The sequence below is a fragment of the Sipha flava genome, unplaced genomic scaffold, assembly GCF_003268045.1.
Source record: "Sipha flava isolate LNK unplaced genomic scaffold, YSA_version1 75_pilon_pilon, whole genome shotgun sequence".
Classification (NCBI taxonomy): domain Eukaryota; kingdom Metazoa; phylum Arthropoda; class Insecta; order Hemiptera; family Aphididae; genus Sipha; species Sipha flava.
In genome coordinates, this window is record NW_020273615.1 from 1487655 (window position 1) to 1556507 (window position 68853).

General features: G+C 28.0%; 4 protein-coding genes across 4 annotated transcripts; 1 reads left to right on the plus strand and 3 right to left on the minus strand.

Moving 5' to 3' along the window:
• Positions 1 to 28147: 28147 nt before the first annotated feature.
• On the minus strand, positions 28148 to 38952 carry LOC112692580 (ATP-dependent helicase brm). Its single transcript, XM_025567299.1, has 18 exons — positions 38701 to 38952; positions 38309 to 38569; positions 34315 to 34476; positions 32887 to 34214; positions 32664 to 32811; positions 32522 to 32597; positions 32202 to 32454; positions 32056 to 32137; positions 31805 to 31962; positions 31423 to 31600; positions 31104 to 31346; positions 30676 to 31031; positions 30283 to 30613; positions 29980 to 30210; positions 29713 to 29901; positions 29201 to 29650; positions 28933 to 29116; positions 28148 to 28710 (listed from the first exon to the last, which is right to left on the minus strand). The coding sequence occupies exons 2-18, from the start codon at positions 38555 to 38557 to the stop codon at positions 28550 to 28552; spliced, it is 4779 nt and encodes a 1592-aa protein (XP_025423084.1). The 5' UTR covers positions 38558 to 38569; positions 38701 to 38952; the 3' UTR covers positions 28148 to 28549.
• LOC112692581 (inositol monophosphatase 2-like) lies at positions 35630 to 37539 on the plus strand. Its single transcript, XM_025567300.1, has 6 exons — positions 35630 to 35819; positions 35880 to 36013; positions 36089 to 36339; positions 36867 to 36972; positions 37088 to 37239; positions 37307 to 37539. The coding sequence occupies exons 1-6, from the start codon at positions 35754 to 35756 to the stop codon at positions 37393 to 37395; spliced, it is 798 nt and encodes a 265-aa protein (XP_025423085.1). The 5' UTR covers positions 35630 to 35753; the 3' UTR covers positions 37396 to 37539.
• Positions 38953 to 45310: 6358 nt separating the features above from the next.
• Positions 45311 to 45835, minus strand: LOC112692621. Its single transcript, XM_025567348.1, has one exon. It carries the CDS (start codon positions 45833 to 45835, stop codon positions 45311 to 45313), a length of 525 nt encoding a protein of 174 aa, XP_025423133.1.
• Positions 45836 to 51487: 5652 nt separating this feature from the next.
• Positions 51488 to 60063, minus strand: LOC112692640. Its single transcript, XM_025567367.1, has 2 exons — positions 59820 to 60063; positions 51488 to 51866 (listed from the first exon to the last, which is right to left on the minus strand). The coding sequence occupies exons 1-2, from the start codon at positions 59832 to 59834 to the stop codon at positions 51537 to 51539; spliced, it is 345 nt and encodes a 114-aa protein (XP_025423152.1). The 5' UTR covers positions 59835 to 60063; the 3' UTR covers positions 51488 to 51536.
• Positions 60064 to 68853: the final 8790 nt, after the last annotated feature.

Consider the following 68853-nt stretch of genomic DNA (forward strand, 5'->3'; position numbering starts at 1 on the left):
AAAACGATTATAATATAAATTAAAAATAATTATACAATTCAACTTAATGTAGCAAATGATACAAAAACTGTCATAATATATTCCAAGTTGAATGATATGTCTAAAAAAGATACAATAGAAAATATAACTTATAGTGCTTGTAATACTACTTCAAACTAAACACAGACTACAAACATACTCAATACTCAAGAATATTTATACTTTCAAATTCAACTTTGGATTAATGTAAACACAAAAATAACAAACCTTTAAATGAATACATTACCCACCACAACACTTGTTAGTTGATAGTAAATGTTAAAACTATATTTAAAACTTGGTCATTTGTCATCATGGTCAATCTATGACTGAGGCACATTATAGATCAATAATAAACCGTCAAAATATTTGGATAAGATGTAACAATACATTTGTACATTTTGAACGGTGGCCTCATGGTACAAAAGATGTTTATGTAATAATAATGAAAAAAATAAAAATAAAAATAAAAAATAATTTGACCTTGTTAAAATAAATACATTTGATTTAGAGTAAATACTTTATTCTACAAAAAAAGAAAAAAAAATGTATTTATATTTATAAAAATTAATAATATACCAACAAAAACACTACGTCAACTCCGTGTAAAAAAAAGTAATGAAATTTAATCCTTCGTAGAGTGCACGAGGTAAACAATTAATCCATACATATTAATATACTTTATTAAATATAATAATTTATAAAAAAAACTAATGATATCCTAACAAAAACACTCCATCAATTACTCCGTGTAAAAAAACACTATATGATAAAAACTTAAAGATAAATGCTATAAAATGTGTGATATAAGGTGGAATCTAAGTAAATGTATAATGTATAAAATGTATATATATAAGTAATTATTCCAAATTTTATAGAAATTGGTTATTTATACTATTTATATATTATATGAATTATTTTAATTGAAAATAATCCAAATATATTTTACTTAAAACGGAGTTTTACTTAGTTCCAGTCTAAAAATGTATAGCCAAGTACTAAATGTTATGTAATAAATAATGCAAACACCATTAAAATAAATAAATTTATTTCCGGCCAAGTAAACTAAATTTGTATTAATTACTTATAAATACATTTTAAACATTAGACCATTTACTTAGATTCCACCTTATATCACACATTTTATAGCATTTATCTAAGTTTTTTTTACTTAGCGTTTTTTTACACGGCGTTGATGGAGTGTTTTCATTGGGATTATAGTAACTTAACGAAACAAAATACATCTACAGATGATTTTCGTTATTTTAATGACTCATAAATATTATCAGAGACGTATTTAGGAGAGGTAGGGGGAGCTTGGGCCCCGGGTGGTAAATTTTTAGGGGTGATAAATTTCGGAAAGCAATTTGATATAATATGTTACCTAGGTAATTTAGGTGATAAAAAAAAAGTAATGATACTAATAAAATTATTATTGTGGTTTTCATTTGGCATGAAACATGCATTGATAATACCAGGAGTAAGGACATAGAAAATTATATTGTAGTTTACTAGTTTGAGAATTGAGACACCAACATAGAATAGATGAAACCAGAATGTAAACTGAGAAGATATTACATGGGCTCTTATGACCAAAAATATTTCATAGATATATTAAAATGGTCGTACTAGTAATAATATAGTTCGTAAGCTTTATCGGTTTGTGTCATGGATATAATTACTATAATATTGATATCTATAACCGTAGTTTATGTACTCATTATCTATTATCTATTTTCGTAAATCACAAACATTATTATAGATATTGTGCCTCATAATATTATTATTCTTATGATGTTTTATGGAATTTTTTTTGTGTTAATTGAAATATTCTTATTTTATAACATTTTATACTTTAAGAGAGTTTTTTTTTAATATTGTCACTTTACTTATACATTGAGGTTTTTTTGTATAAATAATAATAAATATACCTACCATAGTTAGGTAATATGTGATTCAATAAATGTATTTTTTTATGTACATCTTTCAGATTATGAGTGTAGCAAATAATGCATTGGTTTCTCAAATACACATATTACTAAAAAAAAATTTAGGTTGGAAAAGAAGCGTTTTATTTTCTTACCTAGGACGCAAAATTCCTAAGTACGTCTCTGAATAAAATAAATAATAATGGTAATCAATTATTCTGGGCGTATAAATTCAAATAAAACATTTATGATCAATTTCCACATGAAAGTATTGCGAAAAATATTGTGTTCTGAAAATCATTAAATTATTTTAAAAATATTAATTTATGTAAATATTAATAATTGCAAGGTATCCAATAATGTCCATTTTTACGGTAAGTAACAATTTAATTTAACATAAAACATATTATCTTTTGCAGTATTTTATGTGCATAGTAATCGTTAAACAATATGAAACAAGTGCGTGCTTATATATTTTTTAGCTAATACCAAAAACAATAAACAACATGATACATTGTTAAGTGTATAATTTTTGCATAAATAACGTGTATTTTTTTGTAAAACCTGTAAATGATTTGAAATTAATCAGTAAATATGTATATTTAACTCTACCAAATAAATACCTCACGGTAATAGTACAGGGTTTGGCATTGAAACGGCCGATTTTCAAAGATAAATTTTCTCAGTAATAATTAAAATAGAATTCTCACTAAATATTATTAGTTGAAAGACTGCATGCCATTTAGTAAACATGGAACAATGGAGTGGTATTTAGTAATATTTAGAGACAGGGGCGGAGTGGGAAGATTATTCAGGCCGGGAAAATAAATTTCATCCAGGCCACACATAATTTTCATCTCTTGAATAGAAATTTTATTTCATTTATTTATGTATTGAATTTAGTGTGTTATAAATAATATATGAATGTGTATAAATAAGAAATATTAAAATATATCGCGTAGGTATTATGTATTTTATTGATAAAACTATTAATACAACCTTAAAACTAAGATCTAAAAAAGAAAATATATTAGCCTCAAATTGTTTTTGTATAATATTAAAATAATATTTTATGTTCTAATAAAATTAAGACATAAACTTACAAAGGTCAAACTAATATAACTTTAGATTAATACCTTTTTCTCGATGGCCATTAACATTAAAATTTCTAAGTGTGCTCATTGTACTTAGTCAGTTTTTATATATTTTAATATCAAAAATGATCTTTCATGCGCAACTTGTGCTACAGGTAATATATATATGAAATAAGAACTGGTATACCAGCGTGTAATTTGGATATGTGTTCGAAAATAAACTATATTTAATTAAGGTCTTGTAACAACAAAGAAGACAGTTTTGATAATTTGTGCATTATTTTATTATATATGAATTTAATCTTCATCATCTTCAGTATCTTCACCATCTTCATAATATTTCATATTATATTCGTTATTTACTGATTTTTTTTTAAAACTTTCCACGCGGTAGAAAAATGTAATAATTCTTCACATAAACTACTTTTAATTTCATCTATATAATTTCTCCTTCAATAAATGATTTAAGTTTCGAAGATAATGTAGATAAAGCATCATTCGGCATTCTATTTTTGAATGATTCAAAATTGTCAGGCGATAAAAGAGAAAGATCAAAGTACAATGTATTAATTTTTTAAAAATCTCGTTGTCATACTTTGTATAATAACATCAAATACTTTATTATGTACTTCAACTTCTATTTTTTTTTTGCAGCATTAATGATTGGTTCTTCTTCTTTTTCATAATCGCCCATCCTTTTTTTCTTTATTTTCAAACTAGTCTTGAATATTACACATTTCTAAGTCCTTCATTTTCACCGTCAGTATTTTCAGTCTGTAAATCAATTAGGCGTTTTGCTTTTTCTATAAACTTATCACTTGTAATTTTTGTATTTTCCATATCTCATTGGAGTTTCTTTATTTGTTCTAAAGTCACTTCGACCATTTGTTGACATTTTAATAAATTTAAGCCACATGTTTGTAAATATCTGGATAAAGGACCTATTATGGAAAGTAAACATATGTGCAATGAGAATATTTTCATACTTCAATAATGAAGATAATATACCATCAGTTTTAGATTTAATATATCAGGTTTAAAACTTTCATTATTGGATATTTTAGATAGAGCAATAATCAACTCGGTATACAAAACATCTTAAAATGTATCATAATTACAAAACATTCTTACAAAAATATGAATCCAATTTCATACATTTTTTTTCCACTCAATATTAAGAACTTTTTATTTTTTTCCCTATTTTTTCAGCGCCACCCTTTTTTATTATTATCATTAATTTCACAAAGAAATATGAAATTAATAAGATATTTAAAACAAGCCTTGTTAATACGTATGAAATATAAATATACAGGTACTCTATTAGTCAATCATACTGTATACTTAAACGATTTCTGTAACAATATTTTGGTAATCTTGTTTTAGTGCTGATATCAGGCGCGTAGCCCGTGTTACAGGTGTATTAAAATCCCCTCCACCATAGACGTGGTATACTTAATATGTTTTGTCAAGATAAAAATGCATCATAATCCGTGATTTACACTTATTTATTAAAATGAAATATATATCACGATAACAATAATGTAAAGCACTAAAGCCGGGACCCGGCATTAATTAGTAATTACTAGGTTTATAGACTTGTAGCTCTAAAAAGTACACAAATATACATGCAAATATGCTTCTAAAATCATTAAAATATAATATGCATTTATATGCATTGAAAAAAAAAAATTACCATATAGTACACAAAATAAAACGTGTCCATCGGATATAAATGTATCTTTAAACTCCGAAAAAAAACTTTGTAGTGGGCTACTCGTAGACTGTTGTACTTTCGGCATTACACAGTAATAAATTTTTTTTCACAAGCAGTGAAAGATCTTTTTCCTCTTTACGGCGCTTAAAAACATATTTTAGGAACACAACTGGTGAAAATCGGTTGAACGGCTTAGCATTTATGAATATTCATCGAGATTTAGTCGTAACCACCGACGAAATAATAGATACTCCAGCTATAAAAATTTTACGCATTAAGTTAATTTAATTAAAAATGTTTCTATTTTTTTTTTTGTATTTATTATAATAATATATATATGAAAAATTTAAATATACGTAAAGTAATCAATTTCATGTGTATAATTTTGTCAATTAATTTTGAATACCCCCCCTCCTTAGAAATTCTAGCTACGCCTAACATGGCGACTATAGTATAATTTATTAAAACGCCACACCACCAAAAAACACGGACAAAAACGTGTTAATGTGTTTAAATATTACGGCTTATTGAGTGGTTTTAGAGAAAAAAACTTCATTAATACGTCGTCTGCCCCAATAGTTATTTTTATATTTGATTGCTGTCTTATTATCTTACCCGATTCCCGGTACACCGATAAATCCCGATACTGTTTATGGTGATTATCACTTATCGACCATATATTCATGTGCACGTAAGAATTAGATATAAATATATAAAATAAATGATAGAAAATTCTTGTATTATCCATTATTTTTCTATCTTTTTACTCAATTTATACTCCAGACTAGCAGGCCATTTAGCTTCCAGGCCACCGGGATTTTTCCCGATGTCCCGGTGAGCCACTCCGCCCCTATTTAGAAAGAATTCTTAATTTAATTTCTACTGGGAAAATTTATCTTTGAAAATCGGCCGTTTCAGTGCCCCACCCTGTATCATTCATAATTTAATCCTGCAATATAAAATAAAACATAATATGTAATACTATTATATAATTTTTATATCATCGGTATTTTATAAATTATATTTTCAAATTTAAACTTGTGTAAGAAATTTTTGACATCCGAAGCTGTTATGTGTCTCCGAAACCGTCTCGAAGAAATCGGACCTACACGAATAAAACTTAGTCTTTAAACAGCTATAACAATTCTTAGATTTTGGATTAGGAATTATTTGAAAATAATCAAATTTTCAATAGAACATAAATATATTAGAGTTGTGAAGCATTGTTGACGTATAGATGTGTAACCAATAGGAAAACTAACCAAGATATTTAAAATTGTTTGCATGTATCATTTATATGCATTGTTTATTTAATAAAGCTTACTATAAAAAGGTAGGTTTCTTTTTTGATTTTTAATTTTTTTTTCTAATCAGCTATCATTATTTAAAGATTTTATGACATAAGATAATATTATATCGTAAGATTTATCATCAACACGGACCCTGTAGATTAATTCCGAAATAGAACTATAAATCAGTGCAATCATGTAGGTAAGAATATTATACTCGCAGGATCATGAAGGCAACATATTCCGTACGTAATATCCAATCATGTTAAGGAAGCGGTGAGCGGGATAAAATCTAGCGCAGTAAATCAACTGACTAAAATGTTACATCGCGCACACTAGTAGCGCTAAGGCGGGATATATATTGCAAAACTACGCAATTGAAAAAAGTACTTGTTGGCAAAATATGAGACGGCTATTATTAATTGTTTACAAAATAGAATTTATATTATACTTTACCTAATACTTTACCAGCACTAATATTGTGTAGGTGCAGATGCTACTAAAAGTAAACTTAAAGTGATGAACTTTATTTTAGAGCGATTAATCTAACCAGGCAGATTGGTTTGTTCGTATCGAAATATAACGATTAGACCGAACGGAATTCGTTAAGTGATTTTTAACAGCACGTATGACTTTTATTAAACGGTCTTGATTTAGAATCGTTTACTCTGCAATATAACAATAATAATATGGCTGTAATAATAAAACTATTTTTCATCCAATAACACGCAATATATTTACTAGAAGTAAACTAATCAATACAAACTAAACGCAGTTATTTAAATTTAATTTACTGTCAACTTAAGTTTTGAAATTAAACTCCTGAGGAAGTATGAAAAATAGGAATCACCCTTACAGCCATATATTACCATTCGAAAAATGTACAATCATTTTTTTCGGAACCCAAACCCGGATTAAGACATTTTGGGGTCGGGGAGCCAATAACTTAAACGAGACCCCTGAATGAAAATGAAAATTAAGTATTATTTACTTATTATAATAGATTTTTATATATAATTTTTAGGTATATCGCAATAAATATCGAATCACTTTATTTATGAATATCAAAGTTGAAAAAATACTTTTTTAAAAATGGATAAAACAAAATTAATATATAAACACTAAAAAATGTAATGTATGGAAGTTAATGTAGTAAGTTTATATTAACTGATGATGTCTTACATATTATGTAAGACATCATCAATAATAATTCTCAAAACGAATATATAATTTAAAAATATTAAGCTTAACATTTATTTTTATTTTTGACTTGAAAGAAATGAAATTGTTATTTTCGTAATATTATTGTAGGTATTCTTATATAATATGATTCAATTATTTCAATTATAGGTGATTTATTCTATGTTGTAATCTAAAATGAAAAAAGTAATTGCAAATTCTAAGGCCCTTAAATAAATTCCTGATATCGAGGCCCGGAGCTCATGGTCATCCCTGGACCCCCCTTAATCCGGGCTTATGTGTACCTATAACTCGAATACTTATATTTTATTATGTATTCAAAAACGTAGCTTAAACATTTTTCACAAAAGTATCGAAATCTGTAATTGAATACTTAAAAAAAAATGTAATGTACCCTTAGAGTATCTAAAACGAGTAAAAACCTGGTGTCTAACTTACTTTCATCTTAAATATACTTGCATTCGTAAGTTGTCTCATTATAGTTTATGATAATTATTTAAATAATAAATCAATATTTTACCGTGTAATTACGTATGCTGTAAATCAAAACAAGTTTAATTGAAGAGAATCTATAATATGCAAGTATACTATTATGCCCTTAAAATTTCATAAAAACCACGACATATCGAAAATTGATTGAAACGGAAATGTATGTAATATTATATAAATTATTTCGTTTATCTGAAACTGTATTTGATGCTCGAAATCGATTCCTAAATCGTATAAAAAATGCTATATTGTATAATGTTACATTACCATTGGGAACTTTTAACGTGGACTGTGGAATTGGTTTAATAATTCAAGGTGATTCAAGATGCCTGGCAATACGATTGATAATTGATGATTTTTTTATTACGTCGTTTCCATAAGTTATTTCGATCCGTATTCTAATAGTTAAAAAATATATATTAAATCAATGTTTGCCAAAATGACGCAATGAACAAATTATTTGAACTTTGAATTTCAGTACTAATTCCGTTTTAAATTTCATAGTTACGTATACTATGCATTTATATACATATATTATGTATTTATTCTCCCGGAGAACTTGGAACCCAAGAAACTTCGAACAGACTACCTATTCTGTGTAATAAAGTAACCGAAATTCCACTAATAGAAACACAGTTACATTATTAATGTTCAATCCATTTATATACAATACAATATTTGTAACACTACCTATATTATATGTCACCTACATTTTCTCTATATTAATTACGAGGTCTTGTCGAATTTCATTATCACCCTTAACGAGCAAAATGTAAAATAACACTTCTTGCAGTCTACTGTTTAATACGGTTATAACGGTACCTATATTATAATTTAATTAAACAGATTACGCTAGATTATTATATATTTTTGTTTAAGATCTGTGCGGCACAAATTTTAAATTCAAAGATGTGATTAAAAAAACTAAATTTATTTCAATTAAAATGTTCACTTACCGTCACCTAATCGTATTGTTGATTTTATTGTATACGGGCTATCATTATTTAAAAACTGACACCTGATCCTTATTTATTAGTTATTAGCGTTATACATTATAATTGGTTACTTAATTAATGAGGTAGACGTTTACATGTATATACGGTAACCTAATCTAGAAGGTATTTCGTATATTTGAATATTGTACATGGAACAGATACTTAAAATCATATATTGTAATGGACGAAGAATAACCAAAACCCGTACAATTTGAGCAGCAACGAATATGCACTAATTAGTAATTAGTAGCCGAAATTATGAAGCATTATGGATACGACGATAGTTTTATTTTGAAATTAGTTGGAAAAATATTACAAAGCATCGATTTTTCTTAAAATGTTAAATAATATTAATCCGGTTTAATTCGCAAGTTGTTCTGGGCTAAAATAATGTTCTCACCATTGTTTCGGCGATATTTTTTTCGTAGAATAATCAACGCGGCTTTCGAAAGAAATACCACTGAACGCGCAGCCGCATGTATTATACTCACGTTAAAAACGTCTCAAGGAATAAGTTTTAATAATTTTACCACGTAAGACTTAACTATAGTTGACTTAGCATTCGTAGTGACATTACATACGATGATTATACGTGATTTTCGAATTTTATTTTTTCCTTCGAGCCACTCTGTTAAAACTATATACGAGTAATCTTCTGGTTTTTCTTTCTAGTCACAAAAAATTATTCGTGAATTTCAATAGAAAACTATAATACGGTTTATTTAATAAACTTATTAGCAGTGATGGGAATTATTCACGTATTCGAATATTCGAATTCAGATAAGTCTAGTGTAAATAATTCGAATATTTGAATATTCGACCTTTCGAATATCAGTATTCGATGCTACAATACAATACGTAACGAAAATTATTCGTTTAAGTTTTCGCGCAACAGAAAACGTTTAATAATAATAGGTATTGTAGCATCGAATACTGATATTCGAATGTTCGAATATTCAATTATTCAAATGTTCGAATGTTCGAATAATTCGATTATTCGATTATACATTACATCTCTACTTATTAGTTCATTACTGGCGACGACGGCGAAATGAATACTTCATAATACAGTCGGAAAACACGTTTACATTATGTTACGCGTGTGATTAATCACAAGACGCTACACAGTTTCTACAATAATATGATAAATCAGTTTTACACGAACGCATCTATATCTAAATACGAACGTGTCTAAATCCGGAAAAACACCGAAAAGAATAGAGATATAAATATTATACTATCAGCGGCTGTCCACCACATATATTATATAGGTACACCTATTTCGTTCATGTAGCGCATTAGCCGGTGCAATTGTCTAACTACTCAGCGTGTCCGTAACCGCACCATTGGCGTAATTATAATGGGGGGGGGGGGTTATGATGGAGATAGATCTGATCGAAAATTGGATTCAAAAATTAAATACAGAATAACTATTATTGATGACCTTACGTTTATTATTTCATAACGGAACTTATAGATAGATTTTTTTATTAGATGATTTATCATAGAACAAGATCAATCAAATTAATCAACCGTATTAGCTGTTATTCAAAACAATAAAGCTTGACGCCAAGTCAGGGCCGTGTTAAAGGGGGGTTAAAGGGGGTAATTTCCCTCGAGCGCCGTAGTTTTTTAAAAATAAGGGGTGCTCTTATCTACCCTTAATATGCTACCTGTGCCCAGTGGTCCCGAAGAAAAAAATTTGCCCGGGGCCGCTAAAATGTTTGATATGACTCTGCGCCGAGGAAGTGATTAACGAAAATGACCGATGAGCGTATCGGCCAAAAGATTTAAAAAACAAGATCTTATTTTACGAATTGTAATTGTGTATAATAATAAATTACTGCATTAAAATATTGATGTGTTTTCAATTAATTGAAATTTGTTTCGAGTATGCAATAATTATTATATTATAATGTAATGCAAAATTTAATTCTATACAGTAATACGTATACAAATCAACATAGATTTATATAAAGGGTGCATATGAAAGGAAGCATATTTATATATTTATAACATGCACATTTGTTTATCCAACAAATGATCTGTCTTCTATACTATATGCCAGAACAAAATCATAAACATCCCACTGACACACATCCCACACACACGTCGTAGCAAAAATAATAAAATTATATATTAACTTTTATATTCGAATTTATAATTATGAGATGTGCGTCGTGTGCATAGCATAGCTCGTACCACCCAATAAAAGTTGAACAAATTTTGAGGGCAGAATATTTAATATGTAATTACTAGCTTATTTTTAGAATAGAATAAAATTGTTCGAGAAATGTGTGTAGCTTAACATAAACGACTAAAAGACTCGTTTTCAGTCACGTTGCGGAAAAATTAAAAAATTAAAAAAATATAAAAAATAACAAAAATATTTAAATATTTTCACAAATTCATCGGAAAACCCATACGTATTATTTTGCGTTCACCAAGAAATTATTGATTTTACCCCGCATTTCAAGAAAACCGCAATTTGTATCTTTCGTTTTCACATAGCTATAGTATAATACTGCAACCGCGACTAAAAATAACAATACAGAACAGTTAAAACTCACATTATTAAAATAGTACAATACAACATTACACTTGTAGTCCACAGACGCAATAATATGGTCGTACATCCGATTCACGTTCTTATTTGTCATCTCATGTGTTACATTGTAACAATGCAAATGTATAATACCGATTGTATTTATTTACATGATTTTAAACTACGCATTGCATTTCTCCACGTGTTTAGTGAACTCTTAAAATATTTCGATCACGATTTTCATAAACATTAAAGGTGTGTGTATTGTGTCAATGTCAATAAATTTAATGTACTTTTAATGAACTGCAATGCATGTTCATGTTCATCAGGTTTACTTTATGTAAATATTAGTGATGGAAATAATCGAATGGTTAGTAATCGAGGGAATCTCTTTAAAAATCACTCGAAATTAAAATAATTTATTCATTTGATAAAAATAATCAACTATTTTTACTAATCAAGGATACCTAATCGAAAGTAAAAGTAACCATTTTTATAAAAACCGTAAAGTGTTGAATTTTGTTTAAAATATTAGAAGTATTCTCACTTTTCGTCGATTGAATATGTTGGACCAGTATGATGTGTCACTGTTAGAATAGTAAACTTTCATAAAAAATTACAGTTTTTGATGTTGATTATCACAGATTGTATTGGTTACGAAAAAGTGTTGTAAAAAATATGCAGGCCAAAGTCAAATTGATTGTTGTAGTAAACAAATCAACCAAACGAAATTGGTTCATTATATTTTTGACAGTACCTACATACGCTAATACGTTATTTTATTAACATTTTTCCTTATTTAAGTCAGTGAAATATTTTTATATTTTCGATTTTTTATACGTTTAGACGTTCAGACAATATAGTGATTGATTACTATGTACAAACCTATGATGATCGGATTAAAAAAGGACGGACAAGCTTTGATGAAAAAAATATGATTGAGTTGTGTTACGGTCGTATACTAACAGTTTTATTGTTAATAGTTAAAAATAATGTATGATTTATTTAGTAATAATTTACCGTAATTTGAATACTTTAGCAATAATTAACTATAGTTAATATAAAGTAGAATTTTTAAGCTATAGTTAATTGTAGTTTGTATTATTTAGTAATAGTTTCATAATATAATTAAATATTATTATATGTGCAGAGTAGCGTCAGTTATTTTTCGAGCTTGCTATTTTATACTTAATGGTTCGTAAAATTGTCTTTTAGAAGAATTAAAACTAAGTATTTAAAAGAAAAACATTTTTTTTTTTTTCATTAACATTGCACTGAATTGAATAAATTAATCAACTACAAATAAACGATGATTAACATCAATGGTAAATATTAGCAGGACGAATTATTCACTGAACATTGATGCTCTTTGTACGTAAATTAGGACTTTATAGGGAGATAACAATAAAATAAAATGAACAACTTGTGTTGCCTCATGCTTGAAAATATTACACACTACTGTCTATAACGTAAAAATATTGTTAGTCAAAAGCTAAAGTGATTAGAAAACGTATACACATGGTTAGAATATCGATAAAAATAATTTTAAGGAAAACAGTTTACAGTTTAAATAAATGACCACGTATTCGATGTTGTCTACTGTTTTTTATTTTTGTTAGATTAAAATCGAAAAGGGATTGTAAAATTATTATTATTATTGCACGTTGTTATTGTCTTACTTAAAAATGAGTGATCGTGGACCTATAGTATGTGATCGGTAGTATGATAATTTCATCACGTACGTGACGTCAAAAAAAAATTAGATACAGCTAAAAATAATAAGTTAATTCCAAGTTGGCATTGAGTGCTGCGAAGATGGCAGTCTGTAAAAAATTAAAAAATTGGCGATGAAATCTTTAAAAATTATTCGGTCTAAATACAAAAATTTTTAAAATTTCTTAGTATACATCTAGAGTATTATTTAGAAGAATTGCAATTTCAAATGTAATCTTCATAAATGTCTACATTTTATACATTTTACTGTTTTTGGGATGTAGCGATCAGTGATTGCTTGAGTGATATTTAAATATTGTGTATGTATTTATATGTAAAAAATATATTATAAACGAGTTCTTACGAACTAATAAAAAGCCTAAAATAAAAGCCTTACAACTAGACGTACGTAAGCAATAACGTGTGGTAAACTTGCAAAAGTATAACATGAAAGACCGATAGTGAATTAAAACCACACGTTTGCCTATAATTCTTAAATATTTCCATATCTCTGTCTAAATTTTTCAAATCCCTCCACTACTTAAGTTTTTTATTTTTATTGTTGTCGATTTATTTGTATTTTAAATAGAAATTTGTGGTTTCAAAATAAAAATAAAATCATCGTACTCATCTATCATAACGTTTTAACATTTCGAGTAAATTAATCTATCCATCTTTGTTATTCCATGACTCGGGTGTCTAGTGACTGATTATAATTTATACTTTCATACGAGTGTATGCTACATGTCAGTCGTAATAGAGATCGAATCTGGATTATCGTTGAGAACATGGGGTCCCTGAAGAATTAATAGGATTTAAATCACTGTTGAAGACATAAACGTCACAAAAATAACAAATGTATAAAAAAAAACGTTACAAATAAATTCTCACGAACGTGACGAACGTGAACGATACATTAATAATTTCTGAACAATTATTTGAAGGATATCAAATGCAGGGATTTCCAACCTTCTTTATTTAACAGCGCACATGATAATTTTATAATTGTTCATGGCACACTAAAATAAATAATAATGAATATATATAATATATTGTTTTTATTAAATGATAAAAATTTAGTGTAATATTTTAGACTGGTGTTTTTTACGTAATTCCTCTATTCGAAGTGAAACAGTTGAAACAGCAATACACATAAATCAGTTTCAATTCGAGTGGCAGTATTGTGCAAAACAGTTCCCACTCGTTTATGGTTTCAAAAAGGAGGGAAAAAATCAAGTTTAATATTTTTTTCAAACGATTTTTACTACATTTTTTTATATTTTTTAGAACAGAAAATTCTTGTTTGCAAAGGCATAACATGGAAAATTGTAATAACAATAGTAACGCTTTCTAAGAAATAACCGGATATTCTGATGTTAAACTTAACCAAAAGGAATCTACGTTAATTTTTTGACTATTGTATAATATACGGGTTGTAGAACTGGAACACATATCAATGAACTCGTTCTTTTCGTTATTAGATTTATTTATAGATCATTTATTTATACCTATTTATATATTTATAGATTTATTTCATCTTACAAGATGAAATTCATTCGAATTGTCTGTGAAATTCAATGGCAGGACAACCCAATCTGCAGATGTTATCAACGATTCAAAATAGTGTTTAATTTTTTCTTCAGGTAACATAAGGTATTCAATTATAAGTTTTTGTAGTTCTTTAATATCGGATTTTCGCATCTTTTATTATGAAAATGTTAAAAAATTTGAAAAATCACCATAAACTGTTGAAGATTTCCAAAATACAATTTTATTTTTAAACTCTCTGATATCATTCATCTAAGAAATATTGTTTCCTGTAGTCCTTGCATTGACGCATTAAGATGATTTAGTTTTTTTTTAAATATATCAGCTGAGGCATGCTAAAGAATAACACCAACTTTCATCTCGAAAAAAATCTTTGAGTATCAGAAAATTATCTTGTTCAAAATATAATTCTAATTCTTCTTTCAATTCAATAATTCAATTAAATACTTAATCTCGTGAATCGTATATGATCTGAATCCATTTCATCACAAATAGTTTCAAAAATCTTTGTTTTCAATGGCCGAGATTTAATGTAATTCACAATTTTAATAACATAAATTAAAACTTTTAATATTTTTATTCATAATGCTATGTTAATTTATGCAAAAGTAACAAAACCTTTATACTTCCCAATCATATACGGAGCTCCATCTGTGCATACACCACGACAATAATTCCACAAAAATTCAGATTTTTCAAAAAAATATATACTACATCAAATATGTCCTTCCCAGTTAATTCTTTAATTCTTTGCAAAATATAAATTGCTCTACAATATTAGAATTATCAACAAATATTCCAAAACATAATAATTGAGCTTTAGAACTTCTGTGTGACTCTCGTCTATTAGCAATGAAAATAATTTTTGATTTTTAATTTTTTCTAAAACAATTTCATTAATATAATTAGCCATTTAATTTATTTTGAGGTTAATAGTATTGTTGGAAAGTGGTACTTTAAAAATAAAATCTTCAAATATTTACCGAACATTGTATCAACTTTAACTAAACAGGCAGATTCTGTTAATTTTTCACTAATAATGTGAGAGTCCATATTTTTAACAATCAGTTCTGCAACTTTAAATGATGTTCCAAGAGCTTTATCAGATATAGTTATCTTTTTTATCATACTAAATGCAGCTGCTTGATTTGAATTTAAAAGACGTACAAAATATAGAAGTGCTTTTAATGACTCGCCCGGATGTTTTGTTGTTAAATGTCTTCTCTGGGTACAATTGCTTCATTGCTCAACTTTTAACCACAAACAATATAACTTGTAAGTTTAATCTTTTAACACTTATTTAAGCTGATCGTTTAATACTAATTTCAATATTTAAATTGTTATCATTTGCACTAACATCACCGTCATGTTAACTTACGCTTTTATAAAAATCTATCCATTTTTAAATTTAAGGTACAATATTTCTTGATTGAAATACCTATACAGTATTATATGTAATAATTATATGCGCATGATTATTACTATACTGAGAAACAGCACCGGCTTTGTTTTTATATAGTCATTATAGTATGTGGTAAGAGTCAACGCAATTGTTTATTGTTTGTTTCCAATCAGCATAGGCGTAACTTGGAAATTTATTAGGGGGGGGGGCAAAAATATAATTACATGTCTAACGAAAAGAGTTCCGAGGTTAAACGCCGCTTTACTACTTACATATTATTATATAAAATTATTCATTTTCTTACATTATTTTAGGTAACCAATAATTTAAAATTAAGATTTAAAAAAAAAATTTTTAGTAATAACTATAACCAGCTGTTTTGTACTTATTTTAAAACAAGGTATGTTAAATATCAAAGGGGGGCACTGCCCTTCCTAATTTATTTTAGGATATTTATAATTTTTTTTTCGCCCCCCCCCCATTTTACGCCTATGCCAATCAGGTACTATCGGAAATATAATATTATAGTTGTTTTATCAAGACATTTCATCAATTTTTATTTTCAAGGGAATTTCGGAGTCAATTCTATCAATAATTATAATTTTGATTATTATATTAAGCACACATATTTAGGCAAAAATGATATGGCCCACCCGAATAATTTTGCGGCACAGCGGATGGGAATCTTTGGTCAAATGTTTAGCATGAACACTGCAATGCGGTGTGGTTGAAAAAAAATAAGTTTCTTATCGACACAGCTTTTTCGGTAATTAGATGAATTCTTAAAAAAATGAATTGAAACTTGTAACTGTATTTGTGACATTGAATGTACATGACATGGTGAAAGATGCTTTCACAGAAACCTTAAATATACGCTGCAACCTATTCAGCGTAATTTAATAAAATATTTGAGTTTGTTATTAAAACATTTGAGACTGTTTCACTATCCGAAAAAATATCTTGAAAAGTGTAAAAAAGGAAACCGTTAAGCCAATGAAATCGTTCTATTTTGCAGAGTAGTCTAAACATTTGATTCGAAGCAGGTTTTTGGACGATACAAAAAGGTGATGTGGATAACCAAGATGAGGGTTTTTGAATTTCAAACATATACGCAATGACCAATAATCGTTTTGAATGAAATTTGATTAATTTTAATATGAATAAAACAATATGTGGAAATATTGATAAAACAATTAATTTAATTAATTGTTAATCTAGTTAATCTAAATTTATTATCTTGACGCAGAGACTGGAATGTTTGGCATCTTAAACTTTGGTACTCACGTTGTTCACCAGAAGCCAATCGTTTTTTTCTGATCACAATGTTTGTTTCGGAATCACATTTATTACAATTTGGCGTTTCACTATCATTTGGAAGTAAATTGTGAAGTTGTAAAATATTTACAGTTGATTTTTCATCAACAATTATTTTATAAAATTCAGACTCACGCATTATAAACAAACTACGACCAACGAATAATTTGAAACTTACCTATTCAGCAATATTGCTAATGACTCGTAGTTTTATTGTAAATGTCATTAATCGTTATCGAAATACTGTCCCACTGTGGTATGCAAGGTTGTATTGGGGGGGGGGGGGGGAGGGGGGGGATGGGGGCCATCTCCACCCCCTGGATCGATCATATATGAGATAAACATTTCAAATTTTTTTAATGTGGATCATTTTATAACGATACTTAGTGTCCATACCAAGGAACCAAAACGTTTATAAACAGTCATAATTTATAAATATGCTTTCTGAAATTACGTTGGATATTGTCGGCGCGGAACCCGTATGGCCTGCCTCATTAAAAATAATTTCGGTGAACATTGGTGAAACATTAGTAGTAATACACTATACATAAGTTATAAATTAACAATAAATACATATTTTACGTGGTATGTACATTTTATTGTTGTTATACAACAAATATGATTGCTTTATTTATAAGTCATGAGTTATGAGAATTACAAAAAGAAAATATCGTTAAAGGCAGGGGTATATTTGTACGTAAACGCGAGTATACAGCGTATACACATTAGTAGATTTTCGATTTTTGGTAAAAAATGTAAAATGTAATGTAACCTAACCTAATGTAAAATATTATTTTACAGATATACGCTTCTAAAATAACTCGAAAACAAAAAAACTAATAATAATTTAATAGTTCATTGAAAAAAATTGTTATGAACCATAAAATTGAATGAAATATTTAGCTGTTGAATATTACAGTGTACAGCGTATTTAATGTATTTTGTTAACTGTAGTGAATAACATTGAATAAAATAATATGGAGTGTGAACATTCAGCCCATGGTTCTTAAATCTGCATCGTGCAATTTATAACGCGCTAAAAATGTATATCTTGTGATGTTATATTTTATAGTTTTAATAGAAGTTATAAACATTAGTTATAAAGGATTAATTAAATTTTTTCGAACGTAGTAAGAGAAAAAAAATTATCCAGTGAAGCAAGAAAATTTATTTTAAGATTAATAACCATATATTTTTAGTGCGTATACCCACAAATATATTTACCAATACATAGTTAATTAACGGTATATATGTATAATATTTAAAATATTTAATGTTATTAATGATATGTAATTGATTGCTAAATACTACATTTGAAAATGTTTTAATTTGTATAACGTTTAAACGCTTAGATTTAATAACGTTTAAATTATTTATAAACGCTCAATTGCTTATAGCGTTTAAATGTCCCATAACGGTAAACAATATATATTAATTTTGATTTAAGTCCTGGTCCATACTGAGTGAAAAATCAAATAAAACACAAGCGAAACTTTCAAAACACAAACCTGTGTTAAAAAAGAACTACACAAAAGTCCATTCTAAGTGGATCCTGCATTAGATTAAAAAAAAAAAAAAAAAACGACACAAATATTAAGGATTCGCCTGATTTAAACATAACCAAAAATTTTACTTGTAAATTTTGAGCCTGAATTAAAGAAAAATTTGAGTCGCCCCCTCCCCCCTAGAAGTAAGTCTAAATATGCCCCTGGCGGTATGTGATAATGTGCAAATAATAATAGTATAATACAATAATAGGTAATAAAAATTGTAGATCACCAGCTACACTTTGTATAATACGGTAGATCACCTGATACACGAATGCCCAAAATTTTACAAAGTAATAAATTAAATTCAAAATTTATATATTTTTAAGCTTTATACATGAAGTGTTTTTAAACTTAAGATAAAAAATAAGATGTTTTGAAATCCTTCATATTTTTAACATAACAATTCCAATTAAAACTTAGAATCTGAAGTTTTAAATCTTAAATTAAAAATGTTGCCTACCTACTTAAAGTTTATATAGTATTCACTTCATTAATGTTTACTAAATCAGTATTCGTCATGGAAACCAATCGACAAAGGAACAGTGTCTGGCATCAATATTATAGTAAGATGTATCTTTATTACCTCCCTTTTTTTCTTTTCTTTTTTTTTGTACATCCCAATAGTATAATACGCAGATCGAATTCCAAAGCACAGTTGAATAACACATTTTGAATAGTTGAAAAACTATATGGGTACTGCGCATATGAAATTCGATTTTTGAGCTGATGATATTTGTATTTGATTGTAAGCCTGTGTGGTTGCGCTTTTATCCTTCAGTTGTTTTATTATTCATGCGATAAAATAAGTTATAACCCTGAGCTATTTAACTCAGAACTAAACATTCAGGAGATTAGACTTTGCCAATTTTTTTTTTTTTATCGAGGTTTAAAAGTTTAAAATATTCATATGGAAAACCATTGTTTTCACGGATTACGATGATTAGATAGAAATAATTAATATACGTATATCTTTATTCCATAAAAATAAAATTCTTTGTTTCTTTAAAAACGGACTCGCTTTCAAAACCAGTATCGTACCGGCTTCTTCTTATTATTATTATTATTTATATTTGAAAATACATTATTAATGTATTAATAATAATGGGGTGATGAAAAATGTACAGTTGAGACAGAATTCAGAATCCTAGATAAGATTCAAATCACAGTACAAAATACAAGTTTTCCTCGCTTACAGCAAAATAAGATAAAAATAAAAATAAACTTGTAAATACATCAAACTTTCTACGAAACTCGTATTAAATTAAAAGTAAACAACAAAAAAATAAAAACTTAAATGCATATATATTTATTTATATATATATATATATACATAGGTATACATTTTTTTCGACTAGATCAAACCTCTATTCTTTGAAAACGTAAGAAAAATTCTCTTTTAGTAAAATAATAAAAAATAAAATCCACTTTGTGGTCTATTATATTGTACTATACGGTAACCTAATGCTTAACCAACAAGAAAGATTTGAACAAGAAGATAATATAAATAATAAAATACATTGCTTTCCCTGTTACAATTATTTCCGTAACAAAGATATAATAGGAGACATTTTTTTCCGCTTTCCACAGTTTAATAAAAGAAAATATTTAATTACGATTTTCATTGAATTCACATAATTACGAATACTTCCTTCGCTTGTCCCCCGATTTCGCCACTCCGATTGTATAATGTGTAACATAATACTCTATGCCCAAACAATGATCGTACGATGTAATCGTGTAAAACTTTTACATCTATCCAGTTCAGACGTAATTCTCATTGTATTCAATTAGTGTGCACTTGCATGAGTATATTTTTAATTTTTTTCTTCGTGCGCATTTATAAATTCGTAGAAATATTGAAATTCCAAGCGCGGCAAAAAGATAAAATCAATTCACGCACGTTGCGATCAAGGATACTACCTGAATGGAAAAAAATCGCCGAAATATCATACTCTCCGGATTGTCGAACGGTTTTCTACAAAAAGATATTGATCGGCTACCGCAACCTCACTTGTTATAAATCGATAGTACCGTTATGTAATAGGATACGAGGAAGGATCATCTATGATGGCCCTAAATATCGGCCCTACTACATAACAATTCAATACAATAACGCGGGTATAACGAGTGATAAATTAAATTTCGTACCATCCGATGTCGCATTCAAAACACGTATGGAAATCAAATTTATTTATCTTAATCCCCTCGAGACGAGCGTACGTCTATGACCTACCGATCCGCGTACACACGTACTGCTACTACGACTCTTGCCTACTCATCCTTGTAATGAGTCTTATGGTCGACGAGTCCGTGGGGGTGGATCGGGGGTCATAGAGCGGAATAATTTTTTTTTTTTGGTAAAACGCAACCATATGATCGTATACCGATGGTGGTTGTGACATCGATTCAACGTATTTATCCACGTAATTTTATCGACACGATAGTACACGGCTGCACCCCCGGATCGCGTGCGAAAAAAATAAAAATTTACGACAACCGACTTGCGTGCACGGTTCATCACCGTGCCGTTAGGTTCGGGTTGCGTGCGCGGTACGTCTTAACGAGTTGGTACTTTTATACTGCTGTCTCGAGAAAGGATGTCGTAAGTTTCCTTTATGCCGTTTTCGGAAAAATGTATTCTTAAGAGAATTAATTTTTAGAAGTTCTATTTTCATATGTATAATATTTTCAAAGTAGAATACATAATTTCTTATGGAAGTATACTCGATGAACGCAGTGGAACGATTTCAATTTCATTTTCAATTTTTAATTCGTGATGATTTTTTTATATTCACACTGAGTATATTGTTGATTATTTAAACTTGTTTACTTAACGAACACGTCGTAATTCTGGTTACGGATTTTTTACGTAACACACCAATACGTACTGAACATTAAGGGTTGAAGAAATAACACCGTATAGTATCAATACTAATTTTTAGTTATAATTTGTAAAGCAAGTTGAAAGTTATTACGATATCATTATCTTGAAATTAAAATTAATTATAAAATAATTTATTATAGTATTTTAAATTTAATACAACTACTCATTATACCTAAATTTTTAATCTACATATAAAAGTAATAATTCAAATCGAATTAGTTATTGATTACACATCGTTATATTTTCCCAATCTGCCTATTTAATAATCATTATAATGTAAATTTAATTAATTATTGATCAAATACCTTTATATTTTCCCAAAATTTGTTTCTATTATGTGGGAGAATTTAACTCAAATTCGAAAGATTATCTTCACTTTTTTCTTTTGGTATTCCACAATTTTCTTTGTATAAATATGGCTGAGTCATTTCTTAATTGTTCGCATACTTTTTTTGAACAAAATCCAATGTTTTGTATTTTACATCATTAAACTGACTTTTAGTAAACAACCCACATTTTTCAGATTCAACTTTTATTGATACAATGTCACTCAACAAAACTCCATTTGTGGACTTTAATAGTTTATGCTATACCTTATAATCTCACTATTGAAAAAAATCAGAATAACTCATTTTTTTTAAGTTAACATTTCCTTTAATGGCCTCTACTGCATTAGAAAAAACTTCGAAGTCGTAGGTTTTCTTTTGATGTTTCAAAAAGAATTCCACTGATGATAGAAATTATCGGCTGTCATAAGTGAGTATGCCCTGCTTCAAAATTATTTCTAGGGGGCATAAATATTATTTGAGTTGACTCTATCTATATACTAAATAGTATAATAAGCACCAATTCTAATTTTTACTGTTGCATTTATTCAGCCAAATTGTAAATTTTTGGGAATCATAATAGTACAAGAAAAACATATAAAATGTGTTACCCAAGTTTTCTTTTTTACGACCACTAATACCTTCACGCATGCAAATGAAAAAATATGTTTATTTTCTCCGACAGGTACAAAGCTTTCACTGTATGTAACTATTCTTTTATTAAATAATACTTTAAAAAACTTTTTAAATGTATCAATACGTGGTAACATAACTTTTTGTTCTTTTTCGAGTACTTTTAGTACAAAGCTCTTGAAATAGCAGCCTTTTTTATATACTCAGTAAGTTTGGCAAATTTTGCAATCATCAACTAAATTAGGTATATTTTGCGTATTTGCGTATTTTTGTTTTTGCATTTTTAAGCTTTCACATACCTCACACTTTTCATGAGTACTGTAACCGATACATTTTTTTTAGAAACTTGATTTCTATAATAATTATATGAAATCGTATACTGAGGTTCGGGATATTTTTCTAAAAAAAGAATGCATCAGTGTAACTGTAATATCACTCGGTAAATATCCAATGTTTGGAGCGTGTCGGATTAAATGACTTGATATGGTATTTTATTAAAAGTAAGTTACTTTTTAGTTGGTTTCTTACCACAAAAATCATCATGAGCCTCCAGGGCCGTCCCGAAGATAAAAATCAAGGGGGGGGGATGAATAATATGAAAAATGCCGACTACAATTTTTTTACTCAATGTATGTAGTATGATTAACTATGTATAGTTAATATGTAGTATAATGTTAATATTTATATGTAGTCGTATTTTTACTTTTTAACAAGTATATATATATGTTTGTGTCGTACGTTCTTAAAACTGACGATTTAATTATATGTATATAATAATATTTTATACTGTATAAAAAGTAGTTTTGTAAATTTTATTCGTGTATACACTGTATTACGAAGTATGTAATATTTGTTTTTCGTAAGTAAAATTAGGTCCTTCTACGCTATAATGAAACAAGTCCGACTTCCGACTGGTGTTTTCACTGGGGGGGAGCCACCCCCCCAAGACCCCCCTTTAGGACGGCACAGTGAGCCTCTACTTGACTGTTGGGATAGTTTAAATTTTTATTATACAAATGCGTTTTATATTTTTTTTATTTTAAATTATATATTTTTTTCATTGAAAAATCATTATTTTTAATTTGTAGTACAATAAATATTAAATCTATAAAAATGTATTATTTATTCATTAAATATTTAGTAGGTAAACTGATTAACCAGAGAAAAAAAATGAATATAGTTGCGTATTGTTACAGACCTCTATATGAAATCGTACAGGTCCGAAAAAATACAAGGGCGCGATTCGGATAGTACTTAAACACCGAACAATATTTTACGAGTCGATTGGTTTTTTTTTCTAATTCGCCGCATAGCGTTATCGTCGTGATTTCGGTTTCCAGTCGACCTCCTACATCATATCGGCACCGTCCAAGCATGTTTCTCCGCCGAATCGCTCAAGAGGTAATTTATTAGAGCTGAAAGTGGATTATAAATGTAACATTGTAATGAAAAAAAAAACCACTAATAAGATCATATAATATGTGTATTTAAGTTAATCCTCAGTGAAAACATTCACGTTTATTTCATCTTACGGAGTCTTACGTGGCTTAGAGATGTACTATAGAATTAAACCAGTGGCGTCATTTTGGGGATGGCAAACGCGCGCGAAAACGCTGAAAAATCTTTGGGGTCGAGAGCAAATCGTTTGCGGGCAATTAACTTCGGCCGCGGGGCGAACGAATCGCGCGCGCGTGTCCTGTTCGTGCGCCGTTGACGCGAAGTTCCGTGAGTACAAGTTGCCACTCGTATCCCCCCCTCCCCCATCGGTGAACATGCGACGACCAACAATGCGGACGAGAAATTCGTTCCGGACGCCGACGGAACAAATGAATAAACAATGTCGCGACCGTTTCGGGCCTGCGAAACGCAGACCGCAGACTCGTATCGTCCGTGTTCCGCGCCGGACGCTTTTGTTGTGGCGATCGTCGGAACACACGCGAACCTCGTCCGTTATCGGCTGCCTTGCTAACGTCCTCCGCTCTTGAACCGCGTTTCCGTACCGTTTTGAAAAAAAAAAAGCAAAAAAAAAGTTCCAACGACCCTGTGAAATTAAGCCAGTTACCTTATTTCCTCTTAGAACATCCTAGACTCCGAAAATACAAAAATTTGGGTCGTTTCCTCAAAATTGAATTTTATAATAGGCAATGAAGTTTGTAAACGAGTGTAATAACAAATCACGTTTTATTGAAAAAAAATCTCTATACATTTATGTACTAACAAATTAATCATTATTTTACTATATGAAACACACAACTTTCATATTAAAACAGTTGGGATCATTAATTTTCGTATAACTTTAATTTCAAATGTTGTTAATTTTCTTTTAATTATAAAACTGTGCAATTAATTTTTTTTTTTTTCTTGAGCTGAATAACAGTATCAATCTTCCGCTTGATTATGATCTTTAGAATCTTAAATTCATTAAAAAATAAAATATAACAGAGCAAAATTTACGATTATTAATAATCATTGTTATTGATTATTAAAATAACAATGGATTATCGTTTAAACTATTATTATTTTTTTTTTAGACTTGGTTGAACAATTAGTCTCAAAAATTATTAACTATGATACAAATAAACTAAATATAATATCTTTAACAATTAATTAAAATAAAATGTTTACAATTAAACTAAACGTTTAAAGGTAGAAGAGAGAAATGGTAAATAAAATTACTAGTGGTGATTGGGAAGAAAGAATGGATTTAAAGTTGAAGGGGATCTCGAGTTAAAGTTAAACAGTTTTAAAAAATTAATTTGCTTCATGGATTAGAATAAACAGTCAAAGAGAACATGAGGAACGAAAAAACTATCGTATGAGATTACAATTTAAACAATGGATTTCGTTTTCGAAAATGTGATGATGCAGTATGAACGGATATGGTCGTCGAATCGCCGAGGACCTCCGATACGGGTGGGCGTATGATTGAAAGCTACATAAACTATTGCCGCGTTGGGCCGAAGTCGTAGTGTACACGTGCGGGATAGGTTAGGTTAGGTCGTCTCCATAACGTACCTATGCACGTCAACCAGGGAAACGGGTCTTGCGACCGTGAGGCTGAAAAGTACTCAAGCCTGTAGGGAAGGCCTTAGCAAAAGGGGGTTGAGGTTCCTCCGTCCCGGACGCAATTCCTGGGAGAGCGCAAAAATCAAAAATTTGCAATTTAATTATTATCTATAAGTAAAAGCAATATGATGTATTTATGTAATTAATTAAATAACTAATAAATATTAATATGTTATACCTATGAACCTAATTATAACTATTATATATATTTATATTTTAATAATTTATTGATTTAAATAAAATTAAATTGCGCTTATATAATTATAAGGAAAAATCATTATAGGTATTACATCTATAAAAAATATTCAGTTTTTTTTATAAATTAAAATACTTAAGGACGCATTTTGAAGTTTCGTCCCGGGTGCAATATTTGGTTGCAATGGCTCTGCCTGTAGGTACGCAGCTGATAACAAGGGGAAGGATAATTGCATAGTATTTACATATGCACCTGGGCTCCTAGACAGTCATCCGACGTCCGATTGTAAGACTGTTTTACTTGATTGTTCTGCTATTTCAAGTTCTTGATGTACCTACATTTTAAGGTGTGCAAAACATAAAACTCGGTATTTTATGGGTAAATAACCGGAAAAGAAATAACTTCACTATTTTCAAATTAGGATCTTTATTTTGTTAACTAACCTTATGGCTTATGGACAAAAAAATGGTGGCATTGGAGTTTATTAATAACTTTTAACTATTAACCCCGCTATCACTTTTTACCTACAATCGGCGTATACTCAAGAATTTTTTTAGACTACATCACTGGGTGCGAAACTTATCCAGTAACGTCAAGCATAATTTGTATGACATATTACGTATGAGTCTTTTGGTAGGGCCTTAGAGTACACAAGTAAAATGTTATTAGTACAAAAATATATTAAGAAATACTAATTATTACAGAATATATGCGTACATAAAAATTAATAATTTCAATTTTATGTAAGTGCAGAGATTTTAATTGTTTTATTTTAAATGTTGTCAGGGGTGTATTTATGGGGGGAGCGAGGGGGTCCGGGCCCCTTCCGAAATGAAAAACAATATTTTTAAAGATTGTTATTTTTAACATGGATGCTTTTTGACATAATGCTGGGAGTTTCCGAAAATTTGTCGCGACACTGAGAATGTGGCTTATGCGATAATTTAAAATTCTATATTTATAAAATATGTGATGAATTTTGAGTGACTAATAAAAAATTTGTTTATTACAATGTAGTTTTTATACTTTTAAAAAATAATAAATCATTAAAAAAATTGAGTTTCTTATTTCTCTGATTGTGTAGACAATCAAGAAGTCTTATAGTGTTAAAGTAATTTTTTTCGTAATAGTGTGCTTCCTTCTTCCCTTCCACTTAAAAAGCAAATACATAACGGCCTCCTCCGAAATGAAAACCTATATACGCCACTGAATGTTGTTATTGTTGAAACAAAAATATATATTATTCAAAGTACCTACTTCATTATTGCAAAAAGGTATATTTTTTAATATGGCACGATAAATTAGTACCTATACTATAATTATTAACGACCATCATTAAAACATCATGTTTTTTAAGTAATAGCCACGTGGCTTTCCTTTTTTTTTCAGTTTAGCATTTAAAAAATCTTTTATTAATTGATTAGTTAAAAATACACCGTTTTCAAATCACATTGTCACTCTAATAACTCAATATTGAAGCGGTTTCATATCATGCACATTTTTAGAAAATTGAAATGTGGAGATTACAAATAGTGTACAGCTGTAAATAATTATCAAAATTACATCTTAACAGTCGGAACCCATCATAACTTTTCGATATTACATAACCAAATAAGTATCTGTAACTTACTATCTTTTACAAAAACAGTTCTCAAACTGTGCTCCACAAAATAAGTCAGAAGGCTCCATGGGCATATCTAAATTAATTAAATTTAAATATTATTATATTTCTCAGATATCGAGTAAAAACACTGGTATGATTACCTAAATTGCGCTATGATTTATATGTTTATATTAAATAATTTAATATTTTATTTAAATGATTAACTGAGACTTCAGATAACATTTTATATTATATTAATTATATATTTGATTGATATTTAAAAATCAATGCTAGAAAATAAATTGAGTTACAAATGAAATAAATTAAACATTAACTGTTAACTTTTATCCACATATATAAATTATAAATCAATGGTTATAAACATTTGATATATTATTTAGATAAATTTACCATTTAAAAGTAAATAATCTTAAAATATTATAGAATTCATTCTAAGAATAATTTAAAATTCTTCATTTTTAAAACTAAAATTAGCATTTTCCCATATTTTTTAAATGCTTAGATAAAATTAATAACATTTAAATAGCATATTGATTGTTGTATATAATAATGTCATAACTTTGAATTGTTTCTCATAGATACATACAAAAACCAAGCCAATATCAAATTTGTAAAAGAATTAATGCATATTATTATAATATATTAATCAAGAGACTTCATATCCAACTACAAATATCTACTACAAATAGAACACTAATGAAGTGTATTACAATATTTAATTAATTTTTGCTGTATTCAGATAGTACAATTTTGGGTTGACAAAAATGGAATCCAATACATGCAATATGTGCACACAACATTGAATCTCATTTCAATGAATAACATACTCACTGTATTGATAATATATACAAAAATTAATTTGTTCTCGACCCAATAAATTCACTTATACATAAATTAGTTAAATTTTAAACCACTCAAGAAATTAAACCTAATTTCTAAGATTTGAGGAAAACAAATATTCCTTAACTAAATTCTTAAATGTAAATAGCAATAATAAATGTCTAAATACTAAATTATATGTTTATAAATTAGAATCTTCATCATCTTCATCATCGCTTATATGTTTCTTTTTCTTTCGACGATTAGATGTTCTAACTTCAGAACCTTTACCGCGAGATTTCATTTTTAATTTTAATTTAACTGAAGAAGAAGTTGTATCAGCATCTGACACTTCATCTTCACCTAGAACATTTAGAAATAACTTTTATTGCTAGATTAATTAAGATTTCATATTATATTATATAATATAGGTTTTTTTAATTAAGTTTTTAACAATAAATAATTGAAAATGATTATTAAAAATAATTTCAAATAATTTCTTGATATTTATGATTAAAGATAAAATATAAATATTGTTTAAATTATTTTTAAGGACTTCAGAAAAAAAAAATTATTGATTTTTACTTTTGGTTCCTTCTTCAGGACCCGATTCTGGAATATCAGTTGTTTCTAATCGCTGACGAGAATTTGTAAAAACTGATTGTAAAACAATTGAGTCTTCATGAATAAGTGAAGCTTCTTCATTATATATTTGAGCATTTTTACACAATTGTACAAAATCTGCTTCAAGTTCATTTAAATCTGCATACTAAAAATAAAATATGAAATATTAAACTATATTATCATATTATAGATGGAAAAATTATTAATCAACTTTTTTAAATATGCATACCTTTCCATCGTCAATTTTAGTCATTAATTTTTTAATATCCATGGGTTTCTTAATTACTTCATAGTAGTCTGGTAATTTGTGTCTAGATGGTAATTTCATAAATGGTTCACTCAGTACTCTGGAATCAGCATCAGTATATTTGACAACAATGTTCATAATTGTTTTCATTTTCTTCCGAAGTTTTAGTTCTTCTGGTCCAATTGTTTTACGTCTCCTAATTATTGGTTCATCATCATCGTCATTTCGTTTGCCCCTCTTTTTACCACGATTCCCTTTTCGGTTTGATTTTACTTCTTCTTCCTCATCGTCTTCAAAGTCGTCAACATTTTCATCTATAGCTTTCAACCATTCTTTTTCAGTTAAACTATCAGTATAATCAACTTCTTTACGAGCACGAGAACCACGTCCCATTATCTCTTCAGAATCTTCTTCATATGTCCATCTTTCCACCTTTAAAATAATTTATATTTAATAATACCTATATAAGAATAACAATATCAATTAAATAATACCTCATCTTCATCCTTAACAAGCCATTCAGGTAATTCTGATATTTCAATCAATCTTGATTTTCGATTTGGACCAAATTTTGCATCTTCTCTCCTACGTTCAAGATCCATTTTTTGGAATGTTTCAAACTCCTCAACTGATCGTGCTATCATCTGGTTGACTACTTCATCATCAGGTACTTCATTTTCTTCCTAAATAAAAACAATTTGAAATTATACCATATTTTAGTTTTGATAAACAGTCAAAAAAGGAAGTTGCTAATTAATTACTTCATCATCTCCATCGTCTTGATGTAAAATAGATTGCAAAAACTGTTGACGTTCTGATCCAGTTGATTTTTGATCAAACATACCAGCCTGGATAACTTTTTCATCCATATTTAATTTATATCGTGCTGCAGCCAATATACGTTCTTCAACTGAATTAACTGTCATTAAACGTAGTACTCGTACTTCATTTTTTTGACCAATACGATGAGCACGATCTTGAGCTTGTAAATCCTATAAGAATTTCATACATGATAAATGTTATATAACTAAAAATTCAATTAATAAATTATATAATATAATTACTTGATGTGGATTCCAATCAGAATCAAATATAACAACAGTGTCAGCTGCTTGTAAATTTAAACCAAGACCTCCTGCTCTAGTACTTAACAAGAAAAGGAAATATTCACTTCCTTTACTGTTAAATTTCTTCAATAAATCACCACGATCTTCTGCTTTAGTAGTACCATCCAAACGTAAATAAGCAAAACCACGCCAACCCAAATAATCTTCCATAATAGTCATAAGTTGAGTCATTTGGCAAAATAATAATACTCTATGATTGGTAGCTTTCAGTTTTGGTAAAATTCGATCTAATAATTCAAACTTTCCCGAAACTCTGTATAAATCTGGTCTATAAATACATAAATAAATTTAAATAAATATTTTTTTTTAACTTAATACACTAAAAAATACCCTTGAACAACATTGCCAGCAGTTCCAATATGTTCACAATACTTTTCTTCAATACTTTGAAACATAAATGGATGATTGCACAATTTACGTAATTGAACAATTGTATTCATAAGAGCTTTAGCACCACCTTTGCCTTGTTTTCCTTTTTCTGCACCATCAGTAAGTAATACACCTTTACTTTGCATATGTTTATATAATACACGTTGCAAGCCAGACATATCACATTTAACAATGTATTCAACTTTATCGGGTAACTGAGACTCTACTTCTTTTTTCAAACGTCTTAACAAGAATGGACGTAGAACTTTATGAAGACGACGGATAATTAAAATGGTTTCTTCTTCGTTTAGTTCTACCTACACACAAACACATATTTAAAATAACAATATAAATGATTATTTACAAACAATTTAATTCATAATACATACTTTTTCTCCAGTAGTTGCAAATGGTGCATTGAACCATTGTTCAAATGTTGAACATGATTTAAATATTGAAGGCAGTAAAAAGTTTAGCAAGGCCCAAAGTTCAGGAAGCTTATTTTGTAATGGTGTACCAGTAAGTAATAATCTATGTGGTGCATTGTAATGTGTGTTCAAAACTTGTGTCAGTTTACAATGATGATTTTTCATACGATGACCTTCATCTATGATCATATACTTCCAATGGAGCTAAAATATATATGACTTACTTTAACTATCCATTAATTAAATTTGTTGACAAAATTATGAAATTAATATAGTTTACCTTAGCTAAAACCGCTTTATCTTTTATAACATACTCATAAGTGGTTAACAAAACATTAAATTTACTAGATCGCATTTGTGCCTGTAATGTTCGACGCATAATTGGAGAGCCTTTGTAGGCTACAACAAAAACTGAAGGAGACCATTTTTCAAATTCTAATACCCAATTTGACAATGTTCTAAAATAAAAATAAAAAAATAATAATGAATGACTTCAATGCAAATTATAAATAATAATGAAAACATTAATGAAGAGACTTAATGGTTCACTAAGCAAACTATTAAATTGTTTAGAAAATATTATATTGTACAAAGAGATTATTCAGATTTAAATATTAATATACAACATTTATACTATGTTTATAAGAATTTATAATACTTACGACAAAGGTACAATAATCAAAAAGGGTCCATTTACTTTCTTTTTTTCCATGAGGTATGTAATTAGACCAATTGTTTGAATAGTTTTTCCTAAACCCATTTCATCAGCAAGTATTCCATTCAAATTATTGTTAAACAATGACACTAACCATTCAAGACCCTTAAATTAATTTATATTAAATTATTAATATTTATTTTTTTAATTTAGACTATTGATTATATATAATCAATATCAAAACTAATATTAAATTACCTTTATTTGGTATTCTTTTAGATTACCATTAACTAAAATAGAAGCTTGTTCAGTAACACTTTCATGAATTGTATGAGCAATACTAAAAAAGGAATACATATGTTATTGTTATAATTCATAAACTTATTTCAATGCAACTCTCAAACCTATAATAAGTATGCTCTTCGGAAGCATTTTTGTATTCATCATCTTCCATTTTGGCCTTTTTAATCGGTTCTTTTTCATCAACTTCTTTTTCAATATTATTTTTTTTGAGTTTTTGGTTACTTCCTTCATCTTCTTCTTGTTCTTCATCATCTTCATCATCAGACTCCTCTAATACTTCCCAACCAGGATGAGCATCTAACCAACTGTTTAACTGTGATGCAAGTGGAGCGTCTTCTCCTTTTAACATTCTTCCTACAATACAATTTTATCTTTAAAAAAATATTTTACATATATAATATTCAAATAAATAGGTTTTAACCTGTAGAAGGTTCAATTATTGAAACATGCATATCTGATTGTTGTGAACTTTCATCAAGATCATCTGGACCATCTTTCTACATTTATAAAATAAATTATATAATTAAATAAAATTAAATTTTATGTACTAAATTAAAATCTACCTTCTTTTTTTTCTTTTGTTCTTCTTGTTGTTTACGTTTCTGTTCCAATTTATGTTCTTTAACCATCTCTGTAAGGTTACCAATATACTCATCAGTTTGTGAAAGCAAGAAAGCTAAACGTTTATCTTTCTTTTGATCGATCAATTTTCTATAAAAAGATAAAATAGAAAACTATGTTAACAATAACATAATATAATATAAGAAATAACAATAAAAATTTAACCTGTATCCTTCTTCATCTTCAGCCATTAATCTTCGCATACGCTCTTTCTCAATTCTTTCTTGTTCTTTCTTTTGTTCTCGTTCAGCATTGGCATGATAACTAAGCACAGCTTTATTGAGACGTCCAATCTTAGCAATATTATTTCTATGGTACTCTTTAAGATCTTTGCAATGTTGTAATACAGTGCTTAGGTATTCTTGATGTTTTTGACGTTTCTTCCTTTCAGCCTCTAATTTTTGTTGTTTCTCTAATTTTTCAGTTGCTCTAGCTTCCCTTAAACCTTGTCTTTTTGTTCGTTTATATGCCTTTACATTAACTGCTGTTTCTAAAGTAGTATCACGGCGAGTACAAGCTACTACTTCAGCTCTTAGCTGTCTTTGAAAATTTAATACTCTCAATGCTCTAAGTTCAATTTCTACTTTAATTCTTAAATCATCACTCATTGTAGTTGGCAAATTACTGAGTTGTTGTACACGATGAGCAATACGAGCAGCTAAACGATTTTCACGTTCTTGTAACATAATAAGAGGATCCAACCCTACTGGTTTTGGGCATGTAGTGGTTCTATTTTGTTTAACCGGGGGTGGTGGACCCTGGACTTGTTGCTGTTGTTGAGGTTGTTGTTGTTGTTGTTGTAAAGGTTGTTGAGGAGATGGTCCATTTGTTGTAGGCATATTTGACATATGAGGTGGTATACCTGTCATTTGTTGAGGACCACCCATCATAGGTTGAGGGACTCCTCCCATAGGTGGTTGGCCAACAGATTGAGGTGCACTTATTTGTGGTGGAGCTTGAGGCATTCCTGGTGTTGTAGGTGCCATACTAGAAGGCGGTTGAGGTCCATTTATAGATACAGGTGGAGACTGATTTGGTGGTTGACCTTGAGGATGCTGCACACTTGGAGGTTGGATCTGAGGCTGTGTAGTTGAACCCGGTTGGGGCATTCGAACAGAAGCTTGTGGAATAGGACCAGGAGGATTGGGTTGCCTGGGAACATTCTGCATTGGCATTGGAACTCTCATTGTACCTCCTGGTGGCATAGCCATACTATTATCTACAATTTCTCCAGGTTCAAGTTGACGATGGTGTGGTGATGGTACTGGTGGATAACCTTGAGGTGAAGATTTTCCTTGAACTGCCATAGCCAATTGTTGCGTTAAAGGTTGTTGTCGAGCCAATAATCTATAAGCCATTATTTGAACTCTAAGTTGTTGCATTTGAGCTGGGGTTAAATTATTTTGTGCTACTGGTCCATTTGGTCCATTAGGATTTGGAGAATTTTGCTGTGGTGAAGGTGGTTTATCCGGATGTTGAGAAGGATAATTGCCCTACACAAAAACAATAATTATAGAAATAAAATATCATAAAAAAGTAAAAATTAATAATTTATAATTATGTTTATATTAAATGTAATTATATATAACTTACTTGCATTGAAGAGGGTGGCCTTTGACTTGGATCCATATTACCTTGCCTGGCTCTTAGAGCTAATAACTGAGAATACCTAGGATCTTCTTGTAATCCTTTTTCTTCCATAGAATCTATTGCTCTTTGTAATGCATTTAAATTTTCTTGAGGCGGTCCACTTGTCTATAAAATATAAATTAGAATAAAAATATAACAATACATATTTAAAACAGTTTAAATATTAAAATTTTAATCTATAAAAAAATCAAGTTTTACATAAAATAATTTAACAGACTTTCAAGTAAATATTTTTATTGAAAACTAATTTAAATTAATTTTTAAATCAAGTAAAATAAATATCACCTGGGCGCTCAACAAGTTAATATATTTTTTGCATCAGATTTAAACTAGTTTATCTTTAAAAAAAAAAGATATAATTTTTCAGGTTAAGTCAAATTTTTAATCATTAATACAAACAATTTAAAAATTTAAAAATGTAAGATAAAAATTTTATTTTTATAATTTTATAATGTTAAGTCCCAAAAAATGTTACTCACAATTTTATTGTACTTATAAATATTAATATGAAAAGGTAAAATATGATTACAACATTGTAAATGATTGAACAATAATTATTCATGATAAATTAAATATTTTTATGCTTCAACATTTGGAAAGCAATACAAGATTGTTTTTATTATATACTTGCAATTAAGAACCTCAAATTTAAAACATATACAATGAACATATTTTTATATAATCAAGTAAACTAACATTATTAAGAATTATTTCTAAAATGTTAAGATGTAATGTAATAGAAATATTTTTTTCAAAATCAATGATACTTGTCTTGCTTTAATATTTTAGTATACTACTTAAATTTAGTACTTTGCTGACTTTTAAAATATGGATGTTTAACAATATGTTTCCTTTTGTAAAAATTTTAAATCTAAGTCATTAGAATGACAAAAGTTTTAAAATATATATATACATAAATATTCGTCATCAATATTTTAATAAAAATAAAATATGATGATTTATAGTTATCTATTTTTGTAATTGTTGATAATAAAAAAAAAAAATAAATAAAAAAAACCAATAACATTTTAAGTACATATTATAATGCAATTATTTATAAACTTAAAAAATATTTGATTGTATTATATAAACCAATTACTACATGTTTATTAAATTTACTTAAAAGATTATAATACACACTTATCTATAACACACAACACTGAACATTCTTCAGATTTAATTTCTTCTTTCTGGCCACACTATACAATTACTAGATATATGTTACATAATATATATAATTTATGTAATAAAGTTACCATTATTTTTTTCTTTTTTTTTTCCATACTTACATACATTTTTCTTCAGTGCGTATGATTAATTTGATTCATTAATTTAACATTCAATTAACATTAAAAATATATTTTTTAATACAATTTAAAACAATGGCTGATAATTCAAATCAAGAATATTTTAATAGTGCACTCAAAATAGTTTTGGCGGCAGGTGAAGTAAGTTGAGTAAAAATTATATTTATATAAACAATTATTTTATTTATAACAAATTTCAAGATTTTATTAAAAGGATTTACAAGCCCAAAAGAAATATCAACAAAAAAAAATCCTCAAGATTTTGTAACACAGTATGATAAACTTATTGAAAAAACAATAATCGACAACTTGCTAAAACTGTATCCAAATCATAAGTAACAAAAAATAAATAAATATTTAAATTGTTAATAAATGATTTTAAATACTTATATAAAAACTGATTTCAATAGGTTTATTGCAGAAGAAAGTGCTGCAAATAATGTATTGACCACCGAACCTACATGGATATTAGATCCGATTGATGGAACAACCAATTTTGTTCAAAGTTTTCCATTTTGTTGTATTTCATTAGCATTAGCAGTAGAAAATGATTTAAAGTTAGGAATAATCTATAATCCTATTTTGAATCAGTTATTTACAGCTCAAAAAGGTAAAGGTGCATACTTGAATAATGAAAAAATACAAGTGACAAATACTGAAGGTAATCAAATATTTTATAAAGTACCAACCTAATTTATTTAAATGTTAATATTAGATTAAAATAAAATGAACTAATTCAGAAATTTAATTAATTAATCACTATTGTATCTGAACTTAAAACAAGGATTAATATTAATATTTAAAATTCTATTCTAAGCATAAATTGGTTTACTAATGTAAAATTAATACTGTTTCCTACATATTAGTAAGAATTTTTAAATGTTACTTAAAATAGGTTATATATCAATATATAATAATATCAACATTACAATGTAATACAAATATTTCACAAAATAAATTCTATAAATATTTGTTGGAAACATATCAATATAAAATCAAAATCAAAGTTTGCTTTCTTTTTTGAAAATTATTATAAATTACAGTAATCATAACAACTTGCACTTGAAGTGAGAGATAAAATAAATATTTAAGTTACAAAAATAAATGTTATGGTGGCTTAAATTGAATACAATGAATAATGTAAAAGAATATTTAGGTTTTAAAATGATTTTAATTTTTGTTTTTTAGTTCTTCAAAATGCAATGTTTGGATATGATATAATATGTTTGAATAATGAAAAATTAATACAATACCATTACAAAAATCTTAATATTATAATTAAAAATTGTCGTGGGTAAGTAATAATAGTAATAAAAAACATTTATTAGTAGATTCCCAAAGATAAATTCATGATTTATTTTTTTCTTATATTACAATAAATTAACACTTAAATAAAATATATTTTATAGGATAAGATCTTTAGGATCAGCAGCATTAACTCTATGTTATTTAGCAATGGGAGCTATTGATCTATGTTATTTTACATATTTAAAATGCTGGGATGTTGCAGCTGGGATTCTTATTCTTCAAGAATCTGGAGGGATTGTACTTGATTCAAATGGTAAATTTTTTTTTTTTTTAATATTCTTGAAATTATGATATATTTTGTTACTAAAATTTGTTTATAGGAGGTGAATATAATAATATAATGAATGCAAGTATAGTTGCTGCAAGTACAAGAAAATTAATTGAAGAATACTTAAGTATTACAAAATGATACTTAATTTTAATCAGTAAATAAAATATGGGGTTTAACTTTAAAGTTTATGTAGATTTTCAGTTTATAAAATAATCAGATTAAATAGAAATCAATTTGAATTGTAATTACTAGATATTTGAAGATGGAATATTTAAATATATTTCTTAATATATAGATCTATCAGAAAAATAAAACTAATAAGTTTTTAAACATGTTTTTATAATTCTTTGTTATTGATAATAAAGATAAAAAGTAAGAGTATACGTTAATAAAATCAGAATATTCTATACATTTTTACATGGAAATAATTTGAATGAACTCTAATTGTATATCAATTTCTATAAGAAATGAACAAATAAATAAATAAAGTATTAATTGTAATTAAATACATTTCAAAAGTAAAATACAATATGTGAAACAAACTACCAAAACACATAAGTAGTAAAATCAACTGATTTATTAAAATAATTGATATACAGTTATACTAATTATTAATATTTGATTATAATAATGTACATTATTATTACATACTTCTTTAAAAACGAAAAATATTTTTCTTTAATCACTATCAAGAAATAGTATAGTACTATAAGAAATAATCTTAAATAGTACATTTACAAAATATTCGCATTTTTATATAATCATAAGTTATCTTAATTAAATGTTATTTTAGTGTCATTTTTTTTTTATATATATATTTTTTTAAAACACTGGATTATAAATTTGAAGAGAAAATCACTCGAATATTCTATATTAAGATTAAAATTGTTTTTACTTTGATTTTATAAATTGATCAGACCTTAGACACTTCCAAAAAATGTATATTATTAAACTAGATATCTAGTAGTTATATATAAACAAAATCCATAATTCTAATAAACCATATTAATTATAATTATGAATCGAAAACAAGTTAGAGATTGAAACTTACCGAAATGCCTGGAGGTGGAAAAGTTTGTGTACCCTGCTGCATGTTTGGAGATGCAGGCGGGACCGGTTGGCTTGGGGAATAATTTTGTGGCGGTAATGGCTGAGGAGCGGTTGTTGGTTGTTGCTGTTGTACTTGTGGTGATGGCTGCTGTTGTTGCTGCTGCTGCTGTTGTGGTTGCTGTTGAGTCGGAGGTGGTGGTTGGTGATTGGGCCCCGGAGGTCCCATTGAGTTTGGTGAGGGGCTGGCCATTTCCGAAAGCACCTGAAAATACCGAATACCATATTACGATCAAAGAAGAGGGCGACGCGATGCCTGCGCACGAAGTGTGCACACGTCAATAAGACGCAATACACACGGTACGAGACGGAATAATAGTACAATAATAACCATACCCGAAGCCTATATGGAATCGGACGGAGATGACGGCGTAAACTTTAAAAAGCCGACAAAATCAATACAACACGTAAAACTTATTAGAAGATAAAAAAAAAGTCAATCGCACGAAAATAATACACACAGTACCGCAAACGAGTCGAGTGACACGATAAACAAAACACAATTACAGTGCGTTCGCATGGATGCCGAAAAAATACTTTTATTATCGCCCGCATTGACTACACTGTCGCTGTAACTATCGATTAAATCATAATGATAATATTATTCTCTAATAGTGATGTTACGAGCGCTTCCCCGCAGTAAGGCATTTGGCTGGCTTATCATAAAAGAACGTTATCATAACTTCAAATTTTAAAATGTAAATGTAAATGTAAATGTAAAATGTAAAATGTAAAATGTAGGAGCTAGAAGATCTCTTTTGATTTAAAAGGTATATATTAATATACTATTAGGTATATTATAATGTATAGTTTTATAAATTCTTTACATTTGATGAATATAAATTATATTATGTCCTAATGTATATGGTAGGTAGGCAGGCACGTAGCCAAAGGAGGGCCAGGATGTGCTTGGCTCACCCTAATATGTGTCCGGCCTTAGGCCGGCCCACTTAAAGTATTGAGAGAGGCTCATTATTATTATATTGCTTTTAATTTTTACCAAATTTTTAATATTGCCTAAATATGACGCAAACATGGCGTTCCCAGACATTTTTCTAGGGGGAGCAAAATTAATTTAAAAAATAAATGAAAATTTTTTTATACATTTTATTTATAGTAAATTATTATATTTCGTCGTATATATGTCATTAGGACATTATAATTTATATTCATCAAATGTAAAGAATTTATAAAACTATGATAACGTTCTTTTATGATAAGCCAGCCAAATGCCTTACTGCGGGAAAGCGCTCGTGTGATGTTAAACAGTGAAAAATATTTATCAATATATTGCTACTGTGATAAAAAAAAATCACAGTGAAAATAACAGTGATGCAACTCTAACTGTTACTTTCTATTTTTCACGTACCTATGGCAAATCATATGTTTGCTTTACACTATCAGAATATCACAGTAATCCATAGAGTTAGAATACTACTCTATTTACTATTTAGTCGTAATATCAGATAATATTTACCTAGTGTAAATGTGACATAATATTCATCATTATGCATTACCTATGAATAATGACTAAAATAATAAATTAAGAAATATTATAATATCAATAAATATCTATCTAAAATCACAAATTTGTATGTTTTAATATGTGTAATTTTCATTAATGGTATTTTATCTAAAATATATTATCTATTAATAAAAATATTACATTATATTTTAATCCATGTTATAATTATTTAATAAAAGTAAACCATGCTCTATGTCAGTGTTTCCCAAAATGTTTCGACTCAAGGCGCCCTTTTTGATCCAAGGTTTTTTCAGGGCGCCTTTCTCTAAGTCATGGCATGACTAATCATGAGGAAAATGTTAGATATTGCGGCGCACACTTTGGGAACCTATGCTCTATGTAGTAAACCACTTTTATCTCCCACTATTTTTAGTATCTACAGTCTTAACATAAATTTATCTACACTGTGACTATATAATGCACACAAGTGTATGGTACTCAGGGCCGGCCCAAACAAAAATAGTACAGTAGGCAAAATCAAATTTTGCCACCTCTAAAAAAAAAAAATAAGCTCTTATTTTATCTTAGCCCCTCCTCCTATTTTTTATGTCACATATCTACATAAAAAAAATTTTTATTTTTTATTTTGTGTATAACTTTATATGTAAAAAGACTTAAAAATAATTTTTATAATTATTAAGCAAAACCCATCACTATCAGGGCTATCGGAAATCGCGGAAGTTATTATATAGTTATTAATATTTTTGAATTAATTGAAAACGACCAACGTAGGCTGTAATAGAGACACCAAAACGTTTTGATAACCAGGCACGTCGTCAAGGGGGAGGCCTTAGGGGGCCTGGCCCCTTCATTTTGATTTTTAAATATTATGGTGTTTAGTTGTCCCAAACCGGTTAAATCCTGAATGTATATTCCATATGGGCGATTGTAAACTCCGGCTAGAATATCGGCAGGGACGCCCGGATGGGGGGGCCAGTGGGGGCCATTGCCCCCCCTGAGATTTTCGCGTCACTTACAAAATTGGAAGTTATTTTACATAAAGCTGATCTTGGGTATTCAGTGACTATTTGACAATCCTTGTATCTAACAAGTATCTAACATTTTTTTAATCAACAAATAATGATTCAATTAATTTATTTGCTTCAAACAAAAGGAGATTGTCATTACTTTTTGAATAAAATAATAAAATATGATGCGAATTCAATCAAATAAAGTTGTTTTTTGCTTAAACTTTATTATATTTTTTCTTATAAATATTAAAACTAATAACTAATAATGTAATTTTATATAAACTTAAATGAGTTTTGATTTTTAAAAAATTATTATTGATAGTAATACAAAATATGAGTAGATGAAATATGTAGCAGTAAATCTTCCTATAAGTATTTAGGTACTTACAATTTTTTTGCCTCCCCTGAGCTACATTTCTGTGAGCGTTCCTGAATATCGGTTAAGATAAAAAAATAATAAAAGATTTAGTGTATACTCCACCAGTTTTTTTTTCTTACTTTTAATGGGTATGTGTAAACTCCTCTAGTTTAATTTTGTTTACCTGCTCAGTGCTCATATTGCCATGTGCCTTCTTACATTAAATACGTTGACATCTATTGCGATAATGTATGTCGAAATTGATAAACTATTGTCATGGTTCGATTCATTTCAGGGTGAATATATATCCACATTGATTCATTTATTAATAATTTAATATTCATATTATCTGAAATTAGTATTTCCAATGATGATATCGGCAGTAGGTAAGGTATACGTAAAGTATACTTTGACGAACATAATCATTCGTTGTCTGCGTGTTTCCGTGTATATTTTATATTGAACGAAATATGTGGCAACAAAGTAATAATAAAAAATTAATTACTGGTCAACGAGGCAATTTATTGGTTTTATTTAACAACTAAAAATATAACCAAAATATAAAATATGCGTCTAGTGAAATAAAATAGAGGTATGATATTATCAGTGGCGTATTTTCAATTTTTTCTGGAGGGGTCCACAGTTTATACATAATTAATAATTTAATAATTAATATAAGCTCTATATTATATTGTAATAGTTACGTCCTTATGCAGTTTATCGAGGAAGTTGAACTAAATATATAATGTAATAATCGTATAGTCTTATGTAATCAGTGGTGTAGTAACGAGGGGGGGGGGGACAAACCCTCCAAAATATTTAATGTTTAGGAAAATGTTATAAGTATAAATAAACCTATTATTTCTGAAACATTACAATATCTAATCCTCATTTAATTTTAATATATATGTATGTTTGTAGGTAATATTGTATAATTCAATTTTATTTTAATTTATAATCCGTCCAATTTCTGTTGTGGAACGGGAGTAGCAACGAGTGGGAGAGCTTGAAGATAACCCCTCCCCCCAAAAATATTCAGATATTCAGTGTTATTATATTTTATTAATTCGGATTTTTCAGCTCTAGAAACCTTTTTATTTGTGCTAATTAATTTTTTTCTTACGTATAAACCCCCCCCCCGAATTTTTTTTTCTATGCCACTGTATGTAATATTATATATACCTATATATTGTATTTAACACTATATATTATAAAGTATTGTTATAAAATAAATTCCAGTCGTCTCGATTTTTTGGCCAACTCCTCTATCACTTCATCAACAGCAATTTCAACTTCCCTGTGAATGTTTAACATAGCCAATTTTGAAAATATGTAAGAATTTTAGTTTATTTTGTATTTTTTGGAGAGATTCTGGGGGGGGGGGTCCAGTACCCCTGGACCACCCTCGTAAATACACCACTGGATATTATATAATATTATAATAATAATATTCACTTATTATTACTTATTACGTATTACTTTTAATAATATGTCATATTAATTTTATACTACTACTAGATTTTCTTCACTGGCGGAGTTTGCAGTAAAAAAAGGTACTTGTGGCGGAGTTTACATACGCCCATTCCATATAATTAATGATCGTATAACAAAAATTAAATTCTGAGATTCTATTTTATAAATATTCGTTACTTAACAATCAATTTGAGATAAGACGTGATTTGAGATAGTACGTGTATTAATAGATTGAAAACTAGGAATTCCAAATACGGATATCGAACGCACATTTGATAAACACAACTACAGAAAGGGACCAAAAAATGTTGGCCCTCTTATAGAAATATGTCTGGTTACGTGCTTGTTGATAACGTTAAACTATTCAAAAAACGATTGAAATCGATAACCGATAATATATCGGTAAACGATAAGCGATTGATAACGGATAACAGATAACAAAACAAACAAAAATGGATTAAAATTAATATCGAATAACGTAACAGAAATCGATTAACGTTTGAAACTTAAAAGAATTGTCATGGAAAAATATTTCTTTTAGTAAAATAGATTTGAAACATAGTTATTTTTGTAAAATTGACTTAAATTACTAGGTAATCTAAATAAAATAAATGTAAAAGGATTTTCAAATTAACAATAAATTTATCAACTAATAAAATATAAATAAGCATTACCAATTATAATTTATAAATATATGACTACACACTATGACCTTTTTTTTTTTTTACATTTTGGCTCTTCCATATTTCTTAATATATTTTGTGGCTCGCGAGTCTCTTTACGCTTCTCGCTGGTCACTCCTGGTATACTATACTCGTATCATCAAATATAAACATTTAATACAATAAAAATATTTATTTTATGGTTTATTGGGGTAAAGCCGATAAATAGCGTGTCAATGATATGGAAAAAATTTTAAACCAGATTTTTTATATATCCTCTTTATATTACGTAAATTATTTCGTCAATCTTTACAAATATTAAAAATATTCAGAAAATACATTGGTAAAAAACATTTTCTGCAACTTATTTTCATCGTTTGATTCTTGTCGTTCCTTACCTCGTGGAGCTAAAACTGCTGAACGGTGATCTTTCAACTAAATCTTCACATAAAGTCGTGGATTGAAATCTTTTATATATTTTTTTTCACTCATTAAAGAAATATTGTAAAAATTAAAAAAAATATATAATTATTGATCACAAAAAACGAAAATTAATAAGTCAAGATCACATAAATTAACAAATAATTGTAGATCAAAACGAACTCGACATAATATGCAATGTAGTGATTATTATCCAGGAAATGATTATCTACATTTATTTTTAGATAAATGGTCTGTATCCAGTCGATGACCCGGTCAGCTAATGGTAATCATATTTAGGGCCTATTCCACAGTGTCTTTTATCATACCAAGTATTACTATACTAAGAATATTAGTTCTAGGATAAGTTTACCCGGAATGACACATTTCTATTCTACAGAAAATTTTATCCCGAGAATAACTATTCTCGGTATTAAACTATTTTTGCCATGAGTTATTATTAGAAGGTGGGTGCGATTTTAATTGTGTAAAAATCCTAACATTTATTAACTCCTCCGCTGGAGCAGCAATTCCCAAAGTGTGTTCCGCGGGATGTACCTGAATATTGGAACAGTAATTGTAGTAAACAATTATCATGAGCTATCTTTATAACATTTTTTGGATTATTGGTTTTTCAGTAACAAAAATAAATGCAAATACAAATAATTACAGAATTGGTGTTAAGTTGGAGTTAGAGATGTTGGGGTTTCACGAAACAAAAAATATTTCTTAAGGGTTCCGTGGTCGTAAAAGTTTGGAGTTGAGTGAACGGTTAAGAAATTCATCAAGCCGCGTCCACACTATGTCGAATGGTGCCGATCGAGAAGACCAATTGACAGTGTCGATCGACACGTTCAATTTTCAACTTGTTTTTACTGTGTAGACTAATCGACCGACACGATATCGAACGTATTTTTTTCCAATATTAACTTACTTACTTTAATATTATAATTAATTAATTACAATATTAACTTATATAAAATGAATGATTCAGAAGATATTGCAGTAGCTGCTGTTGCAATCATCGGATAATCCAAAGTCTCGCAATTCTGTCACTACGAAGAGTATAAAAACGATTTTTTTTCACCGACTAGAACCATCTTATCTACACATACATTTTTCTCAGCTACTCAGGTAACAGATTATTAAAATGTATTAAACGAACAAACACTCACTATGTATGAATTACTCGTTGTTGCCGGGTTTAAGTATATAAATGTATGTAACCTGCTAAGATTAAATTTTGTTAAATCTATTGAAATTTAAATTAATTAATATTTTTGAAATAATATTTTATACATATTAATTTAGTTTTTAAGATAACGATTATTATCATAACCTATTCCATAAGTTATAGCTTTTGGCGGCAGAAGCTTTGTTGACGATAAATTTTAGCACTAAAGGTTCAAAATAAATGTTTTACTAATAGTTTTTCAATATGTTATCTACAAAACTTCTATGTAGACAATGCTCTTCACTGATCTATTAGTAGGCGACAAAATCACCAAGCTACTGGGTGAGCTTACACGTGAGCAAGCTACGTAGAACTGCCCAGTAAAAAACAGTTTTCTCGCAAATCTATTCCTGCAAATTTAAGAGTTTGGCCTTGAGACTTGTTTATAGTCATTGCAAAACAGACTTTCAGGGGAAACTGTAATCGTTTAAATTCGAACAGATGATCATTCGGAATTAAAGGGATTAGTGGTACAAACACAGTTTCCCCTTTTGCACATCCTGTTAAAATTGTGGCTTCTACTATATTGCGATGTAAAGCTTTGACTTTAAGCCTGGTCCCATTGCACAGTTTAGGCGGTTTCAAATCTCGCAACAACATAATAGGTGTGCCCACCCGCAGAATAAGCCTATGATATGGCATGCCCGGTGGTTTCAATGAATTTAAAAATTCAACCGGATAATTAGTTGCATCGTCCATGTTGACCACCGTATCTATAGAAGTATATACTTTTTCTTCCCCTTCAAAAGACATCAGCAGTGTATCATTGATAGCCGCCGCTTGGTCATTTTTTGGAGTGAGTATAGCACGTTCACACAACCATTCCATAGGCTTATCATGAATATGAGCGATTCCAATTGCTATTCATTTGCAATTTCCAATTGCTGCGATTCCAGAAGATGCTACAGCTAAGGCAATGTCGCGAGTACTTCTAACTTTCGCTAAAATCAAATTGATTAAGAAAGTTTTTCTAGTTCCACCTGGAGCATCTAAAAAGTATATTCGACCCTCATTATTATTAACACTTGTAATAATTTGATTGTAAGCAAACTTTTGTTCGTCATTCAGAGATTCTTCATTGTTTCTTACGACGTCTTCTAAGGCTACTAAGTTATAACTTGTTTCCTTGAGATACTCTCTATTATCAAATTGTTCAGATTTGCTTGGCTGAGGTAAGCCATATTCTTTAAGTGGCCGACCACCTAATGCTGACACTGAATCTTCTATTACCGATAAGCATTTGTTCAACGCTACGTCCGCTAAGTGTTCTGCATCCACGGAATCCTGTCGTTCTAATCGTATTTTAAAATCTTCAGATAAGTATTCTTTGAATTTGTCCCAAAGATATAAGGGACCTGTTACTTGGCAGAACACTAATATAATCGTAAATAGATCCCGTATCATATGCGGAGATTGGCAAAGTGATGCCTCTTCTAGTGCTGCGTACAAATGTTCATCATCTTCAAGTAACCCTAGAGCCTTACACGTGGATTTAAAAGTGGGATATACTTAACCATTTACAGTTTTCGACGCTTCAAACGAAATCGGGCCCCGGATTTCATGTAGAAGCATACGAAGGTGATAACATTCTGTATTGTTTGGATGAACAGTATAAACTCTACCCAGAGTGTGCTCTCTTTTGATATCTGGCCAACCAACAACGTTTACTCCTCTCTTCCTTCTTTGGAACTATTTTTTGTCCCAAACGTAATATGCAGGTACTTCTGGGTAAAGCAAATTTTTCGCAAAGTCATCCACTTTACACAAATCAAAAAATGAGAGAAGTGTACCAGTAGGAGGACTATTCACTCTGTCATGTAGGTTTTGTTCATTAAAGTAAACCCTTTGTCCATTTTCTAAATGGACAGCAAGGTGAACAACGGTAGGGAAACGCTCATGAATTGGAAATTCAAGGATTCGCCACACGGTTTCTGATGAACTTATATATCGTCCACTTTCGTAAGTTTTTATTTCGTCTTTCTCATTTTCTAAGGCAAATGAAACCTGATCCGAGCCCTTATTTACGTATTTGCACACATATTTTATGGACTTCACTGAACTGCAATATTCCACATTGACGTGAGCGTTACATGTTCTTAACAGTACTGGTTTATAAGGAACTATCCAACGATTATCTATATCTACGCCTTTGATATTGACGGGAAATCCACCGTCATCGGTTGAACGTCTCTTGTACTTCGGATAACCGTCATCACCAGTTTGAGTTTCCTTAATGAAATTCTTGGGGTAATGTTTACTGCACGCGTTATCTTTCATACATGGTGAATTTCGATTAAAACAGCCACCCACAAGGGCCATGAATCATATTACATTTAACGATTTCGTGAAGCTGAGGGTCACGTATGGGATCGGGTATTTCAGCACAAATAACATTGTCGATTTGATCCGGAGTAATGTGATGCTGAAGCCATAAAAGAATATGAATAAGTGGTAGACCTCTCTTTTGCCATTCTGTTGAATACATATAGCATCTCACTTCTTCGAATATTTTACCTTTTGTCAATAAGTTCATGGTCTTTTTGACTTTTAACCGAAACACTCTTGCAATTATATCATGTCGATCATATGATCTTTGACCGGGAAGTAAGAGCTCTTTTATCTCGTCCCAGCGAGGATTACATGTAAAAGTCATAAAAAGGTCATAACAACCATAATGTCTAACGTAGGTCATAGCATCTTGTGTTCTTTCGTGCATGTACCTTGGCCCACCAGTAAAAGTTGACGGGAGTATAACCATTTGGCCTAACTGATTAGCTTCTATGTCTCGTCGTCCAATCGCATCTTTTAAATGAATATAACTATCTGCACGCAATTTGGCTTGGTTGTTTTTGATGTAATTTAATCTGTCAGTTTCAATTTTGGCGTATTCATCTACCAAATATTGACTTAAAAGAGAACGATAATTAACTAAATAGTTGTCTTCCCCTTCTTTGACCATTATTCTATATAAGTAAAAACTTGATGCAGAGACAGTTTTTTTAAGCGGTAACTTGGTTTTTGGATCGCGTTGTGGTATATTGATTGCATACCCATCATCCCCCCAACAAAACATTAAAGAATACTGCAGTGCGTTGTATGCTCGATGTATCTCACTGATACGGTGAAGTGAGTTACTTCGGTTTTCGAGGATGATGTCTCTTCGATCAAACTGCTGATCTACTAACACTAAAGCAACTTAATTTGCCGTTGGTGCATTATACCTGCCTCTATGTTCTTCTGGTGGTTTTTTATCTGCATGTATTACAACTTTAAATGACTCTGAAGGAGGTATTTTATCGATGGCACTTTTCAGATCTTTTATATATGGGTTCACTTGATGTAGCATATCCTGCAGTTGTTTAATTAAATTGGGTTTTAAGTTAGGATATTTAGAACACCGAATATTTACTTCTCGTTCGTCTTCACCGACAAAATAGATTTGAAGGTACTGTGTGCCCTGTCCGGGTTCAGGTAATATACTTCCAATTAAATGGTAGACCTGTCCTTTAACTTTAAAAGTCAGTAAGAAACCGTCTGCTGTTACCTGTTTACCACCAAATGACGTCATCTGAAAACAGGCGTTATATTTTCGAATATTGTTCATGAATTGCACATAATCTGGGTGCAGAGCGTTAACCAAACTGTAGAGAGGTTCAGGTAGTTGTTTTAACCTCTCAAGTTGTACTTTTCCGGCGCTACAACACATATCAAGTGTCTCATCTTTCCACTTTAAAGCGTTGCACTACTGACACTTATAGGTCATAGAACCCAAAGCTACACAGGTGTCAGTTCTGTATACAATATCTGGATCATATGCCATACCTGAATGCACCTTGCTTTTTCATAGACGCATAGTAGTATTTTCCTTATATCTAGATTCAGTTTGATTCTGTCTATATTTTTTTTGTGCTTTTTTTATTTATTTTTTTCTTGTGTAATTAGTAAATCTAGCCCTTCGTTTTCGACAGGACGAAATAGATTGATCTGTTTCACTTGATTGGGATAGTGAAATGTTTGCAGAAATGTTACTGTGTACTGATGATGCAATAGGTGAATGTTCGCGTTCATCGACCAGTTTCTCTATACGACTCTGAGTATTGTTTTCTGTCGCAGTAAAAAAATAAGCATCAAAATTTCCATTGGGCAAATCTTGTCCAAATCGTAAAAGCTTTACTGGACAATCATTAGATCTGGACTCCGTGTATAAGATACCATTTCGATAAACTTTAAAATTAAATGGAAATATACATCCCGCTGCTATAAACTCACAAAGCCCACCATAAGTTTCATTTTTTATCATATCAGCATAATATTCATTGGCCGTTGAGTAATTATTACCATTTCTAATGTGGGACATAAATGAAAACTTGGTCCAGTCATTCACCACATATCCAATAATTAGTGATCGCACCTCCATCGCATTGTCTTGTGTTCCGTGTATTAAAAAAGAAAGAGCTCGGAATAAGCAGGCACCATCGCCAACAATGGGGACAACAGTATATTGTTCAAGTTCTCCATTAACTAAAAGACTTTCTTTAGCCATTTCTTAGGTAATTAAATTAAACAACGTTAAATTAATCCTCCTAACAACAAAAACCGAACACGGAAAAATCTAAAAAACTAATCCGGCAGTAAGCTGTTTTATATTACACTTGTATACCGAAACCGTTTACTGGTCCTTTATCGAACGCTGGGCTATCGCTACGACAACGACAACGACAAAGCGGCCAAGTACATATAATTTACAGCACGTGGGGGGCATACATTTTATATAAGCAAACGTTTTCGTCACGCGCAGCTATAAATATAATATGTAGGATAATCACAATAAACGACAACGGTGCTACCGCGGCTCTATCCGCCGACAACGCGTTAACGCCGACTTAGGACCTTTAGGTTAGGTTAGTTAGGTTTAATAATACAAATTACATGTAAAAATTTTCTTTTACCGATTTCAACCCTTTAAATTCAAAATTTCGAAAAATCCTTTCTTAGCGCACGTCTACATCATAATAGCTATCTGTATGCTAAATCTCAGTCAGATCCGTCCAATGGTTTGAGCTGTGCGTTGATAGCAGTCAATCAGCTTACTGTTTTATATATACAGATTTTTTTAATTATTTCTATTTCGTCATGATGACATGATCATGCAAAGAGGTTAATAACAATTAAGATTTTTTATAATATTATAGTCTAAAAACGTTTTACTTCTATGTTATAGAATATGGTTATAATTTATTTTTATCAGAATTATCTTTTTTATTGTATTTGTATAGAGAATTCCTTTTAAAAAGGAACTCGTTCCTCGATCCTGTTATTAAAAAAAAAAATTTTTTGACGTTCCTAGCGGTTGTCATTGATGATATTTTTGTGGACAACTCGTAAACCAGAAATTATTGACTAATTTTTAAGCTTAAAATATTTCTTAGTAGTTAATAGAACCCAAATTGAATATTCAAGGTGTTAGATTTTGATTTTTAATCATTTACATTAGTCAGTAAATGTAGAAGAAAAACCAAATAGAAAATGGTAGAAAAACAAGAACTTTTAATAAATACCAATTTTAAACTAAATTAATTTGGTGTATTTACATCATTTTTGCTCCTTTAAAAATCTCACAGTAATTCAAATAAAAACAGTGCATTCAAGAACATTCAGTAATTTGTAGTAAGATTGTAGGAAAAACTAGCCACCAACGCGAAAATTTGAAGTTTCATCCGTTTAACACCTGGTAATTCGAAGTGTATTTTTTATAATCTTATCATTAATAATGTTCTTTATAATCATCTTAATTATTATTACACTCATATATTATTAAATTTAATAGGTATGCACATAAATTATTATATTACCTATGTAATTTATTGACTACCATAAAATCTATATAGTTTTCGTTTTACTGAAAACAAAACAAAGATATCGCCTGAAAAAATTCAACTGTTAAAATAACTGCAGATCTAAACCAAATCTTTGAAATTTCTTGGTCGCTGTTAAATATGTAGATTCAAACCTCTTAAGCATAATTTGAATCATGTTTTAGTAGCAAGAAGATGACATGCCTAGCTCAACGATTTCGTGAATGTTTAACAATCGGAAGAGCTTAAGTAACTTACTCAGTGGAATAAGCTGATTCTCGCTGAAAGTTTAAGTAACTAGTCAACTATAGGCAGAGCTAAGATACCTCAAACAAAGTATCTAAATACAAAATACAAGATAATTTATTGGTCAATAATAATATAATAATTCTATATTTATATTTACTATACAGTTCTGTGACTTAAGAATTCTACATTTTTTTTTTTATTAGAATATAATTTGTGGCTTCTATTGCCTTTGGACGTTATAATGTATCACTTAGTGACTTAATGTACAAATAAAATGGGATAAACACATAAATAAATATTAAAATACATAAGTTTATAAATTCAAACAAAAGATAAATTATAAGTATAATATGGTATAGATTTGTATACTAGTGGGTTTTCATCAGTGTGATTCTTTTTGTATGGAAGGTTAGTGACGAGGTTGGTTACAAGAGGTTGATAAGATGTGTTTCTGTTAGAAATTGACTGAGTTTGACGACATTGTCTGGTTCAGGACTTAGTATTTCATCTAGGTAGAGGGATATCCGCAGTTCAACTCTCTCCGTATTACATGCTCTACATTCAGTGAGTATGAAGGTAAGAGGGACCCTACAGCATATGCAAGTGGGGGAAGGTCCTCTTTTTTCATTAAATGTACGTGTGTATCCGATCCTGAGACGGTTAATAGCTGACTCATATTTTCTTAGGGTTTTGACAGGGAAGGTCCTGGGTAATATTGATCTTTTAACTTCGTTAAGCTTCGTGGTAATTTTGTTCTATTAAACGTAATTAAATTAATTATTAGAAATAATTCTACATTATATTATAATAAAAATATTATAATTTATATATTTTAAATGCTTCTTTCATATGTAATCAAAAATTTGATGTGGAATTTATTGCTCCTGAAATAGTGAAATAGTTCTGTTTTTTTCTTCTTCTTTATATATTTCATATTTTACAATAAAATTTATATTGAATATTTTATCCGAATTTTAAATAGTATAACATGTGCCATTTAAGCATTTTGGAATATTAAATATTGAATTATTCTGGTTATCCATGTTTTTTAATAATATACGTGTCGTTCAAAATACGCATTATAAACCTGATATATTATCAGCAGGCAATAGTTATTTTAATTTATCTTACATTGTAAATTACTAACTTCAAGCCTACAAATTTTATATCTAGCTATTGGGAAATTAGGAAAATTATTATGTAAATAAATAAAACATAATTTCTGAATGTAACTAGTATCATTAAACATAAAAATATACTAGATACAAGATACAATTATATCTCAGGTATGTATCTTAAATATATACCTAGGATCCTAGATCTGACTACAAGTACCACAAAACTTTTTTACTTTATTTTTTTATTTATTTTTAACGTACATTTTTTTTATCTAGCCCGTGTTATATTTTCAAATTACTTCATAAAATTTAAGCGTTTGTTGGTATTTCATTTAATTACATTGACCATAAAATGTAGATTTCACGGGGGGAGGGGGGTCATGACCTCCCTGGATCCGCGCTTGCATGTATGTCGTATCATAAATCGTCCACTACCTTTATTTCGGATTGATTTAAATGTTGCCAATAATAATAGTAAAATTCTCAAATAGATTTGCTCCTCCACATTAAAATATAATAGTGTTGTCAAAGAAAAAACTCATACCTCCAAGGTATGACTACCAAGCTTATTTTCATACAAGTAAATATTGCCACCAGTTCCCTTGCTGTATCAGATGCGGATATAATCATTACTCTTGGGACTGCACAAAATCTCCATCAGAACCTGTCAAATGCGCTCTATACACAAGGGCACAAAAAACCTCGTATAAAATACGTCTCGTGTATAAGAATAGCATCGAAAATCGCGGTAAATATCGATATAATAAACTCTATCATCATTCAGCCACCAATTTTAATATACCAAGTATTGTTGCTCCCGGTCTTAGTTCTAATCAGAAACAAAAACGCCAATCACACTGCCATCACACTACTTTTAACTACGGCTGAAATTTTTTTTTTCCAAATTTTTTGAAGATTTGAAACTGTTATCAAATAATTCTCCTTGAATTAACCACAGATTAAAACAACTGCTTTCATCGTGTATACCCTTTCTATAAGCTCGTATTCTACATTAGTTCCCTAATTTCATTCCTTATTTCTAATTTTATAATTATGACTATTATTATTATTATTATTATTGTTTATATTATTAGTATTATAATGATCTCTATATACTTTTGGAACGCTATCATATCTATATTGTATTATTATTTAATTACTTATCCGTATTGTCAAATCTAAATATATGAATAATTTTTACTGCATTTCTAAAATCGTTGAGTTTCATTGTTTAGAGCAAGTTCTAAACACAAATGAAAAAAAAAATTAATAATAATACAAAAATAATAAAACACATTGTGTTTTATTATAGATTATTCTTGGAAGTGATATCGAGTTCATAGATTTTTACTAAAAATAATGATTCTCCGCCTAAGCAAGTTTTTAAAAGACTGTAAAACAAAAAACAATTTTTTTTTCTATACCTGTATGTAATATTAGAAATTAAAACTAAAATAGTCGTACTTTCAAAATTATCCGATCCTTCCTTCCGCATTAAACAGCGAACATGCGTGCACGCGTGACATCACCGGTGTACCATCTGACAACCGTCACGCTGTTATAATATATATATATATATTATACACAGTACTACCTACATAATAATCAATTTGAAAGAATATTTATCCAAAAAAATTCACTTATAATACATTTAGTGTCATACTGTAACACGTATTTATATTAAACATACAATTACACATTTATACAAAATACTATTATATCTATGTTTTAATATTGTTTTTTGTTTTTTTGTTTTTTGTCAATTTATAAAAAATTATATATGGTAAAAATGGCCTAAGTTAATAACCTAAGTAGCTGATACTTGAAAAATCATAAAAAAAATACATTTCACATATTTTATTTTACATTATTAATTCAAAATTATTCTCCTAGTTAAATAGACTAATAGACCACGGTCATTTGATTTTTATTGTTTGAATACATGTTATATTTTTTTTATACATATTTGTTCGTAATTCTGTCTGTGATATGTGATGTTGTATGGGACAAGGATATTTTGTACAATCTAATTGAACTTCTGGAGTCGTCTCCCGAACTATGGAATTTTACATTAGATAAATATAGAGACAAGTCAGAAAATGTATAGAAAGTATTACAGAATCATTAAAAATTAGTACTCTAGAAGTCAATAGAAAATTACATAATCTTCAGTGTCAGTTGAATAGCAAATTAAGAATAATAGAGCGATGCCAATGATGTTGTGAAAAGTTCTTTGGAGTATTTTTATGCATTCAAATTTTGTGTTTGTGTTTTGACATGGTTTGAACAAAGCCTATGAATGAACACGCGATCAGTACAGTATATCTATTAAGATAAATTCTGCAAATACATATATAAGGGCCATACTTATTTTTATAATCATGTATTTTAAATTCAAATTACGATTATGAGAATTCATTAAAAATTAAACTATTGTTACGATTATAATTCTTTATTTAATATTTGAACCCAAGTGATTCGATTATGATTTCAATCTCTTATAAATTGTTATCGTAATAAAAAAACATAATGTTCTTGGATGTATCGAAAAATCAACAAATTCCAGATTTTATTTTGTAATTGCAGATAACATTGAGAATATGTATACTAAAACGGTTTCATGGATTATTGAATCACAATACACTTTGACATAAAAACAGTCAACGCATTTAATCAGACTTAAAGTATAATAGTGTACTTTGAAAGTAATTCCATTTAGACAATGGCGAGTAACGTTAGTTGTGGTGTAACAAATCATGAAAAATATTAAGTAAATAATTTACAGTCCAAAGAAATGCTCGATTTGTAAAAAATATGTTTCTTTCGACTAAGAAAAATGATAAAATGCATAGGTATGTATAACATTTTAAGACTAGAAATGTAATTGTTATATTTTTATTTTATATTTGATGTTTATGAAAGTGTATATAATATATATAGGTATATATATGTTACTGGCAATATGGATAATCCGATATTTTGCAAAATGCTAAAAATCACTCGACAATATACATAATACGAGCTTTACCTAGGTATTATGTATAATGCTAAAAGTGGCGTAGGCAATATGATGAATATAAACAAAATTGGGCACGCCTATTACCAACGACTTTACTTACCGTTTATCATAAAAGTGCGAAGACGATTTCATGCAATTAAGATTCTTTTACTTCTATAATAATAATTCTGAGGTACAATATTGAACATACTAATAATTACAATATCGTCATTTTTATCGTAATTTTCGTGTCTTGTTATGGTGTGCAACTATGGATACGATTTATATGAAGTCAAATTTTTAATAGACTACAAAATATTTTTAAAAATTTGTCACTATTACTAGTTTTTTATCTGATGAATAGTATAATGAGTTGATAAAAATGCAATCCATAAGAATTGGTCAAGGGTTATTAAAATGTATTTGTAAGTCCAAGTGTCAAAATAAAAAGTGTATTTGCCTTAAAAATAATATTTTGTGCACTTCAAAATGTCACTTTTCTACAACATTTTATAATAATTAAATAGAAGTTTAAGTAAAATATTTTTATTATAGTAATAATATAATAATAGATAAAAATTAAATTTTGTCTGTTATATGAATAATAATGTATAATAATTATAAAAATCTTAATGTAATATAACATATAATAAAATTGTTTGTACATTGCCAAAAAAAAATTGGCATTTTGCAAATTGTCTAGGCATTTTACAAAATACCTGTATTATCCATATTGCCGGTAACATATATATACGTTAGCGTCGATATTCATGATGAATTTTTAATTAAATCATACAATTATTTTTATATAGCTTGGAAAACCGTTATGCATAATAAGTGTTTTTTGTGGCAGCCAATCGATTAGCGGGCCGACTGGCATGCAGTGGCGGTGGACCATCACTGCATTTATACCGATGCTACTGTCGTGGTGACGGACGAATGGGTTCCGCTGTTAACGAAGGAAGACAATGAAGATTGTATGCTAGAGGTGACCGCAACTGTGGTTCCAGATGAGATCAAGCCGATTTCAAAATCGCAATTTCATAAAATTTCATAAATCAAAGATGATATATTATGAAGTTATAACCATTATTTAACGATAGAAAAATTAAAATCTAATAATAAGAAAGTGTCTTTTTTCTCCAATATAACTTTATTATTTACATTTTATGTAATACAATAAACACATTAAAAAAAAAGCGTAAATAATAATCGTAACGATTGAAATACAAGAATTATGACCCTAGCTTATAATTTCGTCTGATATAATTAAATAGTAGATACAAATTTATCTAAAAATTCAAATTTTGATTTGATTATTGTAAATGTATGTTGTCATAAGTATTAAATATTTATAAATCTAAAACCATACGAAAAATAAAAATTCAAAACGCAATATTTTTAAAAAAAAACAGTCGGTGTTATTTTCCCATAAAAAGGTAAAATATGGGTAAAATTACATTCATTTTCCTGACTATTTATTATTTTAAAAAATGATGCTACATACCTACATAGAAATATATTTGGATAACAAATGCAGACGTCTGTTAAGAAAAAATATGTCTAAACATTTTTTGTATATGATATTCAAATAATAAATAATTCTGAAATGAGTATGGATTTTCAAAGTAAATGTGTACTTTATTATACCATCTATAAAATAATTGAACACACGTATATTATTTTAGTAATAATAATAATAACATAAATGTTGAATTTTACTAATAATTAATATAAAAAATGTTAAATTAATACAATTATATATAATTTAGAATGAATATATTATTCTTAGTTTTTCTTGAATGATATTGAGCTTATTAAACACCATTAGGTGTTAATCTGTATATCGAGTGTAACACTCAATTGAAGTTTTATTTTTCAATTATTTCTATTTTACTTTAAGGTAATATCAATCATTTACCTGCACGTATAATTATGTTTATTTAGTTATTAAAACAAATATATTATTTTCTATACCTATAGATAATATTAAATTTGAACAAACAACAGTTTTTAAAATGTATATAAATATAATATTTGATATTCAACAGTGTATTAAAATAATTTATAAATAATTAATTTACATATTGTAATCGATTTTAAATTTTGGAAATTCTTTTCTATAAAATTGTTGATATTAGGTTTGTAGATTAATTTTAATTCGTAATACAAATGGTATGTATACATTTGTATAATATATGTGAATCTTCTATCACTCTATTCACCATACATTAAGTGTGTTTTCATTTCATTAGATTTAAGCTCAAACCTTTGTTCGACAAGATTACTATTGAGAATTAATCACGACGAACTCCCTTACCAGGGAATCATAAATAGTATTTGTTGTAGTTTGGTCAAATAACTAAGAAAAAATTATTTTATTTTTCATGATACGTTTATAGCTTATTTGATAAATTACCATAATATTTGTACAACATATATATATATATATATATGTAAGAATAAAACAAGTAATATATAATTTTAAAGTCTACAATTATAAATTAATATAGTCTGACTAGTATATTTTATTGATAATTATCATTCAGTATAGTAAAGTGTCTGATAATCAACCATCCAAAAAATTATTTTTATTTATTTTAATATTGTAATTATTAGAGCTGAGAAGTTATAGAAAGTAAAATTGGAAAAAATATGCATGCAAATATGCACATAAAAAATTGAATATATGCATTCACAACACTTAACACCATAGGTACTAACAAAATTACTAACGGACACATAATAATGTTGTTATAAAATGTAATATAAATACTTAATTGCCAATTGCTACGATGCGATGTTATAATAATAAAGATAACATTATCCGAATGTCCACCTAAAATAGGTACCTACAATAATAGATAGTCTACATGGGCATCGGGTGGTGTGTATAATACCATTTATATAGTATATAAATATAATAATATCATACAGTTTTTAATCAATTTTAAATTGAGCAATTTTTCCCTCAAAAATGTGTGAATGTGTAGAATATGCGTGAAATATTCACAAAATAACGAAATATGCAAAAAAAAATTTAATATTTCAACTATGGGGCTTATGAGTCATACTTATATCTTGGTTTGCTTTAAAATAAAGACTCAGAAAAAAACATGCAAAATCTATAACTTCTTTGCCCTAGTAATCATATATTACAAAGGTATACATTTTTAAATGTTTAATTTAAATTTATTATATATACTATATATGTTGACTACATTTTTTTTTAAGATAAGGAATTTAAATTTTTTAAATCTATAAATTTCTTTTATTTCGTGATTTCATTCAGTGGCGGTTCTAGCGTACGGGCAGGGTGGGCAGCTGCCCGTACCAAAATTTTTACGTTCACCTTAAAAGGTTCACTGTGATGTTTAAATAAGTAAAGAATTAAGGAATTCAAATATATATTTGTTTTTATTATTTACACTTTCATAAATAAAAAAGTGTTTAATTGGTTAATCGGTGTTTAATTGGGAAATCTTTGTTTTTGGAAACTTCAACATTGTCTAATGTATATCAACAAATAAGTAATTATAGCGAAGCTTTCACTAACTTGAGAAAAGTAGTTGAATTATCTATGGTAATTCCTGTATCCTCAACTGGTGCTGAACGAAGTTTTTCTACTATGCGGCGTATTAAGACTTACTTGAGAGCTACAATGCAAAATCCTAGGTTGAGTAACCTTGCTTTATTATCTATAGATAAAGAGAATTCGGAAAAATTGTTAAAAGACCCAACTCCTGCTCTTGATATGTTTGCAAAAATAAAACATAGAAGATTACAATTTCAGATATAATATATAATATAATATATATAATATGTTAAATTATTTTTTATATACCTAAAGAAAAAAGAAAATATATATATATAATTTGAATTAATATTTTTATTTTTATGTGTGTTAACTGTTAAGGAAAAAAATGTAGCTTAGGAAAATTTAGGATTTAAATTTAGCTTACAGCTTACTTATAAATGTACATAAGGATGTTATAAATTTTTTATCGGATAATAGCAACATTTGGTTTCTCTGTGAAAACAAGAAATATTTATTACTTATTATTTATAAAATTACCTATGAAAACAAAATAAACAACAATTTATGTTACACGCGTACGATACGCGCCTACGTGAAACGGGACGTAACTTGAAACATAAAATATATTGTTTGCCCGTACGAATATCTAGTCCTAGAACTGCTCCTGATTTCATTAAAATATATTTTTACTAGATATAATATATTAAACCAAATAATAAAATAATAAATAAAATAAAAAATAAAATTAACATTGTTGGCCATTTCTTCAATTCTCTGAGCAATAGTATTTCCACTTAAACTTATATTCATAAATGCTTGTTTCTTTTCGGGACATATTACTTCCACCGCACTATACAATCTTTAATAAATTCACCGTCAGAAAAAGGTTTTGACGCGCGTGCGATTTTTTCTGATATAACGTAACAACATTTAACCGAATCAATATTTTCTCTTCTTATACTATCAAATAATTTTGTTTGATACCAGAGATTTTTTTTTAATTCTTCAAATTTTTCTTCGCGTAATTTTTCTATAAATTTATCGTAAATCTTACCATGATTTGTGTCATAATGTCTTTTATTATTGTACTCCTTGATGACAGATACGCTTTGTTTACAGATCAAACATATTGGAAGAGAATTAGAATAAGTAAAAATATATACATAGCCTCATTTTTCTTGAAAAGCCCGTCTTTCTTGGTAAATTTTACGTTTCATCGGTTTGATATGAGACGTTACAACAAACAAATTACGCGTATAAACTTAAATTTAAAATTCAACTTGAATAGCAACTAGTTACTCGTACGAACAAAACAACACTGATCACAGTCATGCTGTTAGCCTGTTACCCACTATTACACCGAAGTATAATTTATATTTATCTTTGTAGATAAGATTTGATTTTATTGAGCATAATGGGATTTCCGAACAAGTAAATAAAATAAAACATGAACGTTAGATAATATTATTACTTAATATTTTATTAACAATTTCAATTTTAACAATTCTTTTTATATTTTTGTTCAAAATGTATTTTTATTGCGGGCCACATAGAAAGGGTTCACGGGTCACTTGTGGCCCGCGGGCCGTATGTTTGAGACCACTGGTGTATTAGGTTTTCGAGATATTTTGTGGATATTTATTTTTTTGTAATATTTTATTAGCTCTTTTTTAATACTTTGAGAACTTTTGAGAATTATAAAAATTCTTTGATAAAAGTACTTACTAGATGAAATTAGCTAGGAATCAGAAAATCGTTTTTCCTTTTTATAATTGAAGAATGCCTTCCAATTCAAAATATATAGAAATAAAAAAACAATAAAAAAAATAATTATAAGTTTATCATATTTACTAATAGGTACATTCCTTAATAGGTAAATATCTTAGTATGTTTTAACTTGTAATATTGTCCTTAGTATATTATAGGAATTTAGTTCAGTGTTTAGCTTTGTCGCGTATTTCGTTGTATTTGTTTTTGTTGTCCGTTCGTTTCGTATTCACATTAAAACGCCGAAAATTAAGCCGTCGATGACAAGTGTATCTAAACATGTCAGTGAGTTCGGGGAAAATATTTTTCCAGTGATGGATTAGTACTGTTTTTTAAATTATGTAAAATTCAAATATCTATTAACACATCACATAAAAACAGATAAACACATTCGTATCATAAATCGCCATCAAAATGCTACAACATCAAAAATACATTAAGCATTCTCTAGATAAATTATCTAAATAAATTATCTAGATAAATAATTTATTATCTTTTATCCTGTCTAGATAAAAAATAAAATTAGTTACCTGATGAATTAACTTAGATGGATTCTTGAGTTATTAATTTGTTATTAGTTATTAGTTATTAATTCATCTAGATAAATAAATACAAGTGTATTTATTCAAAAAATTCAATTAATTGAACTTGTTTATTGAACTAAGTTAAAAACTAATAACAATTTAAAATAAATAAAAATTTTACTAGTATTATTAATTTATTAATTTTATAATTAATTATTATTATTTTAAAAGTTGTGTTACTGCAATATATTTTTATTTATATTACTTAAATTATACCTATAAGTATTATTTTTAAGAATTGTTTACCTATTTAATACAAACTATTCGATTTATACTTTTTAGTGACTCTTACAATATTTGATTCCTAAGAAATATAATTAAATAATACAGAATTATCTTTTTATATTTTAACCATAAAGATTACTCCATAATAAGTATTATATAAATTGTAATGTATTGTTTTATAAAAGTATAATATATCTAAAAAGAATGTATTTTTTTTAAACTAAGTACTTATTATTAATTACTCATTTCCCATACATAAATGTACATCATATAAATAGTTTTTGTTCATTATTTATATTGGAGATACCTATTAGATCAAATTTTAGCGAATATTAATTAAATTAAATTTTTTAAGTATACATTTATAAAAAAGAGTGTAAATTAATTAATAAAATAAGAATAAAGTTATCTTTTACCTTTATCTAGATAATTTAAATTTGAACTATCTTTAATTTTTATCCAGATAAATTTTAAGTTATCTTTGCGCAACACTGCATATATGTAACGTAAATATATTATAAAAACTAGAAATTAAATAATGAGCCGATTTGAATTTGAATTTACAATGATCAATTAATAATTATTATTAATATTGAAATTCCGTTAACATTTAAACTTCGAGGGAGCAAAAATTCTCACTTGATGGTCCATCGTCCATATCCTCCTTGTCTTCCATATCCTCACTTACAACAACTAACGCGCTGTCGGATTCGTTTGCTGCAATTTTTGTCGCGTCTTCTATCATGTAGAGAAGCATACCCACGATGTAGGATACGGCCAGCATCGCATCTTGTTCGTATTCTACCTCCCATAAAGTCGCAATAGAAGACCGCAGGACCACATATCCATCTGAACCCCCCCCCTAGACCCACCCCTGACTATCGCCCATCATTATTAATAAATTATGACGAAATCTTTCAGTATTTATTTTAGATTTATTCAATAATTTCAAATTTGATTTTAAGTAATCTAAATATTTCCTAGTACATTTTCAATGAATTTTTATAACTATTAAATGTATTAAAAGTTTTATATTCAGTCTTTAATATCCATTTATCCATCTTTCTATAAGATAATTTATTTATTTATTTATTTTTATTTATAATGTATAAGGGGGGTCCCTTATAATTTTAATAATACACACAATAAAAACATAAAATTATGTAAATTTAGTTATTAACATCAACATATTACAAAACAATAGTATTAGATAAATTAAAATAATTTTATTTTTAATTTGTTTTGTAGATGAAAATTATATTGTATATGTAATCTAAAAAAATTTTGCAAAGATTAAACCATAGTTCTAAAAAAAAATAATAAAGTAAAAAATACATTATAATCTATAGAACACATTGTTCACTATCGAAAAATCTTAAAAAAAAAAAAAAATTGAAAATTGAATAAAATTAATTCGACTCCCAAAATGATTACTATTATTTATATCTAATTTAGTTAAAATTATTTTTTACTTTTTTAAATTCAATAAAAACAGTATGTGTACGTTGTATAATAATATAATATTGAAAAAAAAATGACAGATTTTTAAACAATGAAAATATTATGTGTTTATTTATAATATAAGCATTTTACATTAAAAAAAAAAAAAAAAAAAAAAAAAAAAACAAAAAACAAAAATGAGATGGTTATTATCATTTTCTAATTAAAATTTAAACAAAAAATATTCTGGCGTAAAGAATAAAATCTTTACATTATTATAAATATGTATCTATTATATCTATGTAGAATCACATTAATAAATGCCATAATATTTGAGAAATTATGTACATTTAAACACCGTTCAAAGATAATACAACTAAACAGAAATATTGATATAAACACTTCGCTAAGTTTATTCAGTACGCTAATACATAACTAGACAATGTATTATTATACATCAACCAGTGGCGGCTCGTGCTATGGTGCACAGGAACACGTAAACAATCCAAACAAATTATATATAAAAGTTATTAGTTTATTAGTTATTAGTTTTTATAGTAAATTAAATTATGTTATGGTTATTATGTACGTAATCTGTATGGTAATTAATAATAATGTTTGTTAAAAAAAAAGGTTTCCCAGCTCTTCGTGTTGAGAATTGTGTCTATTGGCGACCAAATAATTAACAGAGCACACGTTCGTTGTGCTCCGGGCGGCCGTGCAAAAGCTAGCCAAATGTATAGGTAGGTCAGTTAGTAAAACATGGTCGTTTGGAGCACAATCGATATATGCACTGGACTAATTTTTATCGTTCCGCGTATCGCGCCAATCGTGAAATAAGATTTTCGTGCTTATGTCTCATACACAATAAATTATTTTTTTTCAAATTATTTTTATTTGATAGTGACGAAGAGCTTAGGGAACTTGATTAGGGAAACTATATGTTGATAAGTATGTTATATATACCCATACTTATAATAAGATTAATATTTTTTTTTACCCAACTGCATAAGTATCCAACAAATTATTTGTGTACTGCCTTATGCGAACCTCACGAGCCGCCACTGACATCAACATCAGCGAGTGATGACCATACGATGATGAATATAACAATTTTTGTAGCTGTTAGGGATAGTAAAATTAATTATTTATTTTCACGATGGTAAAACGAAAAAATGTTCTTGCAAAATTAGTAAACAAATTGCTTTTCAATTTTTTTTGTATAAATAACTGTTTAACTTGAAAATGTCAGCAAAGTCGATTTTAGTTTTCATACGTTTTTGCTAATCTACACTTTTTTTTTTAAACGGAGTAATATTATTATTCCTTAAGGCTTTTAAGTTAATTTTTAAACTGTAGTTACATTTCGGTTATATAGTATTAAGATTTTTTTTCTCTATACTGTTTTTTTCTATGAACCATGATTATATGTATTTATGTGTAATAAATTATATGATGATTAATATATAAATTAAATCAAATTAATTTTTTAGTAAATGTTAAATTACAAACATAAAATGAAAAGTGTTTTAATAAAATCAACCTTAAAATATGTTAATTATTAAATAAGTTTAATTTATGTGAAATAAACCTATAATTATACCTATTATTTAATTACTTAATATATTGTAATTAATTTTGTATATCAAGCTAAAAATTGTAAAATTAATTATCTTAAATATTTTTTTATTACGTTTACTTTAACACATGAAATTAAAATAATATTGTTGTTAAAACAATAGGTAGTTACAAATTAATAAAAATATCTATTTTGTTTTTATTGTTATCATTATCTTTTTTAAACAGTCATTTTCATTTAAATATAATATGAAATAATAAATATATGTATTAGATGAATACCCATGTTACGTATTTACCTACAATATTTGTATTACTAAGAATTACCATAGTTAAATTAAAATTGTAAACTATATTTATATTAGTTTTAAACTATAAGCTAAGAGATATGTATATCTACTTTACAACAATATGTTTTTTGTTTAGTGATTTCTGAGTTAATGACTTATGTATCTAACAACAATTTCAAATAGCTACAGCTTTTCAAATTTCTTTTAGAGCCTAACGAATTGATTTTATTAAGACTAAGCAAGTTAAAGATTATTTTTAACTCGTTAAGTTAATCTTAGAAAAAATCGGTAAAGTTAATTCAAAAGTTAACTAATATATTTTTTTTTACACTTTCTCATCCTTAGTAAAAATAGCATTTTTACAAATTATATTTATTTAGATTTTTTTGGTAAACTCGAAATTATGCCCACATTTAGAAGACAGAGTATTGAATATCTGTTTGATAAAATAACTCGTCCATCACTCATCAAAGAAGCACTTATAATTTTTTAACCATTAAAAAATGAAGCACAAATGTTGAATTTGAGTATTTTTATAAATATTAGTGATATTCTATGATAATACTTCAATTTATGGTATGGAATATTAGTTCAATTTATTTTCATAGTAAAACTATTTATTTACTTCTAATATTTTTTTTATAAACAATATACGAACAATTTTTATAATATACATACAAAATCTCATGTATGTACCCAAATTAAATATCATTTAAATTATTGTATCAACTATTATAATACAAATTACTGTACTTATTTTTGTTACAGAGAAATACTCTTGGTTATTTCTGGGTTATGGTTACGATTTATAACATAAAATATATTAAAAAAGAGACTTATAGTTCTTATTTTAAACCTACATTAAAATATATTATTTTTTATCTATAATTTATAAATGTATAGATAATATAATTATATAATTCATATAATTAACTTACAAGTGTACAGCCATGTTCTATCCTATATTAACTTTTTTGTTTATATTTTATTTTTGAAAATTTTACAATGAAGCAAAATAAAGTAATATGGGTAATTAGTTTATGTAAAAATTAAACTTCGTTTTTTACTTCTGTATAAAATTAACTTAAGTTAACACGTTATATATATTAAAAAAGTAACTTATTAAATTAAAAGTTAGTTCCAAAATAAAGTAACAAATAATTAACTTAGTTAATATTCACTTAACGTTTTAACTTAATTTTAATTTTGCTCAAACTTCGAATTTAATTTAGTTTCGTATAGTGTAATATTATCTCATTGGTACTCTAGATACAAATTTTTTTTTTTTTTTTAAAAAGTTTGAAAAATGCTTTAAATAACAACCAAATAATTATGATTGGTTATAATTATAAATAATATTATAATTTATATTATTATATATTGTTATAATTGATAATAAATTATTTTTATTAGTTCTCGTTCACTAGAATATATCAATTGCATAAAGGTCGTAAACTCGTAACGATTTTAACTCTCGTCGCTGAGTGGACATCTATTGTTTTTGATATATTAACTTACTAACAAGAAAACCAAATAAACATTTAATTAAAATCCATGTTAGACCATAAATGAATATATAAAAAATTAATTACTATCATAGTAAAGTATAAACTTACAAAGGCATATTAAAGTTTCAATATATTATCATTAAATAGAAGTTACAGAATGTTTAAATAACATATTATGTATTTACACAACGTTTTTCTTTTTAACTGATCGAATCGAACCAATCTAAAACTGTAATAATTAATAATCATTTTCATTTTATTTCCACAATATTATTCCACTAAAATTGAAAAAACTTCCCAGCCATCATACTTTTTCCAATATAGTTTCATTGGATAATTAATGTTATTTAAATATACATATTCCAAACTTATCAAAATAAATTAATTAATCGAAATATTTCATAGATCATTAGGTCAAACAATTTTAACACAAACAGAAAATACAAATAAATGTAATAATTAAGATCGATTCCTGTATGTACATAATTTATATAATATATATGTCGTAGGCATATAGTCAAATCAAATAAAGTTAAATGCCTAGTCATCTAATTAAATAATATGATTAAATGCCTATTTCATGTCAGGTATATTTTGTATTATTTTAAAAATTTAAATATATTTTCTATTAGTTATTTATTGCTATTTTATTCATAAAATAACAATGTATTATTTGTTAATATGTAAAACACGTTGGTATATGAAATAAGATGTTTAATTTCATGTTCATTATTACTATTGTTTTAAAAATGAAATTATATAGGTAATAACTAATTAGATGTGATAGACATAGATGATAGTACGAGTATATTGTACACCCTATAGTCAGTATGATTTGATTATATGCCTACGACATATACATATCATATAAAAATGGCTTGTAATAAAAAAAAGTATATTTGTTTGATATATCCATGGATTTATTATTTTTGAACTTATTTCGCTGGATGATATACATTTCTTCAAACATGTCTTTGGATTTCATTTTTACTCCTTTGGTACTTATATTATAGATTTAAAGAGGAATGTACGTGCTGAAACAGATATGTTAAATTAACATGCTTCATAATTAGTAAGTACATGTCGCTTGGTGGCTGGCTTTGATGTCTATTACACAGCTCTCATCAAACTTAAACAATACTTATGGTGTCTTGTGAGCATTTAGCAAACTCAAAAACTTTAATACCAATGTTCTATCGTATAGCAGACTTATTTAAATGCATGTGACGTAGAGTTTCTTTTAACTTCTTGTGGTCGTATTATCCATGCTTTCCGACAAATCTAGCACACGTTTAATCCATTTATTTCAGTTGATTTTCGCAGTGAGAATGGAACTAATTTTGCCAGATTATATGTTTATATTTATTATTAATTTTACTAAAAATGTATTATTTTAGGATGATTCAATTTTAAATTACTTAATGGCATAATGAGATTTTTATATGGAACAATTCCAACTTCATTTTTATTATAATTTTTAATTTTTTTTGTTTTTTGATATTATTATTGTTATTATGCGAAAAATGAAGATTTTTTCGATATAATTAATTTTACACATACAGCAATCAGTCATGGAAATTGAACTTTAATTAAAATTTGCCAATATCGCAAAGAAATAATAATGGCTGTTAATAAATTATAATAAGTTAATAATAAATAATTATAAATTTATTTAATATCTTAATATGATCTAGTAATCTAGCAACATTTCTGTTTTTAGGAACTAACGTCAATTACTAGTAATTTATGACGATTCATTGATAAAATTAGACATTGCCATTGTCGACATTAACTAATTATCATATTTTCCGGTAACACATACATACCGTTGGTAGTATTCATTATAAATGGTCCGGAAAGTGTTTATCAAGTACGTTTGAGGGAGTTTTTCATAAAACGCCCACGAACATTTATAATAACTCCTCGGATCCAAATAAATAGCTTCTGGGTAGGTGTAAATAATCATTGGCGAGAACTTTTAAAGAGGATCTAAGTGGCCATTTAATGGTTTGTACTATCAAGGAAAGATGAGATACGATACGCACGGCTGTAAATCAGGCTTTATACATCAGCGGAAAATCTGAATCGGTTCGGGCCAAACATTTTTGGACCATTCAGATTTCTAATTATTACGTCTTAAATAACGTGTGTGTAATTATATCAGTCGTCTGACCAAGATAAGAATAGATATGTATTATTTTTGCAATTATTCGAAAAAAAAAATGTTAATTAAATAAATGCCATTTAAAGTTAAAAATATTATATAAGCTTGAAAATTGAAGTTTAAAAATTAACAAAATCAACTAGATTTTCAAAAATCTATAAATATGCAATTATGTGCATTATATTCAATTATTCAAAAATATGAAAAAAAAAAAATGGTTCTATTTAATCGACAATAAGCCAAATCGTTGACATACTGACATACACTGACAAACATTCAATTTGGACTTAAGAACAAAAAAACATGCAAACGTATATAAATTCTAGCTTTAAATATTATAAAATTAATATTGGTAATTGTTAAATAATGAAAATAAGACCATTAGTTTCAAGTATGTATTTTATGAACTGCTATTGTTTATAGAATTTGGTATAAATTATTTAAATTAAAATATCTATTTCTGTTAAATTAATTATTTTAATCGACAATATGTCTATGTTATTGGAATTGTTATTTTTTTGAATATGTATTA

What these genes read in the sequence shown, in the direction of transcription:
- LOC112692621 (XM_025567348.1), bottom strand. Translation starts at nt 45,835, where the DNA reads ATGGAATGGTTGTGTGAACGTGCTATACTCACTCCAAAAAATGACCAA.
- LOC112692580 (XM_025567299.1), bottom strand. Translation starts at nt 38,557, where the DNA reads ATGGCCAGCCCCTCACCAAACTCAATGGGACCTCCGGGGCCCAATCAC. An exon ending in TTGTTAAGGATGAAGATGAG is followed by an intron (nt 29,651 to 29,712) that starts GTATTATTTAAT and finishes ATTATTTTAAAG; the next exon opens with GTGGAAAGATGGACATATGA. An exon ending in CTAAAATTGACGATGGAAAG is followed by an intron (nt 29,117 to 29,200) that starts GTATGCATATTT and finishes TTTTATTTTTAG; the next exon opens with TATGCAGATTTAAATGAACT.
- LOC112692581 (XM_025567300.1), top strand. Translation starts at nt 35,754, where the DNA reads ATGGCTGATAATTCAAATCAAGAATATTTTAATAGTGCACTCAAAATA. An exon ending in ATAATTAAAAATTGTCGTGG is followed by an intron (nt 36,973 to 37,087) that starts GTAAGTAATAAT and finishes TATATTTTATAG; the next exon opens with GATAAGATCTTTAGGATCAG. An exon ending in GATTGTACTTGATTCAAATG is followed by an intron (nt 37,240 to 37,306) that starts GTAAATTTTTTT and finishes ATTTGTTTATAG; the next exon opens with GAGGTGAATATAATAATATA.